We start from the raw sequence: 72,089 nt of genomic DNA on the forward strand, positions 1-72,089 counted from the left end.
GACACGCAGTCGACTCGGACCCCCCACGACTAACCAGTCGACTAGTCGACTTAGTCGAGGTCAGGCCCATTGTTTCATAATATAATAATTTATATCTGCAAAGTAACTCAAGTTTTTAAATAATTGTAGTGGAGTGCAAGTACAATATTTGCCTCTGAGATGTAGTGGAGTAGCAGTAAAAGTACTGAAAATTGGAAATACTTCAGTAAAGTAAAAAAAATACCTCAAAATTGTACATTCAGTGCCCAGCTTATTTATGGCAGTTTGGCTCTGAGTGCCACAGCCAAAATTCATTGTAAAAAAAATTGCTTAGGAGCCGAGATACAGCCTTTTCCAGTAAGAAGTTAAACAAAGAGTGAATGGAGCAGAATATTTTCAAATCATGATCTCTTGGGTTTTTTTTTTTTTTTTTTTTTTAATGACGGGCGCTCAGCCACGTGACGTCTTAGACGTCATGTGGCACTGAATGAGTTCTCTTTCACTGCCAAGAGTATTTTCATAAAGTACTCCCCCAGTGCCAACAATTTCCGTGTTTTTTTGTTGTTATTTTGTCATTTCATTTTCAAATAGCTTGTCTAAATGCAGTTTTAAATACATACGACAGTTCTACCAGTAGAGAGCAGCAAATCGACACATTGATGACCTCGCTGGCTCACTCGCCCCCTCCCAAACAGGCTCACGTCACATCCGGTCATAACCGGATGTGACATTTTCGACAATCGTTGATCGGGCTAAATTACGATGTGATACACGACTACGATGACTGATCGTCACCCAGACCAAAGAGAGTAGACGTGGACCTCTCCGTTCGTTTTTTATACTGTGTGAAAAAACGTGTTTTTCCCTATTCTGGTCGAAAATGACCGCGGGAAAAAAATGAGAACCGGAAACGGAATCTGCGTCATGAAACCGGAACCCAATGAGTCTGAAGGAGTCAGGAAGCGAAAGTGATGATGAAAAATAAACAGAATAGCGCGAGAGGCAGGCTCTATTAGCTCAATGGTAAAAACAAACAACAACAACAAGGTCAGCACTTGTTTCAAATGTGGGCTAGAACAGATAAGTTACATACTGTAGTGCAGCTTTTCTTACACTGAATGCATTTGTGTTAAGTGTGTGTGTGTGTGGTGTGTGTGTGTGTGTGTTCTGGACTGAGAGGAGAGCGAGGACCGTCTGGTGTGTTGCCATACAGCTGCAGCTGCTCTCAGTTACGCACACACATAACACAAATTCACACACACACACACACACACACACACACACACACACACACACACACACACACACACACACACACACACACACACACACACACACACACACACACACACACACACACACACACACACAATACATCTAACACCTTAAAAGGCAACCGGAAACTGACGAAATACGTCACTATTCTTCAAAAGGGACAGATCTACAAGCTGATATAACGCGGCGCGACGCCCGCATGACAACTTGTTGACCTTAATACGGCAGTCACAATGTTCATGGCACATAACCATCTGCTTCCATGCTGTATCCAGGAGCTGTTTGAGGCTAGAGAGCAGGTATAAGAGGATTCTGTATTTTAAGGCAAGAACCAACAGAAAAGGGAGATGCATAAGTGTCAGAGAGGTGAATCTTTGGACGATGAAGTAAAAAAAGTTCAGATCCATAGATAAATTTAAAAGAATGTATAAATCTAAAATAAATATAGAACATTAATGTGAATTATTAATACCTATATTGATTATATCTCAACTATATATTAATTATGTATTATAAAGTAATTATTCAAATTGATTATTATTATTATATTTGGCCTTACAAACTAGATATCTCTGTGTTATACAGGGATCATCCAATCTTCTTAATCAGCAGGGTTCAACATCTTGGTTAAGTTCTTACCGGACACCACTGCGGCGGGTCCTAGCCTCGGACAACCAGTCCCTATGAGTAGTATTTTATAGATGTTGAAATATGATGAAACTTCAAGAAATCTGTAAGTCTTGTCTTTTGGTTGTTGTGATCACTGTCTTGTTTTTCTTTTTTTCTCTCTTCGTCTTTTGGTTGTTGTGATCACGTTTGTCTCGTTTTTTTCTTTACGTTATCATTTTGTTGTGAAAAGGATAGGCAAAACTAGAAAAAGTGCTCCTCGGAGCACAAGTCTCCGCCAGGTCAGGTAGATTATTGTGGCCTCCTGGTGGCACTATAATAGGCCAATGTGAAAAGGGTGCCATTTCTTCTTAGGCCTTGCACGACAATCGGACACTGCATTCATGATTTGAGGCATTTTGTTCCAAAAATGGGGTTTGCTAAATTAGACCTGCTGGTGGCGCTATAACAGGCCAATGTGAAAAGGGTGGCATTTCTTCCTGGGCCAAGTGGGAATCTCTGTGGAAAATTTCACGGAAATCGGATGCTGCGTTCATGATTTGAGACATTTTGTTCAAAATGAACCAATCCTGCAAACTTTGGAAGCCAATCTTAGCCAATCAGGATGGAATATGGTAAATCGGACAGATCCGTGATGATCACATGACTATAGAGATACTGTGTACCGATTTGCGTGTTTTATGGACAAAATCTGTAGGAGTCATATCCAAAAATGTGTTTTGTATAAGTCGGCCTCATGGTGGCGCTATGACAGCCTGATCTGAAAAATGTGGGGCAGAGGTTCTGCTGTGGCATCCAGGGAGTGTGTGTGTGCAGTTTCACAGCGACCGGGCCAACGGTGGCGGAGATTAGCTGGTCGCAGACAGAAGGACGGACACACACACACACACCGACACACGGACGGACGGACGGACGGGGGGAAAAACATACTCTCTCGCCATGCCTTTCGGCCTGGCGGAGACAATAAGCCATTGGCTTCAGCCTACACCTTTTGGTCTTAAGCATATGACATATGACATGAAACGGTGAATATATTGAATTTTCCTTTTATGACCATAAACTACTACTACTACTACTAATAATAATAATAAACAAACAAATCTAAATTATCTATCGTCTAACTAACGTTAGACAGTTTGAGTGACGTCATGCGTTTGAGGTAATGACATCATCACACACTGACAACACAACATCGTCATCACAGCCATGTAATAGTCATTTTATTTTTAAACAAAATGTCATTCAGTAACTTTTATTAATAACTGCTTGATTGCTAGTACCTCTACAGATTAATTTGCTGTCAGATATAGTGTTAAAAGTATAAAATGGAACAGCAAGGAGTTCAAGTGGACCAGGAAAGGTTGTGCTGTTCTACGTGTCTGGATCCAGTGAGTGATCCAGTGAGTGTTTCCTGTGGACACAGCTACTGCAGGAGGTGCATTGATCAACACTGGAACCAGGAGGATCAGAGAGGGACATTGAGGTGTCCACAGTGCACAACACACACCTTCATCCCAACAAGGCTGAAGAAGACACAACTCCTCCACGCTGAGGCGGTGGAGAACCTGAAGAAGACACAACAACTCCCAGATGTTCCTCCTGATCTCTATGCTGGACCTGGAGACGTGCCCTGTGATTCCTGCACTGGGAGGACACTGAAAGCAGTGAAGACTTGTCTTCAGTGTCTGGTCTCTTACTGCGACGCTCACCTCCAGCCTCACTATCAGTCTCCTGCCTTTAAGAAACACAAGCTGGTCAAAGCCTCCGCCACCCAGCTTCAGGAGAACATCTTCTGCTCTCGTCACGACGAGGTGAAGAAGGTTTTCTGCCGCACCGATCAGCAGTGCATCTGTTACCTGTGCTCCATGGACCAACACAAAGGTCACGACACCGTCTCGGCCGCGACAGAACGGACCGAGAGACAGAAAGAGCTCGATGCGAGTCGGCAGAGCATCCAGCAGAGAATCCAGCAGAGAGAGAAAGACGTGAAGGTGCTTCAGCAGGAGGTGGAGTCCATCAACCACTGTGCTGACAGAGCAGTGGAGGACAGTGACGCCATCTTCGCTGAGCTCATCTCTTCCATCGAGAGGAGACGGTCTGAGGTGAGGGAGCTGATCAGAGACCAGCAGGAACGTGAAGTGAGTCGCGCCGAAGAACAGAGGAGGCGCGTGGAGCAGGAGGTCACTGAACTGAGGAGGAGACACGCTGAGCTGGAGCAGCTCTCGCTCACAGAGGATCACATCCACTTCCTACACAGTTTCACCTCCGTCCCAACGATCAGTGAGTCTACGCACCGAGCCAGCAGCCACAGCCCTCCTCTTAGCCTCTTTGACGTGTCAAACATAAGGGTCAAACCAGAAGACATCCTTAAGGAGTTGGGGACACAGATCTCAGAGACGGTGAACAGAGTGGACGTGTTTCTGTCCACAACGCCGCCTCCTCCAGAGCCCAGGACCAGAGCCGAGTTCTTACAGTATTCACGTTCGATCGCTCTGGATCCAAACACGGTGGAACCACACCTGTCTCTGTCTAAAGGCAACAGGAAGGTAACGAGGATGATGAACCAACAGTCGTATCCTCATCACCCGGAGAGGTTCACTAAATGCCGTCAGGTTCTGAGCGGAGAGGCTCTGAGCGGACGCTGTTACTGGGAGGTGAAGTGGACCGGGTACAACGTTTACATAGCCGTCTCATACAAAGACATCAGCAGAACGGGGCTGTTTAACGAGAGTGGGTTTGGATACAACGATAAGTCTTGGTCTCTACAGTGTTACGATGAGGAGTATGTGTTCAGACACAGGAACGTCGGGACTATAATCCCGGGTCCTGTGTGCTCCAGGGTGGGGGTGTACCTGGACCACAGTGCAGGGGTTCTGTCCTTCTACGGAGTGTCTGACACCATGACTCTGCTGCACAGGGTCCACACCACCTTCACACACAGCCTCCACCCTGGGTTCTACGTTTCTTCATTTATCGGAGCCACTGCTGAGCTGTGTGACCTCAGGTAGATCAGTGTCCGGGAGGTGGTGTAAAGTAACTAAGTATATTTACTCAAGCACTGTACTTAAGTACAATATTGACTCAACTACATCTCAGAGGCAAATAGTGTACTTTTACTCCACCACAATTATTTGAACTATTATTATTACAAAACATACATTAACCACTTCAGCCCTACGTATATATTTCAGCCATTAGAAAATAGCCGAGTTACTTAAATCACACATTGGATTTGATCTCATCATGATGACTCCATAATCATTTATTTATAACAAACAATTGTGTTGTTTTTTTCTCAAGCCTCCAAATCATAAACTGTTCTGTTGGTGTAAATACAAAATTCAAATTATTTATTTGACTTTCCATGTTTATTTAATTTGTCTATTAAGAAGATATTGCTGTATAATAAATTTGTTAATAATCTGTTTTATTATTTATTTTGTATTCATGTAGTTTATTCTATTGAGGAATTGGATTTTTTGGTACACCTTTGAGTCTTGTTCTCATGAGGTAATCATTTTTTTTTGGTGGGTTTGATATTATATTTGAAATGATATTCAATATTGATTATTTTTAATGTTGAAAAATAACATTACAAATGAATTCAAATACCTGTTGGAATTAAATGATTGTATTAATTAAATGTAATCAATGTAATAAAATAAATAAAAAAACAACATGAAACATGAAAACATGAAATATGTCTGTCTGTATGTGTATTGTGTTATTGAATGAATGAATGAATTATTCTGTTATTGCCATATATGCACTGATGTGTGAGAAGAGAAATCTTGTAATCTTGGAACTGGAAGGAAGAGCCTTTTTACTTGTATTTGTAACATTTCCTCCAGCATACTCACATGTTTTACTTAAGTAAAAGTATCAATACTGCAATGTAGAAATACTCTGTTACAAGTAAAAGGCGTGTGTTGCATCTGATCTGTGATTAGAGTACAAATGATCCCAATGGAAACAGGCCATAGTGCTTTCTTGGGTTTAAAATTCTCTTAACAGACCTTGTATTGAACTGTACTTCCCTGTGCTTGTCTTTGCAAACCGTTAATAAAGTATTCAATCATATCAATAACTGTTATATTATAAAGGCAAGGGGTTGTTCAACACTGAGCTCTAATACTTCAATACTCACATTACGTCACCGCGCCCACACACACGCGTGTAAAGTAACAAAGTACATTTACTCAAGTACTGTACTTAGTAGCCGATCTACAAGCTTGCAAGGCGACGCATTGTGAGCTTGTGGATCTGGTATTTTCAAACGATTTTTTAAAACATTTTGAACTTGAAGGTGAAATGGGAAACTCTGCACAATGAGTACTTTTACTTTTGGTACTTTAAGTACATTTTGATACCAATACTTTTGTACTTTTACTCAAGTACATTTTGAACAGAGCTTATTCTGATCTTGCACTTTGTAAATCCCTCTGGATCAGAGAGTCAGCTAAATGCCAAAGTTGTCGTTGGTATTTTGGCCACGCCCATGTGTACACCCTCAGTTTACACTTATCTTACTGGGTTGTTCAGTTTCATTGCACATCATTTATACATACAGTACACTATACATATTTACAGAAACTATACACTATCTACATGAATTTGTATTTTTTCATTGCTGTTTTTATTCTGACACACACATATATATATATATATATATATATATATATATATATATATATATAAATAAATAAAATATAAAAGGTTTGCACAGATTTTTCAAAAATAGCAGATCTACAAGCTCATAGCGCGGCACTCGGTGCCGCGCTATGAGCTTGTAGATCTGCTATTTTTGAATAGCCAAAGTGTAAAAGGTTTAAATGATTGTGATGCCATATTAACACATTTAGCTGGGGACCCCCTGGAACCCCCGCAAGGACCCCTGGGGGTCCCCGGACCCCACTTTGAGAACCAATGGTCTATATGACACCTGACACCTTTTAGTCACGACATAAGTATTCAATGAACTCACAATATCAATATATGGGCATACAGCATATTCTGTCATTATAATTTATTTTTTAGCTTTAAAGCTGCACTATGTAACTGTCCTGTTTTACCCCCGATTTGAACCCGGTTCTCTGTGCAAGTGCTGACAATTTTACCACTGAGCTAATAGAGCCTGCCTGCTTGCTCAGGGGATAAATGTAATCTTGGTAATAAATGGTAAATGGTTCATTTATAAAGCGCTTTTATCCAAAGCTCTATACATTGTCCTCTCGTTATCCCAACTTCTTGTGCTTTCTTGCAGGTGACAGCTATATTATTATATACTTCAACAAGGGGTCCGGGACCCCTAGGGGGTCCTCAGAGTTACTACAGGGGGTCCGCCAAATCTTTGTGTGATTTTTACATTAACCACTTCAACCAAGCTTCCCTATTCTAAGGAGAACTTTAGCCAAAAATAGCAGATCTACAAGCGCACAACGCCTCGCGCTGCGAGGCGTTGTAGATCTGCTATTTTCGGCAAAGTGGTTTGATGTAGGGGGAAAAAAAGAGCAGACTAAGTACAGAGTGAAAGGTCAGGTTTACTAAGTATTGTTTAGGTACATGGTTACATGTCTAGAAATACACATTAACATGAATCCAGCATGATAGTGTTGTGAAACAAGTCTATGAAGCTGCCTATGAAATCTATGAAAACATTAATATTTTACACAATATATAATGGGGGGTCCCTGCTTTATCTCACTCTCAGCCAAGGGGTCCTTGGCCTGAAAACGTCGAAGACCCCTGTTATAGACTATAGGTCAGTGGTGTAAAGTAACTAAGTACATTTACTCTAGTACTGTACTTAAGTACAATTTTGTATTTACAATTTTTGGTATTTTTTACTTTACTGGAGTATTTCCAATTGTCTATACTTGTACTTCTACTCCACTACATCTCACAGGCAAATATTGTAACTTTTACTCCATTACAATTATTTGAAAACTTTAGTTACTTACTGTGAGTAAGTAAGTAACTTTAGTTGCTTACTGTAAGTAAGTAAGTAACTTTAGTTACTTACTGTGAGTAAGTAAGTAACTTTAGTTGCTTACTGTAAGTTACTCTGGATATAAGAGCATATGATAAATGCCTAAATTGTCAAATGTATTAGACTATACACATGCAGATGACTGCTATATTATTATTAGGCTATGAATGCAGGTGACTGCTATTCTTAGGATACACACTATTTGTATACATTACTGTAGTACCTTTATTAGAATGATAAACCCCATGAGACACCGTCTCATTTTCCATGGGAGTCCCTCGGTGCAAAATGTACGAAGCACAACAACACACAAGACACAGTACAACAACAAATACAGCCAGTGGTGTAAAGTACCTAAGTGCATTTACTCAAGTACTGTATACTTTTGAACACTTTTGAGGAATTTCTACTTTGCAGGAGTATTTCCAAATTTTCAGTACTTTTACTTCTACTCCACTACATCTCGGAGGCAGATATTGTACTTTTACTCCACTACAATTATTTGAAGACTTTACTTTACTGTTAAAGTACTAAAATGTTTTAAAGTACTAAAATGTTTGAAAATAGCCTATCTACAAGCTCACAACGCGTCGCATCGCGTTGTGAGCTTGTAGATCGGCTATTTTTTTAATGCCTATGTTTAAAATGGGGCTGAAGTGATTAATGTATGTTTCATAATATAATAATTTATATCTGCAAAGTAACTAATATTTGCCTCTGAGATGTAGTGGAGTAGAAGTAAAAGTATTGACAATTGGAGATACTCCAGTAGTAAAGTAAAGTAAAAGTACCTCAACATTGTACGTAACTTAAGTACAGTACTTAAGTAAATGTACTTAGCTACTCTACACCACTGCAATCTGGGAACCCATCGGGGAAAAAAGGTGGACATTTTTTTTCTCCTTTGAATTTCAGATGCAGTTCTGAATCTCAATCTGTCTTGAGAGATTAGTACAGACATGTCTCTGCTTGTGTCTCCTGCTGACAGGGCTGCCTGCAGTGGTGGAAAGTAACTAGGTACATTTACTTAAGTACTGTAATTAAGTAAAATTTTGAGGTATTTGTACTTTACTTGAGTATTTCCAATTTCCAATACTTTTACTTCTACTCCACTACATCTCAGAGGAAAATATTGCACTTTTACTCCGCTACAATTACTTGAACACTTTAGTTACTAGTTACTTTGCAGATATAAAATATTATACTATAAAACATGCATTAACCACTTTAGCCCTATTTTGTACATAGGCTATTTGAAAATAGCAGATCTACAAGATGCGATGTGAGCTTGTAGATCTGCTATTTTCAAACATTTTAGTACTTTTACTTTTGGTACATTTTTATACCAGTATTATTGTACTTTTACTCAAGTGCATTTACAATTCCGGACTTTTACTTGTAACGTAGTACTTCTACATTGCAGTATTGATACTTTTACTTAAGCCAAACATAGTAGATCTACAAGCTCACAACGCCGGCAAAGAGGTTTGGTGTAGAGGGGGAAAAAGAGCAGACCAAGTACAGAGCCAAAGGTCAAGTTTACTGTTTAAGTGGTTAAATGTCTGAAAATACACATTTAACATGAATCCAACAGTGTCTGTCAAAAAGGTCTTTGAAGATGTTCAACCAGTTCACTAATCATTTGGTTGAGGGCAGCAGGGTCTCTCACACTGGTTAGATCATCAGACAGGGTATAGTCTGGATGGGCAGTGTTGGGGTCCAGAATGACAGGAGTGTATGAGACAATGTCCTTCATCTTGTTCCAGACTCTGAAGGTCAGGTTGCCCAGGTGTTTGGTCACGTCCATCAGAGGTCTAGAGACCGGCTGTGGGTCCTGCAGTGTGAACTGGACTCTTTCCATTGTAGTCTTGTAGTTCTGCAGGAATGAGATGTGTTCAGCTCTCAGCTCCTCCTCTATGGCTCTGATGTTGTTTGAAAGGGTGAATATGTCTCTGTTCAGACCCTCCATCTTCTCCTTCATCATCTCACTGTTCTGCTGCTCTTCCTCCCTCAGTGCAGTGATGCTGGCCTCCTCTTCCTCTTGTAGAAACTGATGAAGCTTTTTAAACTGTTCCTTAATCTGCCTCTCTGTGTGCTGGGCCTGGACCTTAATGTGTTTTGCTGTTCGGTCACTTTTCTTTTTAACTTCATTAAAGACCTCCAGTTTCTCCTGTAAAGTCTTCAGTAATTTCTGGACTTCCTCCCTGTGATCCAGAGCAGCTTCATCTATGGGTCTGAAACTGTGGTTGGTGTGTTTTTTAGAATATCGACACACAAGACACACTGGCTGTTGACATTCCAGACAGAACAGTTTGAGTTTCTCAGCATGCAGACTGCAGAGATCCTCAGACCCTGATGAAGTTCTCTTACGTTTTGAAGCTCTCTGTCTCTCCTGTCTGAAGGCCTCACACACGTTCTTCAGAGCCAGGTTAGGGGGTAGATGATCTGTTGAATGTATTTCCTTACAAACTGGACACTGTTTTACTCTCTTCTCTCTCCACCATTCCTGCAGACAAGCATTACAGAAGCTGTGGCTACAAGACAGTATAACAGGATCTTTAAAGATGTCACGACACACAGGACAGGAATAATCCTCTTCTGGAAGAGACGACGTGGAAGCCATTTAGTCTCTGAATGAAGCTACAAACACTCTGCAGGGAGTCAGTCAGTCGTAGTAACACTTCCTCCTCTAGAATGTTCCCTGAAGTTTACTTTCACTGTGAATCGTGGTTGTTGTTAAAGTCCATTCAGCTGACAGAGTCAGCAGCAGGTTCCAGTGGTCTGGGTCAGTATTCCCTCCTGTAGCTGATGTGGAAACACAGTCTGTCCTCCTCACTGGAAGTTGTGTTTGATCTGAAGGTCAATTTTATCGTCTCAGATGAGTCTGGCAGGGGGCGGAGCTTTGACACACCACCACAGACCTGTTGCAAAGTACACACACACAAACACAAAGTTGCCATTAATCTGATACACATATAACGTGTGCCCCAAACATGTTTAGTCCCATTTCAAACAAATCCCTAAAACTGCCTTCTTCCACCTTCGCAACGTTGTCTGCCTTCATCCCAGCCTATCACACACTGCTGCTGAGACACTCATCCATGCCTTCATCACATCCAGACTCCACTACTGCAATATCCTTCTATACGGTGTCACCACCAAGGTTCTCAAGAAGCTACAGTTTGTACAAAGCTCTGCCCCCCGCCTGCTCACCAGAACCCGATCCAGGGACCACATCACACCAGTCCTCCGTGAACCTCCACTGACTCCCAGTCAAGCACAGAATATATTATAAAATACTAATCACCACCTATACAAGGCCCTCAACAACCAGGCTCCCCGCTACGGCGCTACCTCTCTGAACTCCTCCAACGCCACGCCCACTCCCGCTCCCTCAAGTCGGGTGACGTCCCCAGAACAAAGAAACCAACCTGGGGTGACAGGCCTTTCTCTGTGGCCAGACTTGCATTCCCTACATAAATCCCAACCAACCTTCTTTTATAGTATTTAACCTTTTTAACTACTTTGTCCTAATAAAGTTGTTCTTATTTTTCTGTTAGGCGACTTTGAGTACTTAAAAAAGCGCTATATAAATTGTATGTATTATTATTGTCTCCGCCAGAGGTGGAGAGTATGTTTTCGTTCTTGTCCTTCCGTGTCTCCCCCCGTCTCAGCCAAGCTAACATTGGTCAAGCTTCGCTTGTCACACGTGACAATATTGTTGTCACCAATGCTCTGATTGGCTAGAGAGACGCATGATGACATAGAAACCTATAAATAGGTGACGCACTTCAAAATATATATTATATATATATATTATTATTTTTTTGAAGCGAGCTTCCATCAGCCAAGCTAACATTGGTCAAGTGACACGTGACAATATGTAATATAAATAGGTAAGACAGGATTAATCAGGCACAGTACTGGCGGAGACCTGTGCTCCGAGGAGCACATTTTCTAGTTATTATTAAATTGGTTGAATGAGATGTATCAAAGTCAGGAGGAGAGTCTAGAACAATAGAGAGGGAGGGAGAGCCAACTTAACCCATAAATCCAGAGTACTGAAACCTGAACATGCCGTCAGTGTAATAACTGAAAAGCTTCACTCCACATGTTTTATCTGTAGACATGATTAATATAATGTATATCGTTCTTCAGAACACCATTGGTTGGTAGTTATTTTATTCATCCCATAGTGGAAATGAAGGTGTTAAAGCAGCTCTCATAGAGACATAAATAAAAAACATGTTTAATAAAAAAGATAGGCATCTAAGCATACTCAACCTACAATATAAAAAATTGACAGACCTAACACTACTAAAGAGTCTGATGGCTTGCATCCCAGGTGTTGTCAGCTTGTACATCTGGTGTATTTGGCAAGTGAGGAGTGTAAATACCAACCTCTGTGTTTACTGTGTTGTCTCAGGTAGGGTTGGGATCCTGTAGGATTTGAACCATTCCCTCTCAACGGTCTGATTCCTTAACGCTTCCCTTGAACCATTCCTAGATTTGAAAATAAATAAATACATAAATCAGCCTTCATTAAAGAAATGTATAAACAAATACAGTATTGTATACCTCTGGGTTACTTGAGGGGTTACCAAATGGACCCTTACAGGTCTGTAACTCTGAGAGTGTACAAATGAGTTAAAGTAAAAAAATGTTGGCAGCAAAATATACTTTCACTGCTCATTATGCAGAACGTCCCATTTCACAAAGAAATTGCAGATCTACAAGCTCACAACTCGAAGCAACACATTGTGAGCTTGTAAATCGGCTATTTTTCAATATGTATGTAGTAGGTTTTAATTGGTTAGTGTATGTATTATTGTAATAATATTTATAAATGATTAAATATGCAAAGAAGGTAGTAAATAAAGTTTTTAAATGACTGCAGTGGAATTAAAAGCACAATATTCTCCTCTGAGATTTAGAGAAGTAGATGTACTGTATAGAGAACTGAACATGTAAATACTCAAGGTACCTCAACATTGTACTTGAATACAGTACTGAGTAAATTCAGTTACTTGGTTACTCCACCATTGTGTAGGTGTAAAACACAGCAAAACAAGAACAACACGTTATAAAAATGCAATACTGCAGATTCAGAGATTATTACTGGCAGTAAGTCTGTCATAACAACATGACAAAAGTGGATTTTTGTGAAAGCCATTGATTATATACTGACAGGACAAGCATTGTGTTTATTTCTACAGAACTGGGACAACGCTATGGTTTGTTTTCACACTTAGATCAAACTAATGGTTTAATAAGTGTCAGGTATCACTCCCTCCAGACAAACACACAACTCAATAGTTATTCATATCATACACTGATAGCTTCACTGTGACTCATTCATACCTAGCCTTGATACATCCTAGCCCTGAAACATGACTGTCATACCATGACAGTCATGGTGCCGAGTCCCCCTGGTCTAAAGTTGTGTTCGATTTTTTCACATTGCCATCTCTCACATAAACATAAACGTTCAGAATCAGATTTCAAATATAAAGTGCTTACCACCGAGCCACGGATGTTACAAGGCGATGCGGACCGCGATGAGTACCCGTATCTCCCGTATTGTTCAATAAAAAGCATTTTAATCCCATCGCCGGCCATTTTCTTTTTTGTTTGTTTTTTGATTTGTAATGTATCAGAGTGCAATACACCTCCCAACCATTAGTGTCGCATGGTTGTAAGTATCGGAGACAATTTGGAGAAAATGGCCGGCGATGGGATTAAAATGCTTTTTATTGAACAATACGGGAGATACGAGTACTTATCGCGGTTCGCGTCGCCTTGTAACATCCGTGGCTCGGTGGTAAGCACTTTATATTTGAAATCTGAACGTTTATGATTATGTGAGAGATGGCAATGTGAAAAAATCGAACACAACTTTAGAACAGGGGGACTCGGCACCATGACGCTTGTATACAAGCGTCATGTGAACCATGGCTAGATACATCCTAGCCTGGATGATTTTCAAAATAGTGTTTGTGTAACCAATGCTGCAGCTCATGACAACATTATTACAAAGACCATGTAGCTGTACCAACTGTAGAATGTATTTTATTTCCTTGTACAATCATTGTATTTACTCCACTGCGCCCTCTATAGATCTGCTCAATGGTAATTTAAATCGACCAGATCTGTAGGGGGCGCAGTGGAGTAAATAAAAGGATTTCCGTCTGGCGGTACATATTTAGTTTTCTGCCCCAAAAGTGTATTATACAGAGAAGGTGGGATGCTGAGAGACTTCCCACCCTGGATTATAGACTTTCAACAACACAAAACAGCCTTTGTTTCGGTGAGTTGCTAAATAGTTTTGTTTATTTTTACTAAAGACGGAGACCTCTCACGGCAGTGTAATGTTGGGTCTATGAGCAGAGCAGCTCACCTGGCAGAGCGTTAGAGAGAACTCACTAACACTCTGGACCAGGGCTAAGATTCATATATATATATATATATATATATATATATATATATATATATATATATATATATATACACAAAACAATACAATATTCATACATACGTAGCAAAAGGCATGGCTGACAACATTCTATGTGATGATATGATACCCATAACTATGAGTTGTGAATTATTAGAACAGAGGAAGAAGGTTTTTCAGAAAAGCATCCAGTTTACAAATAACTTTAGGCTTATATCAGATTGTAGTAATAAAATGTATTTCAACATAGATGGGTGACGTCACCCCAGAGGTAAGCTACTTTGTACAACTACTGGCCAAAGTTGATGATAATAAACCTTCATGTAGTTGTACAACTCTGACCATAAATCAAACAACATATTACCATATTAGCCTTAGATCAAGACTATCGTTGATGTATGCAAATGCAAAATATAAGGTGCTTACCCGCTTGCCCCAAATGTTAACTAGGTGTCCGGAGTGTTTGTGTAATGTATTAGTGCATATGTTACAATAAAGAAGTGTTTTAATCCCGTCGGTGGACGATTCTGGAGGAAGTTAGTGATGTGGCGCATCCGGTGAAAGCCGGAATTACACTCAATGTAAACAGGAAGTAAACGAGGGGGGGGATGTCGTTCGGCCACCAACGGGATTAAAACACTTATTTATTGAACAATATGGACTAATACATTGCACAAATACAACGGACACCTAGTTAACATTTGGGGCAAGCGGATAAGGACCTTATATTTTGCATTTTGTACATGTTAGGAGAAATACGGGCTTTGCTGGTCTGACATTCCTCGACAAACTGGGGGGGGGGCTAAGACTATCGTAGATATAAAAATGTCAAAATCGATCAAATACATCTACGATAGTCTTCTTGATCTAAGGCTAATATCATATGACAGATAAGATAATGTTACAGCTCTTAAATCAACATGTTCAGTGCTCACCTAACAGAAGAGAGTCTCACAGAAGATATTAGAGTCACTTGATGTTTCTCACACAGGCAACAAGCATCTGACCCGCGCTTTCTCCTACCAACGTGAGAAGGAACGGCTGTCGTAAAAACGTCCGTAAATCAGTACTGTCGTAACACTTAAAGGGCACCGCGCATTGCATGAAAGCAAAGATTGTTAATTTAGCCTCGCGTCACCAGTCTTTGAGGCGAAGTAGTACACAAATCCTACAAATGGTCTCCTAAGTGGGCGTGGTTTGCTTCTCCCCCTAGGCCCTACCATCCCACCACCCTACCCCTCCCCTCTCCCTGGCTGACAACGTCATGTGGATGTGCATTTGTGTATTTTCTGCATTAAAGAAAAAAAATGTTTTACATGTTTGAAAGTGCACTGTTATTGGCAAATATGCTTTTAAAGAAAAACATAAAAACAAAAAAACACATAAAATTCCTTTTATTTATAAGGTATATATTTTACCAGTATAGACTATAATGTGCCCCAGTATAGACTATAATGTGCCCCCCCGGGGGGGGCGAGGCTGGTCTAGGTCAAGTTCAGCCCCCATGGTCGCGCACAAAAGTCGGCGTCCCTGGTGAGAAGGAACGGAAGTTGGAACGGCTGTCGTACAAACGACCGTAAATCAGTACTGTCGTAACACTTAAAGGGCACCGCGCATTGAATGAGAGCATAGAGACTGTAAAAGAATGAGAGTGAAACTGGACTTCAGATCATGTTTCTATAGTCAGAATTTAATTAGGAATGCAGTCCCATTACACATCAGATCAGAAACAGATAGTCTCCCATCTAATTTAAGTGACTTTATACTTTATAAATAAAATGCATCATTATTATTACTATTATTAATACTGTACGAAAAGAAAAACAGCTAATAGGATTTTATTGATTGATTGAATACTTGAATAGCAGTTTGCAAAAAGATAACAGCACAGGAAAGTACAGTTCAATACAAGACCTGCCAAGAGGATTTTAAACACATGAAGCTGCATACGGCTTGTTTCCATTGGGGTCCTTTCCTTTGTACTCAATTCATCGAAATGTGGTGCAGTGTATCTTGTAGACCAGGCCCATTGCAAGTTGCTGTACTCTGTCTTTTGTTTTGTTTTCATTTGGGCACGAGGAGAGGAAAAAGGATAACATAAAAATAATGATTTTGCTGATTTAACTAAATATATATTTTAGAATATATTTTGTAATGTCTATCTGGTGAAGTGAACAACAGGGACTAAACTAAAGACCCATGAGGGAGGAAGGGTATGGGCAGTGTTGAGTGTTGTTTCGTGTCAACTCAAAGATAATTGTACCATCCTTGTCCTATGTTGGGTGTACTTAAATGAATCATAGTTTTGTATTGTATTGTTTAACTGTACATATTTTTTTGTTTTTCATGTTTTTAAACAGTTTTTATGTCATTTAATGTTTCAATGAATTGAGTACAAAGGACCCCAATGGAAACAAGCCAAATATGTTCTTGGGTTTTAAATCCTATTAGGTGACCTTGTATTGAACTGTACTTTCATGTGTCTTTTTTTTCTGCACAATTCTAATAAAGTATTCAATCAATAAAAAAAAAGGTGCCTTGTGGTTAGAGTGTCCGCCTTGCAACTGGGAGGTTGGGGTTCAATCCCCGGCCATTAAAAACTCTATTTCAACAGTAAAACACACAGTGACATTCACACTCGTTCACATTTCAACAGTAGTCTCCACAGATGATGAATATGAGCTAAATTAAATGAGCTGTCATGTTGACAAACATGTCAACTGCTAAGTTACTGCAACATTCAGCAGGTCTACTAACTGTTACTGTAATAGATTAGAGTGGTGTTTGGTTGCCACCGTGTGGCTTTAACATGCAACTGCAGCTATGTTACTTGATGTTTCACAGAGTGTGCACATGACCATCATGCTGTCTGGATCCTGAGTTTGAGTTTATTTAGGATCCCATTAGCTGTTACACCTGGCAACAGAAAATATATTTTTATTAAAAAAAATTCATGTTCATGGAGTGCCAAGAGTGAAAAGTGCAGCAGCAAAGGTTTTGTGGAATTGTGTCGTAGGACCATCGTCGGTAGCTACTATGCCTGATAGAATAATTTCCATCATCATAATTTTGCGTCATTTGCGTTGCATAATTAGATTAGCCTCTACGAGTCTCTTGCACACCTGCAGTCAACCCTGAACCCGGACATATTTTTTGGGTGGTGAGCATGTTTTCACATGTTTTACTTGAGTAAAAGTATCAATACTGCAATGTAGAAATACTCTGTTACAGGTAAAAGTCCGGAATTCAAAATGTACAAAAGTACAAAAGTATTGGTATCAAAACTTACTTAAAGTACCAAAAGTAAAAGCACTAACATGTTTGAAAATATCAGATCTACAAGCTCACAACGCGCCGCGATGTGACGATTTGTGAGCTTGTAGATCAGCTATTTTCAAATAGCCTATGTATAAAATAGGGCTAAAGTGGTTAATGCATGTTTTAGAATATAATAATTTATATCTGCAAAGTAACTAAATAAGAATAAGTCATAACTGAATAGAGAATATACTGGAATTATGAATTGATATAGAAGACCAAAATGCATGCTATTTATCAAAGTTAAATAACCTGCATAATCACTGAATGAAAGAGCGTAGTTTCATACAATTAATGTGATATTACTGACATCAGTCATTATAGAGGAGGGATAAAATCAAGTTAATTTGTTTGACTCATATATTTTACAATAAAACATCTATAAATTGGATAGTCAACATATTAGTTACAAATATGAACTCTTTATGTAACGTTCAGTGACTGACTCAGACAGTATAACACAGAAACCATCAGGCAGGAATTCAAAGTTCACATCAAGGTTTAATCCAGATTACAGTCAAGGATCAGAAGCAGGAGATCAAACAGTGAAGACTAATGTAATCAGGGATCAGGCAGAGAATCACAACCTGATCATTAGACACAGGTTCACACAGGAACAGTCAGGATCAGTGGTGAAATAAAAAGTATAATATTACTATATTAGTGTGATCCATAAAAACATAACAATATGGACATTTTGATGACATCACAGATTGGAGAAAAAAGTTTTCATTGCTATCCCGTTGAATAGGGATTCAAATGTATCGGGATAACATTGAAAACTAATTTTTACAGGTTTTAAAGAAAAAAGCCCCATAGGATGAGTCACTGCTTAACCCCCAGTGGGGGGGGGGGGTCCAGGGGGTATAGTTAATATAGCATCACAATCGTTTTAACAGCTTTATCCATTATGTTGGCTATTCAATAATAGCAGATCTACAAGCTCACAGCTTGTACATCTATTTTTGAAATGATTGGAAAAATATAGAAAATGTATTGAATCATTTTTAATTGTTTTATTATAAATCTTCTCTTCTAGGGGATGGGGGTCCCAGACACCAAATATTTTAAGATGGGGGTCCACGGCCAAATGCATTTGGGGGTCCTTGACATGAAAAGGTTTGAGAACCCCTGCTTTAGGAAACACTTGTTAATGTGACTGTCATTGACCACAACACAATCATTTAGATTCTATGAGTAATATCCTCCTTTAAAGACTCTCAATGTATCATCATCATCATCATCATCATCATGTCTAACTGCATTGTTCCACAGTTACACTGATCTTCCCAGGTAACATCTTCAGAGGGACAGTTTCATCATCACCAATGCTAATGAATGGAAAGAGTGTGTCAGTGAAAGTGTGTGTGAAGGTGTGTATGTGTGTGTTAGTATCAGGATCAGAGAATGACAGCTTTCCTTCATTCCAGTCCAGCTGGACTCTGATCCTCTGAGGTTTCTGCTTCAATGAGAGAACAGACCCTGGCCCTGGTCTGGAGTATGCTGTGTATTCACCTTCATAGAACCTTATTCTCCAGTGCTGACCCCCTCCGACTCCCTTCCTCTGGTAAGACTCTGCTAACACACCCAGTGACCAGTCTGCATTGTCTCCAACCTCAACATCCCAGCTGTGAGTCCCTGAGTTAAAGCCCTCAGAACCCAGGACAAAGCCAACTTCATCAAACCTCTCTGGGTTGTCAGAATCGGAATCAGAATCAGAATCAGAATCAGAATCAGAATCAGGAAGCTGTTGTTCCTCTCCATCTCTCACACTGGTTAGATCATCAGACAGGGTATAGTCTGGATGGGCAGTGTTGGGGTCCAGAATGACAGGAGTGTCCTTGACAGGAGACAATGTCCTTCATCTTGTTCCAGACTCTGAAGGTCAGGTTGCCCAGGTGTTTGGTCACGTCCATCAGAGGTCTAGAGACCGGCTGTGGGTCCTGCAGTGTGAACTGGACTCTTTCCATTGTAGTCTTGTAGTTCTGCAGGAATGAGATGTGTTCAGCTCTCAGCTCCTCCTCTATGGCTCTGATGTTGTTTGAAAGGGTGAATATGTCTCTGTTCAGACCCTCCATCTTCTCCTTCATCATCTCACTGTTCTGCTGCTCTTCCTCCCTCAGTGCAGTGATGCTGGCCTCCTCTTCCTCTTGTAGAAACTGATGAAGCTTTTTAAACTGTTCCTTAATCTGCCTCTCTGTGTGCTGGGCCTGGACCTTAATGTGTTTTGCTGTTCGGTCACTTTTCTTTTTAACTTCATTAAAGACCTCCAGTTTCTCCTGTAAAGTCTTCAGTAATTTCTGGACTTCCTCCCTGTGATCCAGAGCAGCTTCATCTATGGGTCTGAAACTGTGGTTGGTGTGTTTTTTAGAATATCGACACACAAGACACACTGGCTGTTGACATTCCAGACAGAACAGTTTGAGTTTCTCAGCATGCAGACTGCAGAGATCCTCAGACCCTGATGAAGTTCTCTTACGTTTTGAAGCTCTCTGTCTCTCCTGTCTGAAGGCCTCACACACGTTCTTCAGAGCCAGGTTAGGGGGTAGATGATCTGTTGAATGTATTTCCTTACAAACTGGACACTGTTTTACTCTCTTCTCTCTCCACCATTCCTGCAGACAAGCATTACAGAAGCTGTGGCTACAAGACAGTATAACAGGATCTTTAAAGATGTCACGACACACAGGACAGGAATAATCCTCTTCTGGAAGAGACGACGTGGAAGCCATTTAGTCTCTGAATGAAGCTACAAACACTCTGCAGGGAGTCAGTCAGTCGTAGTAACACTTCCTCCTCTAGAATGTTCCCTGAAGTTTACTTTCACTGTGAATCGTGGTTGTTGTTAAAGTCCATTCAGCTGACAGAGTCAGCAGCAGGTTCCAGTGGTCTGGGTCAGTATTCCCTCCTGTAGCTGATGTGGAAACACAGTCTGTCCTCCTCACTGGAAGTTGTGTTTGATCTGAAGGTCAATTTTATCGTCTCAGATGAGTCTGGCAGGGGGCGGAGCTTTGACACACCACCACAGACCTGTTGCAAAGTACACACACACAAACACAAAGTTGCCATTAATCTGATACACATATAACGTGTGCCCCAAACATGTTTAGTCCCATTTCAAACAAATCCCTAAAACTGCCTTCTTCCACCTTCGCAACGTTGTCTGCCTTCATCCCAGCCTATCACACACTGCTGCTGAGACACTCATCCATGCCTTCATCACATCCAGACTCCACTACTGCAATATCCTTCTATACGGTGTCACCACCAAGGTTCTCAAGAAGCTACAGTTTGTACAAAGCTCTGCCCCCCGCCTGCTCACCAGAACCCGATCCAGGGACCACATCACACCAGTCCTCCGTGAACCTCCACTGACTCCCAGTCAAGCACAGAATATATTATAAAATACTAATCACCACCTATACAAGGCCCTCAACAACCAGGCTCCCCGCTACGGCGCTACCTCTCTGAACTCCTCCAACGCCACGCCCACTCCCGCTCCCTCAAGTCGGGTGACGTCCCCAGAACAAAGAAACCAACCTGGGGTGACAGGCCTTTCTCTGTGGCCAGACTTGCATTCCCTACATAAATCCCAACCAACCTTCTTTTATAGTATTTAACCTTTTTAACTACTTTGTCCTAATAAAGTTGTTCTTATTTTTCTGTTAGGCGACTTTGAGTACTTAAAAAAGCGCTATATAAATTGTATGTATTATTATTGTCTCCGCCAGAGGTGGAGAGTATGTTTTCGTTCTTGTCCTTCCGTGTCTCCCCCCGTCTCAGCCAAGCTAACATTGGTCAAGCTTCGCTTGTCACACGTGACAATATTGTTGTCACCAATGCTCTGATTGGCTAGAGAGACGCATGATGACATAGAAACCTATAAATAGGTGACGCACTTCAAAATATATATTATATATATATATTATTATTTTTTTGAAGCGAGCTTCCATCAGCCAAGCTAACATTGGTCAAGTGACACGTGACAATATGTAATATAAATAGGTAAGACAGGATTAATCAGGCACAGTACTGGCGGAGACCTGTGCTCCGAGGAGCACATTTTCTAGTTATTATTAAATTGGTTGAATGAGATGTATCAAAGTCAGGAGGAGAGTCTAGAACAATAGAGAGGGAGGGAGAGCCAACTTAACCCATAAATCCAGAGTACTGAAACCTGAACATGCCGTCAGTGTAATAACTGAAAAGCTTCACTCCACATGTTTTATCTGTAGACATGATTAATATAATGTATATCGTTCTTCAGAACACCATTGGTTGGTAGTTATTTTATTCATCCCATAGTGGAAATGAAGGTGTTAAAGCAGCTCTCATAGAGACATAAATAAAAAACATGTTTAATAAAAAAGATAGGCATCTAAGCATACTCAACCTACAATATAAAAAATTGACAGACCTAACACTACTAAAGAGTCTGATGGCTTGCATCCCAGGTGTTGTCAGCTTGTACATCTGGTGTATTTGGCAAGTGAGGAGTGTAAATACCAACCTCTGTGTTTACTGTGTTGTCTCAGGTAGGGTTGGGATCCTGTAGGATTTGAACCATTCCCTCTCAACGGTCTGATTCCTTAACGCTTCCCTTGAACCATTCCTAGATTTGAAAATAAATAAATACATAAATCAGCCTTCATTAAAGAAATGTATAAACAAATACAGTATTGTATACCTCTGGGTTACTTGAGGGGTTACCAAATGGACCCTTACAGGTCTGTAACTCTGAGAGTGTACAAATGAGTTAAAGTAAAAAAATGTTGGCAGCAAAATATACTTTCACTGCTCATTATGCAGAACGTCCCATTTCACAAAGAAATTGCAGATCTACAAGCTCACAACTCGAAGCAACACATTGTGAGCTTGTAAATCGGCTATTTTTCAATATGTATGTAGTAGGTTTTAATTGGTTAGTGTATGTATTATTGTAATAATATTTATAAATGATTAAATATGCAAAGAAGGTAGTAAATAAAGTTTTTAAATGACTGCAGTGGAATTAAAAGCACAATATTCTCCTCTGAGATTTAGAGAAGTAGATGTACTGTATAGAGAACTGAACATGTAAATACTCAAGGTACCTCAACATTGTACTTGAATACAGTACTGAGTAAATTCAGTTACTTGGTTACTCCACCATTGTGTAGGTGTAAAACACAGCAAAACAAGAACAACACGTTATAAAAATGCAATACTGCAGATTCAGAGATTATTACTGGCAGTAAGTCTGTCATAACAACATGACAAAAGTGGATTTTTGTGAAAGCCATTGATTATATACTGACAGGACAAGCATTGTGTTTATTTCTACAGAACTGGGACAACGCTATGGTTTGTTTTCACACTTAGATCAAACTAATGGTTTAATAAGTGTCAGGTATCACTCCCTCCAGACAAACACACAACTCAATAGTTATTCATATCATACACTGATAGCTTCACTGTGACTCATTCATACCTAGCCTTGATACATCCTAGCCCTGAAACATGACTGTCATACCATGACAGTCATGGTGCCGAGTCCCCCTGGTCTAAAGTTGTGTTCGATTTTTTCACATTGCCATCTCTCACATAAACATAAACGTTCAGAATCAGATTTCAAATATAAAGTGCTTACCACCGAGCCACGGATGTTACAAGGCGATGCGGACCGCGATGAGTACCCGTATCTCCCGTATTGTTCAATAAAAAGCATTTTAATCCCATCGCCGGCCATTTTCTTTTTTGTTTGTTTTTTGATTTGTAATGTATCAGAGTGCAATACACCTCCCAACCATTAGTGTCGCATGGTTGTAAGTATCGGAGACAATTTGGAGAAAATGGCCGGCGATGGGATTAAAATGCTTTTTATTGAACAATACGGGAGATACGAGTACTTATCGCGGTTCGCGTCGCCTTGTAACATCCGTGGCTCGGTGGTAAGCACTTTATATTTGAAATCTGAACGTTTATGATTATGTGAGAGATGGCAATGTGAAAAAATCGAACACAACTTTAGAACAGGGGGACTCGGCACCATGACGCTTGTATACAAGCGTCATGTGAACCATGGCTAGATACATCCTAGCCTGGATGATTTTCAAAATAGTGTTTGTGTAACCAATGCTGCAGCTCATGACAACATTATTACAAAGACCATGTAGCTGTACCAACTGTAGAATGTATTTTATTTCCTTGTACAATCATTGTATTTACTCCACTGCGCCCTCTATAGATCTGCTCAATGGTAATTTAAATCGACCAGATCTGTAGGGGGCGCAGTGGAGTAAATAAAAGGATTTCCGTCTGGCGGTACATATTTAGTTTTCTGCCCCAAAAGTGTATTATACAGAGAAGGTGGGATGCTGAGAGACTTCCCACCCTGGATTATAGACTTTCAACAACACAAAACAGCCTTTGTTTCGGTGAGTTGCTAAATAGTTTTGTTTATTTTTACTAAAGACGGAGACCTCTCACGGCAGTGTAATGTTGGGTCTATGAGCAGAGCAGCTCACCTGGCAGAGCGTTAGAGAGAACTCACTAACACTCTGGACCAGGGCTAAGATTCATATATATATATATATATATATATATATATATATATATATATATATATATATATATATACACAAAACAATACAATATTCATACATACGTAGCAAAAGGCATGGCTGACAACATTCTATGTGATGATATGATACCCATAACTATGAGTTGTGAATTATTAGAACAGAGGAAGAAGGTTTTTCAGAAAAGCATCCAGTTTACAAATAACTTTAGGCTTATATCAGATTGTAGTAATAAAATGTATTTCAACATAGATGGGTGACGTCACCCCAGAGGTAAGCTACTTTGTACAACTACTGGCCAAAGTTGATGATAATAAACCTTCATGTAGTTGTACAACTCTGACCATAAATCAAACAACATATTACCATATTAGCCTTAGATCAAGACTATCGTTGATGTATGCAAATGCAAAATATAAGGTGCTTACCCGCTTGCCCCAAATGTTAACTAGGTGTCCGGAGTGTTTGTGTAATGTATTAGTGCATATGTTACAATAAAGAAGTGTTTTAATCCCGTCGGTGGACGATTCTGGAGGAAGTTAGTGATGTGGCGCATCCGGTGAAAGCCGGAATTACACTCAATGTAAACAGGAAGTAAACGAGGGGGGGGATGTCGTTCGGCCACCAACGGGATTAAAACACTTATTTATTGAACAATATGGACTAATACATTGCACAAATACAACGGACACCTAGTTAACATTTGGGGCAAGCGGATAAGGACCTTATATTTTGCATTTTGTACATGTTAGGAGAAATACGGGCTTTGCTGGTCTGACATTCCTCGACAAACTGGGGGGGGGGCTAAGACTATCGTAGATATAAAAATGTCAAAATCGATCAAATACATCTACGATAGTCTTCTTGATCTAAGGCTAATATCATATGACAGATAAGATAATGTTACAGCTCTTAAATCAACATGTTCAGTGCTCACCTAACAGAAGAGAGTCTCACAGAAGATATTAGAGTCACTTGATGTTTCTCACACAGGCAACAAGCATCTGACCCGCGCTTTCTCCTACCAACGTGAGAAGGAACGGCTGTCGTAAAAACGTCCGTAAATCAGTACTGTCGTAACACTTAAAGGGCACCGCGCATTGCATGAAAGCAAAGATTGTTAATTTAGCCTCGCGTCACCAGTCTTTGAGGCGAAGTAGTACACAAATCCTACAAATGGTCTCCTAAGTGGGCGTGGTTTGCTTCTCCCCCTAGGCCCTACCATCCCACCACCCTACCCCTCCCCTCTCCCTGGCTGACAACGTCATGTGGATGTGCATTTGTGTATTTTCTGCATTAAAGAAAAAATGTAAAAATGTTTTACATGTTTGAAAGTGCACTGTTATTGGCAAATATGCTTTTAAAGAAAAACATAAAAACAAAAAAACACATAAAATTCCTTTTATTTATAAGGTATATATTTTACCAGTATAGACTATAATGTGCCCCAGTATAGACTATAATGTGCCCCCCCGGGGGGGGCGAGGCTGGTCTAGGTCAAGTTCAGCCCCCATGGTCGCGCACAAAAGTCGGCGTCCCTGGTGAGAAGGAACGGAAGTTGGAACGGCTGTCGTACAAACGACCGTAAATCAGTACTGTCGTAACACTTAAAGGGCACCGCGCATTGAATGAGAGCATAGAGACTGTAAAAGAATGAGAGTGAAACTGGACTTCAGATCATGTTTCTATAGTCAGAATTTAATTAGGAATGCAGTCCCATTACACATCAGATCAGAAACAGATAGTCTCCCATCTAATTTAAGTGACTTTATACTTTATAAATAAAATGCATCATTATTATTACTATTATTAATACTGTACGAAAAGAAAAACAGCTAATAGGATTTTATTGATTGATTGAATACTTGAATAGCAGTTTGCAAAAAGATAACAGCACAGGAAAGTACAGTTCAATACAAGACCTGCCAAGAGGATTTTAAACACATGAAGCTGCATACGGCTTGTTTCCATTGGGGTCCTTTCCTTTGTACTCAATTCATCGAAATGTGGTGCAGTGTATCTTGTAGACCAGGCCCATTGCAAGTTGCTGTACTCTGTCTTTTGTTTTGTTTTCATTTGGGCACGAGGAGAGGAAAAAGGATAACATAAAAATAATGATTTTGCTGATTTAACTAAATATATATATATTTTAGAATATATTTTGTAATGTCTATCTGGTGAAGTGAACAGGGACTAAACTAAAGACCCATGAGGGAGGAAGGGTATGGGCAGTGTTGAGTGTTGTTTCGTGTCAACTCAAAGATAATTGTACCATCCTTGTCCTATGTTGGGTGTACTTAAATGAATCATAGTTTTGTATTGTATTGTTTAACTGTACATATTTTTTTGTTTTTCATGTTTTTAAACAGTTTTTATGTCATTTAATGTTTCAATGAATTGAGTACAAAGGACCCCAATGGAAACAAGCCAAATATGTTCTTGGGTTTTAAATCCTATTAGGTGACCTTGTATTGAACTGTACTTTCATGTGTCTTTTTTTTCTGCACAATTCTAATAAAGTATTCAATCAATAAAAAAAAGGTGCCTTGTGGTTAGAGTGTCCGCCTTGCAACTGGGAGGTTGGGGTTCAATCCCCGGCCATTAAAAACTCTATTTCAACAGTAAAACACACAGTGACATTCACACTCGTTCACATTTCAACAGTAGTCTCCACAGATGATGAATATGAGCTAAATTAAATGAGCTGTCATGTTGACAAACATGTCAACTGCTAAGTTACTGCAACATTCAGCAGGTCTACTAACTGTTACTGTAATAGATTAGAGTGGTGTTTGGTTGCCACCGTGTGGCTTTAACATGCAACTGCAGCTATGTTACTTGATGTTTCACAGAGTGTGCACATGACCATCATGCTGTCTGGATCCTGAGTTTGAGTTTATTTAGGATCCCATTAGCTGTTACACCTGGCAACAGAAAATATATTTTTATTAAAAAAAATTCATGTTCATGGAGTGCCAAGAGTGAAAAGTGCAGCAGCAAAGGTTTTGTGGAATTGTGTCGTAGGACCATCGTCGGTAGCTACTATGCCTGATAGAATAATTTCCATCATCATAATTTTGCGTCATTTGCGTTGCATAATTAGATTAGCCTCTACGAGTCTCTTGCACACCTGCAGTCAACCCTGAACCCGGACATATTTTTTGGGTGGTGAGCATGTTTTCACATGTTTTACTTGAGTAAAAGTATCAATACTGCAATGTAGAAATACTCTGTTACAGGTAAAAGTCCGGAATTCAAAATGTACAAAAGTACAAAAGTATTGGTATCAAAACTTACTTAAAGTACCAAAAGTAAAAGCACTAACATGTTTGAAAATATCAGATCTACAAGCTCACAACGCGCCGCGATGTGACGATTTGTGAGCTTGTAGATCAGCTATTTTCAAATAGCCTATGTATAAAATAGGGCTAAAGTGGTTAATGCATGTTTTAGAATATAATAATTTATATCTGCAAAGTAACTAAATAAGAATAAGTCATAACTGAATAGAGAATATACTGGAATTATGAATTGATATAGAAGTACCAAAATGCATGCTATTTATCAAAGTTAAATAACCTGCATAATCACTGAATGAAAGAGCGTAGTTTCATACAATTAATGTGATATTACTGACATCAGTCATTATAGAGGAGGGATAAAATCAAGTTAATTTGTTTGACTCATATATTTTACAATAAAACATCTATAAATTGGATAGTCAACATATTAGTTACAAATATGAACTCTTTATGTAACGTTCAGTGACTGACTCAGACAGTATAACACAGAAACCATCAGGCAGGAATTCAAAGTTCACATCAAGGTTTAATCCAGATTACAGTCAAGGATCAGAAGCAGGAGATCAAACAGTGAAGACTAATGTAATCAGGGATCAGGCAGAGAATCACAACCTGATCATTAGACACAGGTTCACACAGGAACAGTCAGGATCAGTGGTGAAATAAAAAGTATAATATTACTATATTAGTGTGATCCATAAAAACATAACAATATGGACATTTTGATGACATCACAGATTGGAGAAAAAAGTTTTCATTGCTATCCCGTTGAATAGGGATTCAAATGTATCGGGATAACATTGAAAACTAATTTTTACAGGTTTTAAAGAAAAAAGCCCCATAGGATGAGTCACTGCTTAACCCCCAGTGGGGGGGGGGGGGTCCAGGGGGTATAGTTAATATAGCATCACAATCGTTTTAACAGCTTTATCCATTATGTTGGCTATTCAATAATAGCAGATCTACAAGCTCACAGCTTGTACATCTATTTTTGAAATGATTGGAAAAATATAGAAAATGTATTGAATCATTTTTAATTGTTTTATTATAAATCTTCTCTTCTAGGGGATGGGGGTCCCAGACACCAAATATTTTAAGATGGGGGTCCACGGCCAAATGCATTTGGGGGTCCTTGACATGAAAAGGTTTGAGAACCCCTGCTTTAGGAAACACTTGTTAATGTGACTGTCATTGACCACAACACAATCATTTAGATTCTATGAGTAATATCCTCCTTTAACTGGATAGCTGCCAGAGTTATTTCAGATTTTTAGCTGTTGGCTGCCAGAGATTTTTAATTGAAAAACAAAAAGTACTCAGGAGCCGAGATACAGAATTTTTAAGTTTTAAGTTAACAAGGAAGTGGATAGGAGTCTAGATCTTTGATATATCATATCTCCTTGGTCTTTGGGTCTAAAAATAAGAAAAAAAAAAAAAAAAAACTTTTTTTTTTTTTTTTTTAATAGAACGCATTTATGCGTTATTGGCGGCCAAGCGCACTATTTATTAGATCGCATTAATGCGTTAATGGCGGCCAATGAGTTAAAGACTCTCAATGTATCATCATCATCATCATCATCATGTCTAACTGCATTGTTCCACAGTTACACTGATCTTCCCAGGTAACATCTTCAGAGGGACAGTTTCATCATCACCAATGCTAATGAATGGAAAGAGTGTGTCAGTGAAAGTGTGTGTGAAGGTGTGTATGTGTGTGTTAGTATCAGGATCAGAGAATGACAGCTTTCCTTCATTCCAGTCCAGCTGGACTCTGATCCTCTGAGGTTTCTGCTTCAATGAGAGAACAGACCCTGGCCCTGGTCTGGAGTATGCTGTGTATTCACCTTCATAGAACCTTATTCTCCAGTGCTGACCCCCTCCGACTCCCTTCCTCTGGTAAGACTCTGCTAACACACCCAGTGACCAGTCTGCATTGTCTCCAACCTCAACATCCCAGCTGTGAGTCCCTGAGTTAAAGCCCTCAGAACCCAGGACAAAGCCAACTTCATCAAACCTCTCTGGGTTGTCAGAATCGGAATCAGAATCAGAATCAGAATCAGAATCAGAATCAGGAAGCTGTTGTTCCTCTCCATCTCTCACACTGGTTAGATCATCAGACAGGGTATAGTCTGGATGGGCAGTGTTGGGGTCCAGAATGACAGGAGTGTCCTTGACAGGAGACAATGTCCTTCATCTTGTTCCAGACTCTGAAGGTCAGGTTGCCCAGGTGTTTGGTCACGTCCATCAGAGGTCTAGAGACCGGCTGTGGGTCCTGCAGTGTGAACTGGACTCTTTCCATTGTAGTCTTGTAGTTCTGCAGGAATGAGATGTGTTCAGCTCTCAGCTCCTCCTCTATGGCTCTGATGTTGTTTGAAAGGGTGAATATGTCTCTGTTCAGACCCTCCATCTTCTCCTTCATCATCTCACTGTTCTGCTGCTCTTCCTCCCTCAGTGCAGTGATGCTGGCCTCCTCTTCCTCTTGTAGAAACTGATGAAGCTTTTTAAACTGTTCCTTAATCTGCCTCTCTGTGTGCTGGGCCTGGACCTTAATGTGTTTTGCTGTTCGGTCACTTTTCTTTTTAACTTCATTAAAGACCTCCAGTTTCTCCTGTAAAGTCTTCAGTAATTTCTGGACTTCCTCCCTGTGATCCAGAGCAGCTTCATCTATGGGTCTGAAACTGTGGTTGGTGTGTTTTTTAGAATATCGACACACAAGACACACTGGCTGTTGACATTCCAGACAGAACAGTTTGAGTTTCTCAGCATGCAGACTGCAGAGATCCTCAGACCCTGATGAAGTTCTCTTACGTTTTGAAGCTCTCTGTCTCTCCTGTCTGAAGGCCTCACACACGTTCTTCAGAGCCAGGTTAGGGGGTAGATGATCTGTTGAATGTATTTCCTTACAAACTGGACACTGTTTTACTCTCTTCTCTCTCCACCATTCCTGCAGACAAGCATTACAGAAGCTGTGGCTACAAGACAGTATAACAGGATCTTTAAAGATGTCACGACACACAGGACAGGAATAATCCTCTTCTGGAAGAGACGACGTGGAAGCCATTTAGTCTCTGAATGAAGCTACAAACACTCTGCAGGGAGTCAGTCAGTCGTAGTAACACTTCCTCCTCTAGAATGTTCCCTGAAGTTTACTTTCACTGTGAATCGTGGTTGTTGTTAAAGTCCATTCAGCTGACAGAGTCAGCAGCAGGTTCCAGTGGTCTGGGTCAGTATTCCCTCCTGTAGCTGATGTGGAAACACAGTCTGTCCTCCTCACTGGAAGTTGTGTTTGATCTGAAGGTCAATTTTATCGTCTCAGATGAGTCTGGCAGGGGGCGGAGCTTTGACACACCACCACAGACCTGTTGCAAAGTACACACACACAAACACAAAGTTGCCATTAATCTGATACACATATAACGTGTGCCCCAAACATGTTTAGTCCCATTTCAAACAAATCCCTAAAACTGCCTTCTTCCACCTTCGCAACGTTGTCTGCCTTCATCCCAGCCTATCACACACTGCTGCTGAGACACTCATCCATGCCTTCATCACATCCAGACTCCACTACTGCAATATCCTTCTATACGGTGTCACCACCAAGGTTCTCAAGAAGCTACAGTTTGTACAAAGCTCTGCCCCCCGCCTGCTCACCAGAACCCGATCCAGGGACCACATCACACCAGTCCTCCGTGAACCTCCACTGACTCCCAGTCAAGCACAGAATATATTATAAAATACTAATCACCACCTATACAAGGCCCTCAACAACCAGGCTCCCCGCTACGGCGCTACCTCTCTGAACTCCTCCAACGCCACGCCCACTCCCGCTCCCTCAAGTCGGGTGACGTCCCCAGAACAAAGAAACCAACCTGGGGTGACAGGCCTTTCTCTGTGGCCAGACTTGCATTCCCTACATAAATCCCAACCAACCTTCTTTTATAGTATTTAACCTTTTTAACTACTTTGTCCTAATAAAGTTGTTCTTATTTTTCTGTTAGGCGACTTTGAGTACTTAAAAAAGCGCTATATAAATTGTATGTATTATTATTGTCTCCGCCAGAGGTGGAGAGTATGTTTTCGTTCTTGTCCTTCCGTGTCTCCCCCCGTCTCAGCCAAGCTAACATTGGTCAAGCTTCGCTTGTCACACGTGACAATATTGTTGTCACCAATGCTCTGATTGGCTAGAGAGACGCATGATGACATAGAAACCTATAAATAGGTGACGCACTTCAAAATATATATTATATATATATATTATTATTTTTTTGAAGCGAGCTTCCATCAGCCAAGCTAACATTGGTCAAGTGACACGTGACAATATGTAATATAAATAGGTAAGACAGGATTAATCAGGCACAGTACTGGCGGAGACCTGTGCTCCGAGGAGCACATTTTCTAGTTATTATTAAATTGGTTGAATGAGATGTATCAAAGTCAGGAGGAGAGTCTAGAACAATAGAGAGGGAGGGAGAGCCAACTTAACCCATAAATCCAGAGTACTGAAACCTGAACATGCCGTCAGTGTAATAACTGAAAAGCTTCACTCCACATGTTTTATCTGTAGACATGATTAATATAATGTATATCGTTCTTCAGAACACCATTGGTTGGTAGTTATTTTATTCATCCCATAGTGGAAATGAAGGTGTTAAAGCAGCTCTCATAGAGACATAAATAAAAAACATGTTTAATAAAAAAGATAGGCATCTAAGCATACTCAACCTACAATATAAAAAATTGACAGACCTAACACTACTAAAGAGTCTGATGGCTTGCATCCCAGGTGTTGTCAGCTTGTACATCTGGTGTATTTGGCAAGTGAGGAGTGTAAATACCAACCTCTGTGTTTACTGTGTTGTCTCAGGTAGGGTTGGGATCCTGTAGGATTTGAACCATTCCCTCTCAACGGTCTGATTCCTTAACGCTTCCCTTGAACCATTCCTAGATTTGAAAATAAATAAATACATAAATCAGCCTTCATTAAAGAAATGTATAAACAAATACAGTATTGTATACCTCTGGGTTACTTGAGGGGTTACCAAATGGACCCTTACAGGTCTGTAACTCTGAGAGTGTACAAATGAGTTAAAGTAAAAAAATGTTGGCAGCAAAATATACTTTCACTGCTCATTATGCAGAACGTCCCATTTCACAAAGAAATTGCAGATCTACAAGCTCACAACTCGAAGCAACACATTGTGAGCTTGTAAATCGGCTATTTTTCAATATGTATGTAGTAGGTTTTAATTGGTTAGTGTATGTATTATTGTAATAATATTTATAAATGATTAAATATGCAAAGAAGGTAGTAAATAAAGTTTTTAAATGACTGCAGTGGAATTAAAAGCACAATATTCTCCTCTGAGATTTAGATGTACTGTATAGAGAACTGAACATGTAAATACTCAAGGTACCTCAACATTGTACTTGAATACAGTACTGAGTAAATTCAGTTACTTGGTTACTCCACCATTGTGTAGGTGTAAAACACAGCAAAACAAGAACAACACGTTATAAAAATGCAATACTGCAGATTCAGAGATTATTACTGGCAGTAAGTCTGTCATAACAACATGACAAAAGTGGATTTTTGTGAAAGCCATTGATTATATACTGACAGGACAAGCATTGTGTTTATTTCTACAGAACTGGGACAACGCTATGGTTTGTTTTCACACTTAGATCAAACTAATGGTTTAATAAGTGTCAGGTATCACTCCCTCCAGACAAACACACAACTCAATAGTTATTCATATCATACACTGATAGCTTCACTGTGACTCATTCATACCTAGCCTTGATACATCCTAGCCCTGAAACATGACTGTCATACCATGACAGTCATGGTGCCGAGTCCCCCTGGTCTAAAGTTGTGTTCGATTTTTTCACATTGCCATCTCTCACATAAACATAAACGTTCAGAATCAGATTTCAAATATAAAGTGCTTACCACCGAGCCACGGATGTTACAAGGCGATGCGGACCGCGATGAGTACCCGTATCTCCCGTATTGTTCAATAAAAAGCATTTTAATCCCATCGCCGGCCATTTTCTTTTTTGTTTGTTTTTTGATTTGTAATGTATCAGAGTGCAATACACCTCCCAACCATTAGTGTCGCATGGTTGTAAGTATCGGAGACAATTTGGAGAAAATGGCCGGCGATGGGATTAAAATGCTTTTTATTGAACAATACGGGAGATACGAGTACTTATCGCGGTTCGCGTCGCCTTGTAACATCCGTGGCTCGCTGGTAAGCACTTTATATTTGAAATCTGAACGTTTATGATTATGTGAGAGATGGCAATGTGAAAAAATCGAACACAACTTTAGAACAGGGGGACTCGGCACCATGACGCTTGTATACAAGCGTCATGTGAACCATGGCTAGATACATCCTAGCCTGGATGATTTTCAAAATAGTGTTTGTGTAACCAATGCTGCAGCTCATGACAACATTATTACAAAGACCATGTAGCTGTACCAACTGTAGAATGTATTTTATTTCCTTGTACAATCATTGTATTTACTCCACTGCGCCCTCTATAGATCTGCTCAATGGTAATTTAAATCGACCAGATCTGTAGGGGGCGCAGTGGAGTAAATAAAAGGATTTCCGTCTGGCGGTACATATTTAGTTTTCTGCCCCAAAAGTGTATTATACAGAGAAGGTGGGATGCTGAGAGACTTCCCACCCTGGATTATAGACTTTCAACAACACAAAACAGCCTTTGTTTCGGTGAGTTGCTAAATAGTTTTGTTTATTTTTACTAAAGACGGAGACCTCTCACGGCAGTGTAATGTTGGGTCTATGAGCAGAGCAGCTCACCTGGCAGAGCGTTAGAGAGAACTCACTAACACTCTGGACCAGGGCTAAGATTCATATATATATATATATATATATATATATATATATATATATATATATATATATATATATATATATACACAAAACAATACAATATTCATACATACGTAGCAAAAGGCATGGCTGACAACATTCTATGTGATGATATGATACCCATAACTATGAGTTGTGAATTATTAGAACAGAGGAAGAAGGTTTTTCAGAAAAGCATCCAGTTTACAAATAACTTTAGGCTTATATCAGATTGTAGTAATAAAATGTATTTCAACATAGATGGGTGACGTCACCCCAGAGGTAAGCTACTTTGTACAACTACTGGCCAAAGTTGATGATAATAAACCTTCATGTAGTTGTACAACTCTGACCATAAATCAAACAACATATTACCATATTAGCCTTAGATCAAGACTATCGTTGATGTATGCAAATGCAAAATATAAGGTGCTTACCCGCTTGCCCCAAATGTTAACTAGGTGTCCGGAGTGTTTGTGTAATGTATTAGTGCATATGTTACAATAAAGAAGTGTTTTAATCCCGTCGGTGGACGATTCTGGAGGAAGTTAGTGATGTGGCGCATCCGGTGAAAGCCGGAATTACACTCAATGTAAACAGGAAGTAAACGAGGGGGGGGATGTCGTTCGGCCACCAACGGGATTAAAACACTTATTTATTGAACAATATGGACTAATACATTGCACAAATACAACGGACACCTAGTTAACATTTGGGGCAAGCGGATAAGGACCTTATATTTTGCATTTTGTACATGTTAGGAGAAATACGGGCTTTGCTGGTCTGACATTCCTCGACAAACTGGGGGGGGGGCTAAGACTATCGTAGATATAAAAATGTCAAAATCGATCAAATACATCTACGATAGTCTTCTTGATCTAAGGCTAATATCATATGACAGATAAGATAATGTTACAGCTCTTAAATCAACATGTTCAGTGCTCACCTAACAGAAGAGAGTCTCACAGAAGATATTAGAGTCACTTGATGTTTCTCACACAGGCAACAAGCATCTGACCCGCGCTTTCTCCTACCAACGTGAGAAGGAACGGCTGTCGTAAAAACGTCCGTAAATCAGTACTGTCGTAACACTTAAAGGGCACCGCGCATTGCATGAAAGCAAAGATTGTTAATTTAGCCTCGCGTCACCAGTCTTTGAGGCGAAGTAGTACACAAATCCTACAAATGGTCTCCTAAGTGGGCGTGGTTTGCTTCTCCCCCTAGGCCCTACCATCCCACCACCCTACCCCTCCCCTCTCCCTGGCTGACAACGTCATGTGGATGTGCATTTGTGTATTTTCTGCATTAAAGAAAAAAAATGTTTTACATGTTTGAAAGTGCACTGTTATTGGCAAATATGCTTTTAAAGAAAAACATAAAAACAAAAAAACACATAAAATTCCTTTTATTTATAAGGTATATATTTTACCAGTATAGACTATAATGTGCCCCAGTATAGACTATAATGTGCCCCCCCGGGGGGGGCGAGGCTGGTCTAGGTCAAGTTCAGCCCCCATGGTCGCGCACAAAAGTCGGCGTCCCTGGTGAGAAGGAACGGAAGTTGGAACGGCTGTCGTACAAACGACCGTAAATCAGTACTGTCGTAACACTTAAAGGGCACCGCGCATTGAATGAGAGCATAGAGACTGTAAAAGAATGAGAGTGAAACTGGACTTCAGATCATGTTTCTATAGTCAGAATTTAATTAGGAATGCAGTCCCATTACACATCAGATCAGAAACAGATAGTCTCCCATCTAATTTAAGTGACTTTATACTTTATAAATAAAATGCATCATTATTATTACTATTATTAATACTGTACGAAAAGAAAAACAGCTATTAGGATTTTATTGATTGATTGAATACTTGAATAGCAGTTTGCAAAAAGATAACAGCACAGGAAAGTACAGTTCAATACAAGACCTGCCAAGAGGATTTTAAACACATGAAGCTGCATACGGCTTGTTTCCATTGGGGTCCTTTCCTTTGTACTCAATTCATCGAAATGTGGTGCAGTGTATCTTGTAGACCAGGCCCATTGCAAGTTGCTGTACTCTGTCTTTTGTTTTGTTTTCATTTGGGCACGAGGAGAGGAAAAAGGATAACATAAAAATAATGATTTTGCTGATTTAACTAAATATATATTTTAGAATATATTTTGTAATGTCTATCTGGTGAAGTGAACAACAGGGACTAAACTAAAGACCCATGAGGGAGGAAGGGTATGGGCAGTGTTGAGTGTTGTTTCGTGTCAACTCAAAGATAATTGTACCATCCTTGTCCTATGTTGGGTGTACTTAAATGAATCATAGTTTTGTATTGTATTGTTTAACTGTACATATTTTTTTGTTTTTCATGTTTTTAAACAGTTTTTATGTCATTTAATGTTTCAATGAATTGAGTACAAAGGACCCCAATGGAAACAAGCCAAATATGTTCTTGGGTTTTAAATCCTATTAGGTGACCTTCTATTGAACTGTACTTTCATGTGTCTTTTTTTTCTGCACAATTCTAATAAAGTATTCAATCAATAAAAAAAAAGGTGCCTTGTGGTTAGAGTGTCCGCCTTGCAACTGGGAGGTTGGGGTTCAATCCCCGGCCATTAAAAACTCTATTTCAACAGTAAAACACACAGTGACATTCACACTCGTTCACATTTCAACAGTAGTCTCCACAGATGATGAATATGAGCTAAATTAAATGAGCTGTCATGTTGACAAACATGTCAACTGCTAAGTTACTGCAACATTCAGCAGGTCTACTAACTGTTACTGTAATAGATTAGAGTGGTGTTTGGTTGCCACCGTGTGGCTTTAACATGCAACTGCAGCTATGTTACTTGATGTTTCACAGAGTGTGCACATGACCATCATGCTGTCTGGATCCTGAGTTTGAGTTTATTTAGGATCCCATTAGCTGTTACACCTGGCAACAGAAAATATATTTTTATTAAAAAAAATTCATGTTCATGGAGTGCCAAGAGTGAAAAGTGCAGCAGCAAAGGTTTTGTGGAATTGTGTCGTAGGACCATCGTCGGTAGCTACTATGCCTGATAGAATAATTTCCATCATCATAATTTTGCGTCATTTGCGTTGCATAATTAGATTAGCCTCTACGAGTCTCTTGCACACCTGCAGTCAACCCTGAACCCGGACATATTTTTTGGGTGGTGAGCATGTTTTCACATGTTTTACTTGAGTAAAAGTATCAATACTGCAATGTAGAAATACTCTGTTACAGGTAAAAGTCCGGAATTCAAAATGTACAAAAGTACAAAAGTATTGGTATCAAAACTTACTTAAAGTACCAAAAGTAAAAGCACTAACATGTTTGAAAATATCAGATCTACAAGCTCACAACGCGCCGCGATGTGACGATTTGTGAGCTTGTAGATCAGCTATTTTCAAATAGCCTATGTATAAAATAGGGCTAAAGTGGTTAATGCATGTTTTAGAATATAATAATTTATATCTGCAAAGTAACTAAATAAGAATAAGTCATAACTGAATAGAGAATATACTGGAATTATGAATTGATATAGAAGTACCAAAATGCATGCTATTTATCAAAGTTAAATAACCTGCATAATCACTGAATGAAAGAGCGTAGTTTCATACAATTAATGTGATATTACTGACATCAGTCATTATAGAGGAGGGATAAAATCAAGTTAATTTGTTTGACTCATATATTTTACAATAAAACATCTATAAATTGGATAGTCAACATATTAGTTACAAATATGAACTCTTTATGTAACGTTCAGTGACTGACTCAGACAGTATAACACAGAAACCATCAGGCAGGAATTCAAAGTTCACATCAAGGTTTAATCCAGATTACAGTCAAGGATCAGAAGCAGGAGATCAAACAGTGAAGACTAATGTAATCAGGGATCAGGCAGAGAATCACAACCTGATCATTAGACACAGGTTCACACAGGAACAGTCAGGATCAGTGGTGAAATAAAAAGTATAATATTACTATATTAGTGTGATCCATAAAAACATAACAATATGGACATTTTGATGACATCACAGATTGGAGAAAAAAGTTTTCATTGCTATCCCGTTGAATAGGGATTCAAATGTATCGGGATAACATTGAAAACTAATTTTTACAGGTTTTAAAGAAAAAAGCCCCATAGGATGAGTCACTGCTTAACCCCCAGTGGGGGGGGGGGTCCAGGGGGTATAGTTAATATAGCATCACAATCGTTTTAACAGCTTTATCCATTATGTTGGCTATTCAATAATAGCAGATCTACAAGCTCACAGCTTGTACATCTATTTTTGAAATGATTGGAAAAATATAGAAAATGTATTGAATCATTTTTAATTGTTTTATTATAAATCTTCTCTTCTAGGGGATGGGGGTCCCAGACACCAAATATTTTAAGATGGGGGTCCACGGCCAAATGCATTTGGGGGTCCTTGACATGAAAAGGTTTGAGAACCCCTGCTTTAGGAAACACTTGTTAATGTGACTGTCATTGACCACAACACAATCATTTAGATTCTATGAGTAATATCCTCCTTTAACTGGATAGCTGCCAGAGTTATTTCAGATTTTTAGCTGTTGGCTGCCAGAGATTTTTAATTGAAAAACAAAAAGTACTCAGGAGCCGAGATACAGAATTTTTAAGTTTTAAGTTAACAAGGAAGTGGATAGGAGTCTAGATCTTTGATATATCATATCTCCTTGGTCTTTGGGTCTAAAAATAAGAAAAAAAAAAAAAAAAAAAAAAAACTTTTTTTTTTTTTTTTTAATAGAACGCATTTATGCGTTATTGGCGGCCAAGCGCACTATTTATTAGATCGCATTAATGCGTTAATGGCGGCCAATGAGTTAAAGACTCTCAATGTATCATCATCATCATCATCATCATGTCTAACTGCATTGTTCCACAGTTACACTGATCTTCCCAGGTAACATCTTCAGAGGGACAGTTTCATCATCACCAATGCTAATGAATGGAAAGAGTGTGTCAGTGAAAGTGTGTGTGAAGGTGTGTATGTGTGTGTTAGTATCAGGATCAGAGAATGACAGCTTTCCTTCATTCCAGTCCAGCTGGACTCTGATCCTCTGAGGTTTCTGCTTCAATGAGAGAACAGACCCTGGCCCTGGTCTGGAGTATGCTGTGTATTCACCTTCATAGAACCTTATTCTCCAGTGCTGACCCCCTCCGACTCCCTTCCTCTGGTAAGACTCTGCTAACACACCCAGTGACCAGTCTGCATTGTCTCCAACCTCAACATCCCAGCTGTGAGTCCCTGAGTTAAAGCCCTCAGAACCCAGGACAAAGCCAACTTCATCAAACCTCTCTGGGTTGTCAGAATCGGAATCAGAATCAGAATCAGAATCAGAATCAGAATCAGGAAGCTGTTGTTCCTCTCCATCTCTCACACTGGTTAGATCATCAGACAGGGTATAGTCTGGATGGGCAGTGTTGGGGTCCAGAATGACAGGAGTGTCCTTGACAGGAGACAATGTCCTTCATCTTGTTCCAGACTCTGAAGGTCAGGTTGCCCAGGTGTTTGGTCACGTCCATCAGAGGTCTAGAGACCGGCTGTGGGTCCTGCAGTGTGAACTGGACTCTTTCCATTGTAGTCTTGTAGTTCTGCAGGAATGAGATGTGTTCAGCTCTCAGCTCCTCCTCTATGGCTCTGATGTTGTTTGAAAGGGTGAATATGTCTCTGTTCAGACCCTCCATCTTCTCCTTCATCATCTCACTGTTCTGCTGCTCTTCCTCCCTCAGTGCAGTGATGCTGGCCTCCTCTTCCTCTTGTAGAAACTGATGAAGCTTTTTAAACTGTTCCTTAATCTGCCTCTCTGTGTGCTGGGCCTGGACCTTAATGTGTTTTGCTGTTCGGTCACTTTTCTTTTTAACTTCATTAAAGACCTCCAGTTTCTCCTGTAAAGTCTTCAGTAATTTCTGGACTTCCTCCCTGTGATCCAGAGCAGCTTCATCTATGGGTCTGAAACTGTGGTTGGTGTGTTTTTTAGAATATCGACACACAAGACACACTGGCTGTTGACATTCCAGACAGAACAGTTTGAGTTTCTCAGCATGCAGACTGCAGAGATCCTCAGACCCTGATGAAGTTCTCTTACGTTTTGAAGCTCTCTGTCTCTCCTGTCTGAAGGCCTCACACACGTTCTTCAGAGCCAGGTTAGGGGGTAGATGATCTGTTGAATGTATTTCCTTACAAACTGGACACTGTTTTACTCTCTTCTCTCTCCACCATTCCTGCAGACAAGCATTACAGAAGCTGTGGCTACAAGACAGTATAACAGGATCTTTAAAGATGTCACGACACACAGGACAGGAATAATCCTCTTCTGGAAGAGACGACGTGGAAGCCATTTAGTCTCTGAATGAAGCTACAAACACTCTGCAGGGAGTCAGTCAGTCGTAGTAACACTTCCTCCTCTAGAATGTTCCCTGAAGTTTACTTTCACTGTGAATCGTGGTTGTTGTTAAAGTCCATTCAGCTGACAGAGTCAGCAGCAGGTTCCAGTGGTCTGGGTCAGTATTCCCTCCTGTAGCTGATGTGGAAACACAGTCTGTCCTCCTCACTGGAAGTTGTGTTTGATCTGAAGGTCAATTTTATCGTCTCAGATGAGTCTGGCAGGGGGCGGAGCTTTGACACACCACCACAGACCTGTTGCAAAGTACACACACACAAACACAAAGTTGCCATTAATCTGATACACATATAACGTGTGCCCCAAACATGTTTAGTCCCATTTCAAACAAATCCCTAAAACTGCCTTCTTCCACCTTCGCAACGTTGTCTGCCTTCATCCCAGCCTATCACACACTGCTGCTGAGACACTCATCCATGCCTTCATCACATCCAGACTCCACTACTGCAATATCCTTCTATACGGTGTCACCACCAAGGTTCTCAAGAAGCTACAGTTTGTACAAAGCTCTGCCCCCCGCCTGCTCACCAGAACCCGATCCAGGGACCACATCACACCAGTCCTCCGTGAACCTCCACTGACTCCCAGTCAAGCACAGAATATATTATAAAATACTAATCACCACCTATACAAGGCCCTCAACAACCAGGCTCCCCGCTACGGCGCTACCTCTCTGAACTCCTCCAACGCCACGCCCACTCCCGCTCCCTCAAGTCGGGTGACGTCCCCAGAACAAAGAAACCAACCTGGGGTGACAGGCCTTTCTCTGTGGCCAGACTTGCATTCCCTACATAAATCCCAACCAACCTTCTTTTATAGTATTTAACCTTTTTAACTACTTTGTCCTAATAAAGTTGTTCTTATTTTTCTGTTAGGCGACTTTGAGTACTTAAAAAAGCGCTATATAAATTGTATGTATTATTATTGTCTCCGCCAGAGGTGGAGAGTATGTTTTCGTTCTTGTCCTTCCGTGTCTCCCCCCGTCTCAGCCAAGCTAACATTGGTCAAGCTTCGCTTGTCACACGTGACAATATTGTTGTCACCAATGCTCTGATTGGCTAGAGAGACGCATGATGACATAGAAACCTATAAATAGGTGACGCACTTCAAAATATATATTATATATATATATTATTATTTTTTTGAAGCGAGCTTCCATCAGCCAAGCTAACATTGGTCAAGTGACACGTGACAATATGTAATATAAATAGGTAAGACAGGATTAATCAGGCACAGTACTGGCGGAGACCTGTGCTCCGAGGAGCACATTTTCTAGTTATTATTAAATTGGTTGAATGAGATGTATCAAAGTCAGGAGGAGAGTCTAGAACAATAGAGAGGGAGGGAGAGCCAACTTAACCCATAAATCCAGAGTACTGAAACCTGAACATGCCGTCAGTGTAATAACTGAAAAGCTTCACTCCACATGTTTTATCTGTAGACATGATTAATATAATGTATATCGTTCTTCAGAACACCATTGGTTGGTAGTTATTTTATTCATCCCATAGTGGAAATGAAGGTGTTAAAGCAGCTCTCATAGAGACATAAATAAAAAACATGTTTAATAAAAAAGATAGGCATCTAAGCATACTCAACCTACAATATAAAAAATTGACAGACCTAACACTACTAAAGAGTCTGATGGCTTGCATCCCAGGTGTTGTCAGCTTGTACATCTGGTGTATTTGGCAAGTGAGGAGTGTAAATACCAACCTCTGTGTTTACTGTGTTGTCTCAGGTAGGGTTGGGATCCTGTAGGATTTGAACCATTCCCTCTCAACGGTCTGATTCCTTAACGCTTCCCTTGAACCATTCCTAGATTTGAAAATAAATAAATACATAAATCAGCCTTCATTAAAGAAATGTATAAACAAATACAGTATTGTATACCTCTGGGTTACTTGAGGGGTTACCAAATGGACCCTTACAGGTCTGTAACTCTGAGAGTGTACAAATGAGTTAAAGTAAAAAAATGTTGGCAGCAAAATATACTTTCACTGCTCATTATGCAGAACGTCCCATTTCACAAAGAAATTGCAGATCTACAAGCTCACAACTCGAAGCAACACATTGTGAGCTTGTAAATCGGCTATTTTTCAATATGTATGTAGTAGGTTTTAATTGGTTAGTGTATGTATTATTGTAATAATATTTATAAATGATTAAATATGCAAAGAAGGTAGTAAATAAAGTTTTTAAATGACTGCAGTGGAATTAAAAGCACAATATTCTCCTCTGAGATTTAGAGAAGTAGATGTACTGTATAGAGAACTGAACATGTAAATACTCAAGGTACCTCAACATTGTACTTGAATACAGTACTGAGTAAATTCAGTTACTTGGTTACTCCACCATTGTGTAGGTGTAAAACACAGCAAAACAAGAACAACACGTTATAAAAATGCAATACTGCAGATTCAGAGATTATTACTGGCAGTAAGTCTGTCATAACAACATGACAAAAGTGGATTTTTGTGAAAGCCATTGATTATATACTGACAGGACAAGCATTGTGTTTATTTCTACAGAACTGGGACAACGCTATGGTTTGTTTTCACACTTAGATCAAACTAATGGTTTAATAAGTGTCAGGTATCACTCCCTCCAGACAAACACACAACTCAATAGTTATTCATATCATACACTGATAGCTTCACTGTGACTCATTCATACCTAGCCTTGATACATCCTAGCCCTGAAACATGACTGTCATACCATGACAGTCATGGTGCCGAGTCCCCCTGGTCTAAAGTTGTGTTCGATTTTTTCACATTGCCATCTCTCACATAAACATAAACGTTCAGAATCAGATTTCAAATATAAAGTGCTTACCACCGAGCCACGGATGTTACAAGGCGATGCGGACCGCGATGAGTACCCGTATCTCCCGTATTGTTCAATAAAAAGCATTTTAATCCCATCGCCGGCCATTTTCTTTTTTGTTTGTTTTTTGATTTGTAATGTATCAGAGTGCAATACACCTCCCAACCATTAGTGTCGCATGGTTGTAAGTATCGGAGACAATTTGGAGAAAATGGCCGGCGATGGGATTAAAATGCTTTTTATTGAACAATACGGGAGATACGAGTACTTATCGCGGTTCGCGTCGCCTTGTAACATCCGTGGCTCGCTGGTAAGCACTTTATATTTGAAATCTGAACGTTTATGATTATGTGAGAGATGGCAATGTGAAAAAATCGAACACAACTTTAGAACAGGGGGACTCGGCACCATGACGCTTGTATACAAGCGTCATGTGAACCATGGCTAGATACATCCTAGCCTGGATGATTTTCAAAATAGTGTTTGTGTAACCAATGCTGCAGCTCATGACAACATTATTACAAAGACCATGTAGCTGTACCAACTGTAGAATGTATTTTATTTCCTTGTACAATCATTGTATTTACTCCACTGCGCCCTCTATAGATCTGCTCAATGGTAATTTAAATCGACCAGATCTGTAGGGGGCGCAGTGGAGTAAATAAAAGGATTTCCGTCTGGCGGTACATATTTAGTTTTCTGCCCCAAAAGTGTATTATACAGAGAAGGTGGGATGCTGAGAGACTTCCCACCCTGGATTATAGACTTTCAACAACACAAAACAGCCTTTGTTTCGGTGAGTTGCTAAATAGTTTTGTTTATTTTTACTAAAGACGGAGACCTCTCACGGCAGTGTAATGTTGGGTCTATGAGCAGAGCAGCTCACCTGGCAGAGCGTTAGAGAGAACTCACTAACACTCTGGACCAGGGCTAAGATTCATATATATATATATATATATATATATATATATATATATATATATATATATATATATATATATATATATATATATATATATATATATACACAAAACAATACAATATTCATACATACGTAGCAAAAGGCATGGCTGACAACATTCTATGTGATGATATGATACCCATAACTATGAGTTGTGAATTATTAGAACAGAGGAAGAAGGTTTTTCAGAAAAGCATCCAGTTTACAAATAACTTTAGGCTTATATCAGATTGTAGTAATAAAATGTATTTCAACATAGATGGGTGACGTCACCCCAGAGGTAAGCTACTTTGTACAACTACTGGCCAAAGTTGATGATAATAAACCTTCATGTAGTTGTACAACTCTGACCATAAATCAAACAACATATTACCATATTAGCCTTAGATCAAGACTATCGTTGATGTATGCAAATGCAAAATATAAGGTGCTTACCCGCTTGCCCCAAATGTTAACTAGGTGTCCGGAGTGTTTGTGTAATGTATTAGTGCATATGTTACAATAAAGAAGTGTTTTAATCCCGTCGGTGGACGATTCTGGAGGAAGTTAGTGATGTGGCGCATCCGGTGAAAGCCGGAATTACACTCAATGTAAACAGGAAGTAAACGAGGGGGGGGATGTCGTTCGGCCACCAACGGGATTAAAACACTTATTTATTGAACAATATGGACTAATACATTGCACAAATACAACGGACACCTAGTTAACATTTGGGGCAAGCGGATAAGGACCTTATATTTTGCATTTTGTACATGTTAGGAGAAATACGGGCTTTGCTGGTCTGACATTCCTCGACAAACTGGGGGGGGGGCTAAGACTATCGTAGATATAAAAATGTCAAAATCGATCAAATACATCTACGATAGTCTTCTTGATCTAAGGCTAATATCATATGACAGATAAGATAATGTTACAGCTCTTAAATCAACATGTTCAGTGCTCACCTAACAGAAGAGAGTCTCACAGAAGATATTAGAGTCACTTGATGTTTCTCACACAGGCAACAAGCATCTGACCCGCGCTTTCTCCTACCAACGTGAGAAGGAACGGCTGTCGTAAAAACGTCCGTAAATCAGTACTGTCGTAACACTTAAAGGGCACCGCGCATTGCATGAAAGCAAAGATTGTTAATTTAGCCTCGCGTCACCAGTCTTTGAGGCGAAGTAGTACACAAATCCTACAAATGGTCTCCTAAGTGGGCGTGGTTTGCTTCTCCCCCTAGGCCCTACCATCCCACCACCCTACCCCTCCCCTCTCCCTGGCTGACAACGTCATGTGGATGTGCATTTGTGTATTTTCTGCATTAAAGAAAAAAAATGTTTTACATGTTTGAAAGTGCACTGTTATTGGCAAATATGCTTTTAAAGAAAAACATAAAAACACATAAAATTCCTTTTATTTATAAGGTATATATTTTACCAGTATAGACTATAATGTGCCCCAGTATAGACTATAATGTGCCCCCCCGGGGGGGGGCGAGGCTGGTCTAGGTCAAGTTCAGCCCCCATGGTCGCGCACAAAAGTCGGCGTCCCTGGTGAGAAGGAACGGAAGTTGGAACGGCTGTCGTACAAACGACCGTAAATCAGTACTGTCGTAACACTTAAAGGGCACCGCGCATTGAATGAGAGCATAGAGACTGTAAAAGAATGAGAGTGAAACTGGACTTCAGATCATGTTTCTATAGTCAGAATTTAATTAGGAATGCAGTCCCATTACACATCAGATCAGAAACAGATAGTCTCCCATCTAATTTAAGTGACTTTATACTTTATAAATAAAATGCATCATTATTATTACTATTATTAATACTGTACGAAAAGAAAAACAGCTAATAGGATTTTATTGATTGATTGAATACTTGAATAGCAGTTTGCAAAAAGATAACAGCACAGGAAAGTACAGTTCAATACAAGACCTGCCAAGAGGATTTTAAACACATGAAGCTGCATACGGCTTGTTTCCATTGGGGTCCTTTCCTTTGTACTCAATTCATCGAAATGTGGTGCAGTGTATCTTGTAGACCAGGCCCATTGCAAGTTGCTGTACTCTGTCTTTTGTTTTGTTTTCATTTGGGCACGAGGAGAGGAAAAAGGATAACATAAAAATAATGATTTTGCTGATTTAACTAAATATATATATATTTTAGAATATATTTTGTAATGTCTATCTGGTGAAGTGAACAGGGACTAAACTAAAGACCCATGAGGGAGGAAGGGTATGGGCAGTGTTGAGTGTTGTTTCGTGTCAACTCAAAGATAATTGTACCATCCTTGTCCTATGTTGGGTGTACTTAAATGAATCATAGTTTTGTATTGTATTGTTTAACTGTACATATTTTTTTGTTTTTCATGTTTTTAAACAGTTTTTATGTCATTTAATGTTTCAATGAATTGAGTACAAAGGACCCCAATGGAAACAAGCCAAATATGTTCTTGGGTTTTAAATCCTATTAGGTGACCTTGTATTGAACTGTACTTTCATGTGTCTTTTTTTTCTGCACAATTCTAATAAAGTATTCAATCAATAAAAAAAAGGTGCCTTGTGGTTAGAGTGTCCGCCTTGCAACTGGGAGGTTGGGGTTCAATCCCCGGCCATTAAAAACTCTATTTCAACAGTAAAACACACAGTGACATTCACACTCGTTAACATTTCAACAGTAGTCTCCACAGATGATGAATATGAGCTAAATTAAATGAGCTGTCATGTTGACAAACATGTCAACTGCTAAGTTACTGCAACATTCAGCAGGTCTACTAACTGTTACTGTAATAGATTAGAGTGGTGTTTGGTTGCCACCGTGTGGCTTTAACATGCAACTGCAGCTATGTTACTTGATGTTTCACAGAGTGTGCACATGACCATCATGCTGTCTGGATCCTGAGTTTGAGTTTATTTAGGATCCCATTAGCTGTTACACCTGGCAACAGAAAATATATTTTTATTAAAAAAAATTCATGTTCATGGAGTGCCAAGAGTGAAAAGTGCAGCAGCAAAGGTTTTGTGGAATTGTGTCGTAGGACCATCGTCGGTAGCTACTATGCCTGATAGAATAATTTCCATCATCATATTGGCCCAGGGTCCATTTGGTTCCCCAACTATCCGTCTCTTAGCTGGGGAGCACCTGGAACCCCCCTCAAGGACCACTGGTGGTCCCTGGACCACTGGGACCAACCGGGAACGCATCTCTGGGTCATTTTTAGATTTATTTGGCTATTCAAAAATAGCAGATCTACAAGCTCATAGCACGGCACCGAGTGACTCAAATCTTTGCTTCAGGGGGAGGGTGTTCCAAATAGTTCTCAAACTGTTTCATGTCAAGGACCACCCAAAATGATGCGTATTTGGCCGTGGATACAACTAACCTGTTTCTCTTACACACACACACACACACACACAAAGCGTTTTGGTTGGCAAACCAAAAGGACTGCATATGAAGGGGCTGTGGCGACAGGGAATTAATGGAACCTCGACTGATGATGAAAATCTATGCGATGCACCCATATGTACGACACTGCAGAAAAATGACAAACAAAAAAACGTAGTAAAATAAATGTTTTAAATATGTTATCATTTGTTGTTTTTGCCATACTAGTATGCATCCTGTCTTTACTCTCTGAACAGAGCCGGGGAGACACAGGGGAACGACATGATGTGATGGGCTGATTGAGTCCCCCCCCCCCCCCATCTCAAAATATTTTGTTCCAGGCACCCCCAGAAGCAAAGATTTGAAAAATGCATTCAAAGATGTGCACAAATGTTCATGATTTTTCAAAAATAGCAGATCTACAAGCTCATAGCGTGTCACTATGAGCTTGTAGATCTAATTTTGCTCAAAGCATGTAGCAGATCTACAAGCTCAAAGCATGTATCATATAATGTTCTAATGATCTAACTGTGGATCCAACATGGAGGATGTAATACGTCTAGTTTCCTACTTGTTGTGGCTCAATGCACTGAGCATTAAAATACAAGAAAGTACCACAAATATATGCCTTACAGACCCATTTCAACCAAATGGACCTGTGATGGACCTGTAAGGGTACATTTGGTTTAAATGGAACCAAATGTTGGTTGAAATCGGGTAGCAATCAGCTGGGTAAAACCGAATTTGCCCCGTGGGATCAATTTGAATTGTTATGAGAAGGGTTGGGGTGTGACGTTGCAATGGTCCATTTTGTTCCCCCTAAGGAGCTTTGAGAGTCTGTCTGCCTCCCTTGAGTCAGTATGACAATATCAGGCTCCCTGTCCACTTCAGAATTGATTTTAAGATTTTAGTGTTTGTTTTTAAAGCCCAAAATGACCTGTCTCCTCCATATTTAACTGAATTGATCACTCCATACGCCCCAACAAGAGCCCTGAGATCGGCCAATCAGTCTCTCCTGGTTGTGCCCGACACACATTTCAGGACCAGAGGAGCTCGTGCGTTCGCCGCGGCCGGTGCCTCTCCATGTTCGCACTGCTCGGTCTTTGACGGCCTTCAAATCCCTATTAAAGACTCATTTTTACTCTATCGCTTTTAATTCAATTTAATTCAAGTCTACCAGCCTATGATGTTCCCATGTACTGTTTCATTGTATTTTACATTTTGCTTTCATACACATTGAAGCAATGCCTGTCTATGCTACCATGCTCTGTACTGTGAAGCACTTTGTTTCGACCTGTCGATGTAAATGTGCTATACAAATAAAGTTTGATTTGATTTGATTTGATCACCTGTTTGAGACTACTGCCATCTAGTGGGTGTTATTTGCAGGTACAAGATCACAGATGTACAGTAGTGGCATAGATCAGTTCACATGATATTATAATTGTAATGGTCACCTTCAGCCACTAGATGGAGCTCCTTGCTCATCTCCAAGATGTGGCATTCACATTGTGGACTTGATAACAGTTAAGATGAGCTGTAGAATGATTTTAAGATCACATTAATATTAAAATAAATAATAACGTAAATGTATTTTTTTCTTACAACCTTGAAAAATGTGTTTATCGTGAAAGCGATAAGTAGGATTTACCAACAGTGGTGGAAAAAGTACTCAAATGTTTTTACTTAAGTATAAGTATCAATACCACAATATAAAAATACTCTGGTACAAGTTAAAAGGCCTGTGTTCAAAATGTTACTTGAGTAAAAGTACAAAAGTATTGGTATCAAAATGTAATTAAAGTACCAAAAGTAAAAGTACAAAATGTTTGAAAATAGCAGATCTACAAGCTCACAACGCGTCGCCATGACCACGAGGGCTTGTAGATCGTCTATTTTCAAATAGCCTATGTATAAAATAGGGCGATAAGTGGTTAATGTATAATGTACTAATTTATATCTGCAAAGTAACTAAAGTGTTCAAATTATTGTAGTGGAGTAAAAGTACTGAAAATGAGAAATACTCCAGTAAAGAAAAAATAAAATCCTCAAAAGTGTACTTATAAGTACAGTACTTGAGTAAATGTACTTAGCTACTTTACACCACTGTTTACCAGCGTTTGCCATTTTGAGATGTTCAAGTATGGGATGTCCCCCCTGATCCAGAAGGTGTTGTGAGCATAGTGAACACACAGTGGTGGAAAAATGTACTCAAATGTTTTACTTAAGTAAAAGTACTGCAATGTAGAAAAATACTCTGATACAAGTAAAAGTCGGAATTACAAATTCACGTGAGTGCAAAGGTATTGGTATCAAAATGTACTTAAAGTACCAAAAGTAGAAATTACTCGTTATGCAGAATGTCCCATTTCAAGTTTTCAAATGCATGCAAATCTTTTAGATCTGCTGTTTTCAAACGGCCGAAATGTATATAGGGCTGAAGTGGTTAATGCATGTTTTGTAATAATAATCAAAATCTACAAAGTAACTAAAGTTTTCAAATAATAGTGGAGTAAAAGTACAATATTTGCCTCCGAGATGTAATCGAGTAAAAGTACAAGTACAGAAAATTGGAAATAGACTTTATTATTAGGCACATACAAATGAATCAACAGACTCCAAGCTGCTACACTGGACAATTTAAACAATATATCTCTGCACTGTACACGCCTCCAAAAAAAAAAAAAGGAAATATTTTTAACAAACATCAACAGACCCTATACTTCAATATATACACAGAGCTGGAAATATGAATCAGCAACTTTGTGGAGAGTGGGAAAGGCAAATAAAAAGGAACGTACATTTCTGATTAATCATCTGTAACGCCTGTGGCCTGTGATTTCTGCACTGGGAGGAGACTGAAAGCTGTGAAGACTCGTCTTCAGTGTCTGGTCTCTCACTATCCTCACTATCAATCTCCTGACTTTAAGAAACACAAGCTGGTCAAAGCGAGCTTCAGGAGAACATCTGCTCTCATCACAACAAGTTGAGTGAGCTTTTCTGTCGTACCGATCAGCAGTGTATCTGTTCTCTGTGCTCCGTGGAAGAACACAAGGGTCACGATACGATCTCCGCTGCAGCAGGACGTACTGAGAGACAGCAGAACATCCAGCAGAGAATCCAGGAGAGAGAGAGAAAGACATGAAGGTGCTTCACCAGGAGGTGAGGACAGTGACACCATCTTTACTGAGCTCATCTCTTCCATGGAGAGAAGACTATCTGAGGTGAGGGAGCAGATCAGAGACCAGCAGGAACGTGAAGTGAGTCGTGCTAAAGAACTGAGGCGGCGTGTGGAGCAGGAGGTCACTGAGCTGAGGAGGGGACACACTGAGCTGGAGCAGCTCTCGCTCACAGAGGATCACATCCATTTTCTACAGCGTTACCCCTCCTCCCTCTCAAGGATCAGTGACTCTACACACCCTGTCAGCAGCAATGTCCGTCCTCTGAGATACTTTGAAGATGTGACTGTAGCCGTGTCCAAGATGAGAGACAAACTAGAGGACATTCTAAAGGTCTTAACGGACTCTTGCCGCCCGCGTGCGAGTGCACAAACGAGCACGAGAATTGATTGACATCAGAAATACAAGAAATTCAAGAAGGTTCATCATACATCACACCTATCCATACTCCTCACTGAGCAGTACTATAATCACCCAAATCACAGCTTGCGACATAACAATGAAAATACAATGCAGTCTTTGCAATAAATACAATGACAACTTCCAACTCAACAAGACCAACAGATGACCCTCATGCAACATAGTACAAAAAGAACCACAAATTACAAAATGATTGTCTTCTGCCTCATTGCTTTGTTTAATCTGTCTTCTTCATAATGTTGTTTATTTTGTAGTTACATATTGTTTGTGAAATGACGTTTGTTATATTTTAATTGTAATATTTTTGTAATCAATAAAATCAATGATTATTGAACAAACATGTTTTCATTCTTTAAAATGTTATATAAATATAAAATGCTACACTTTATATGTTGGCAGAAGAACATACCACATAGTTGTACAATGTATCAACAATTCCTACAGAATGAATACACCTACATAAGAAAAGATCCGTCACCACAGCCCAGGTTCAATTCCCAGTCAGGAATCTATCTTATTTTCTATGAATTCAGTACAAAAGACCTTTCTTGGATTTAAAATCCTCTTAGCAGGCCTTATATTGAACTGTACTTTCCTGTTTTGACAAACTGCTTGTAAAGTATTCAATCAATATATGGCATAGCATTCTAAGCCTTATTTGACTATAGTAATGAGAAAGCACAGCTACTAGAGAAAATGGGGGGAAAAAAACATCAAATCAAATTGAGACTGTAAAGTTGACTTGCGCTCGAGTCCAAAAACAGTTAGAAATGCTCTTGTGGTTTTTAATTTCCCACTTCTCCTCCACCAAAGTCAGTGTAGCTTTATACAGTGCAGACGTATTTGAATAACAAAAATAATACTACAAAGCATATTGTAAGTGTACTCAGTGTTACTGTGAATCTGGGCGAGTTTGTGTGGGGCAGAAACACTCACGGAGTGTGTGCAATCTTTTTACATTAATTAATTGTACGCGTGTGCGTGTCGTGTGTGTCAGGGAACTGGGGGGGAATTGTTATAGTATACCCTCCAAAACAATCTAGAACACACCACTGGGCCCCTGGCAACTCTGACTGGGCTCTTAGCTCTCTGCCCGCCTGAGCATAACTGAAGCTCTGAATCTGCAGTCTCCTTTTTATAGGAGAGGATCCTACCACAGCAGAGGAAGCAATTAACCTTCAAAAATAGCTTATCTACCAGCTGACAAATATATCATGAATAACCCAACACATAAATAGATATTGTACTTTCAGACTGAACACCATTTCGTGTTTGAATTCATTTCTGAATACCATAGAATACTTTGCCATAAACATTGTGAAACACCCCTCGCCCTCTACAGTACATGGCACCTTCCACTGGGACCTCCCCTACTTAATCTACATGGTTTGGTCAATGCTCTGTTTGGCAGTTCAACCCACAGTGTCAGTACTGCAGAGGAGTTACAGGTGACAAACAATGGGCAACTCCTTTTAATGTTACACAATAAATTGAATGTTTTATCCCTGTAAAGTTTGTGTGTATTACTTGTGAATGCATTCAACAGTATTGACATTATAGTATTGACATTTGGTTAGGACCTATCTGCCACACTTCCAATAGTTGCTTCCAAACCGGCCCGTGGTCTTGATTAAGAATCAGACGCAGCTGACTTGTCTTTGTGCCATGAGAATATCCCACGTGTCATGGCTTGCTATTTTGGAATTAAGATAACTCGGTGTCAAACTCTGCAAGATCATTTAGTGGAGAACATTTCACCCTTTGCTTTTCAGTTTGAACAGTGATATGTGGTGGTCTAGGAGGAAGGCATGGTAACATATACCCAAATTACATACTTGACAGACAGAGGTTGAGGTGAACTGAAAAGTTATTTATTAACAAGCTACGGTGAACAAAAATAAATAGAAAGCCAAGTAACAATACAGGGAGGGTCTGGTGGTGCCCAAACAAACACAGAAAACATTTGGGAAGAAATTGAATTAGCTACAGGGTTTGGCACTATATGTATACAACAACCAGGTGTTTTCTGATGCAGAATGCCTTTAACAGCTAGGAGAAGGTGGAAAACTTGACATTCAAGAGAAAACTGGAAAATACGGTCATGGATTCAACTCTGTTTACCATTTGACTGATTGCCCTTCAATTATGACTGGGGACAAAGTTCTTTGCCTTTTTTTTTAAACACTTATTTATTGGGGATAATTCAAGTCTAGTATGTCAAAAGTCATTGCATACAAAGTCATTGCATATGAAGTCACTCCCATTTTTGTATTTTCTACAAAGATGAACCAAAACACAACATGCAAACCCCCCCAAACAGAAAACAAATAAACAGAAATATAAATATATAGAAATATAATAATAATATATAATAAATATAGCTAGCAGTGGACGTAGTGCCGACGTTCTTGAGACATGGAGCCCCAAACAAAAAGACGTAAATACCGTCGCTAGTGCCGACGTTCTTGAGACATGGAGCCCCAAACAAAAAGACGTAAATACCGTCGCAGTAAGAAAAACAAAGCAAAAAAAAACAAAACAGTGTAGTTTGTAAGACAAAGATTGAGAGCATCAAGCGGTGGAAAGAGGCTGTTGCAGAATCCATGCTGAGAACCCAGTTCAAGATGGAAATCCACGGGGATCAGAAAAACAAGAAATTCAAGAAGGTTCATCATACATCACACATATCCATACTCCTCACTGAAACAAATAAACAGAAATATAAATATATATAATATATTATATAATAAATATAGCTAGCAGTGGACAGGGTTGCAGTGTAGTTTGTAAGACAAAGATTGAGAGCATAAAGCGGCAGAAAGAGGCTGTTGCAGAATCCATGCTGAGAACCCAGCTCAAGATGGAAATCCACAGGGATCAGAAAAACAAGAAATTCAAGAAGGTTCATCATACATATCCATACTCCTCACTGAAACAAATAAACAGAAATATAAATATAATATATATAATATATTATATAATATATTATATAATAATAATATATAATAAATATAGCTAGCAGTGGACAGGGTTGCAGTGTAGTTTGTAAGACAAAGATTGAGAGCATCAAGTGGCGGAAAGAGGCTGTTGCAGAATCCATGCTGAGAACCCAGTTCAAGATGGAAATCCACAGGGATCAGAAAAACAAGAAATTCAAGAAGGTTCATCATACATATCCATACTCCTCACTGAAACAAATAAACAGAAATATAAATAAATATATAATATAATATATAATAATAATATATAATAAATATAGCTAGCAGTGGACAGGGTTGCAGTGTAGTTTGTAAGACAAAGATTGAGAGCATAAGCGGCAGAAAGAGGCTGTTGCAGAATCCATGCTGAGAACCCAGTTCAAGATGGAAATCCACGGGGATCAGAAAAACAAGAAATTCAAGAAGGTTCATCATACATCACATATCCATACTCCTCACTGAAACAAATAAACAGAAATATAAATAAATATAATATATATTATATATTATATAATAATAATAATATATAATAAATATAGCTAGCAGTGGACAGGGTTGCAGTGTAGTTTGTAAGACAAAGATTGAGAGCATCAAGCGGCGGAAAGAGGCTGTTGCAGAATCCATGCTGAGAACCCAGTTCAAGATGGAAATCCACGGGGATCAGAAAAACAAGAAATTCAAGAAGGTTCATCATACATCACACATATGTACACACTGAGCAGTACTATAATCACCCAAATCACAGCTTGTGACATAACAAATTGTTTAAATTGTCCAGTGTAGCAGCTTGGAGTCTTTGCAATAAATACAATGACAACTTCCAACTCAACAAGACCAACAGATGCCTCTCATGCAACATAGTACCAAAAAAATATATATAATTACAAAATGATTGTCTTCTGCCTCATCGCTTTCTTTAATCTGTCTTGCCTGGGTTCATCAACTACAGGAGCTTGAGACCATGGTGCAGGAGCAAATCAAACTTCTGGAGGAACCTGCTGTCCAGGTAATGTGATGTGTTTGGTGTCATAATTTAGTCACAATAGCTTTTCATAATCTTCAGTTTGTTCACTATGTTTTCTATTTGCTTTCTAGATTTTGTGAAGAAAGCGTTGATTGAGGTTGAAAAAAAAACATCTCTCAGAGAAGAACAATGAAGAAAGATGTTCTTTTCAAAAGCATCTATGCATGGCACTGCAATCTGATAAACCAACACCATGCAAAGCCATTTATGATATCAGTATTTCAGCCAGTGACAAAAGGAGCAGTAAATGGATTATTGCAGAGCAGTTTGGTTCCTTCAAAAGCAGCATTGGAAAAGAAAAGAGACATTCAGAGATTATACCTCAAGCAGCACTAGGTGCATGTGTGCATTCTAAGCCAGTCAGAACGGGACACTTAGACGGAGGAGTCTTTTGTTCACTTCCTCTGCCTGGCCAAACTGGACTTCCAAAACATGTCAATGGAAACTTTGAGGTTGATTCCTCCAGGAGGGACCCTTGGAAAGCAGATGGCCAAAGTCTGAAAACTATTTAGAATGAGTCTTTAAAACAGGACGTCATAGATCTGTTGTATGCAGATTTGATTGACTATGGTAGAATTTCTAATATGAAAGTCTGTTCCATGACTGATGAGTACTTGATAGTTCTTACTTGCGTTTTTTTTTCAACTGTCTCAAAAGAGCCCAGGATTGCTATGGTATAAGAGGTGTATTGATCAATACATGAGAAAGTGCTGGATGTCATTCCATTATTGCAGCATTCAAAATGTAAAATTGGATATCAGTCTATTACAGAGTTCACTTTTGGCTGTTGTACTGTCACAAAGACAGAACTGACTGATGCACCTCACCACAGACACCAAAGCACTCAATGTCATGGTCAACTCTTACAGTCAACTTCTATCAACCACAGTCAATTTTCTAAGAGTCAACCTGAGAACAGACAAAGAACCATTCAACATCACATACATTGCAAACCTTTACACCCTTTGCTTTTCAGTTTGAACAGCAAGAGCAACTGACTGTCCAAATTAAATCTTCTATTTCACTGTTCAATGACATATTTTCCTTCTTCTATAACACTCACACACATGAAATACAAAGGCAAAAATAAATACTGACACAAAAAGTTTAAAAAAATAGTTATTTTTTGTTATAAAAGGTATGCATACACTAAATTATATAAAAGTATGACATATTTCCAGTGTGTGGTCCTATCATTTTATATCTGAGGCGTAATGGATCCACTTAAAGTGCAAATGACATCTTCTTCCCTCCTCCTTGAATAACATTTTTTGAAATAATTGTGTATTGGCTTTACCAATGGATAGCTCTGCTCAATAACTGTTTTTCTTTGCTTGAAAGAAGACAACTCTGCACCTGCAGATGTGGCATTAAAGAGAATGTTAAGAGTCCATGACTGTGCTGACAACTTCATCCAGGGTAATATCTGTAATAGTGTGACCATATTGCTGCAAAATCTCATTAACAGCCTTTGTCAGCTTGGACAAAGAGAACATGCCATTTAAGTGGTCCACTATTTCTTGGGTAGCTGTGTTTGAGACATGAAGCATTGTTAAAAAAAAGAAATAATGTCAAAACATCTGAACTTTTTGTTCCATGTTTGCTTGTTGTTTTTTTATGTAGGTGTATGCTGAGTTCCAGTGAATTACAAACCAGAACCAGCTCAACACATTCTATGCTGAACTTGATTGCCACATGCCATGTTTTAGGTTCAATATTTAGGCAGAAAGCATACCATTTCAGTTTTGGCTGATGAACAGTCCATGATGAACAGGTCAAGATATTATTTGTATACATGATATAACAAATTAGCTGTCTTTACGACTTTAACATTATTATTGTATTAACTTTTATCTTTCACAAACAATTAATTTAATGATCAGAATTCTAGCTTCACATTTGCACTTTTTATAGAATGTCATATCAGAAGACAGAGCCTTGCAGCATATAGAAAAGTTATACCCTTCCAGATAAGAGTCATATCCTGGCGGACACAGTTGTCTTCAAGGCAAGAGTGCACACTTCCCTAATGGCAATCGTTTCGGTCAGGTTAGGCATCTGTGCTTTCAGAGCTTGGAACTTTCAGGATTGACATAGGCTGCTTCAAGGCTCTTTCAAGACATAGGAGCTCTGACTGGAAGGGTGTAACTATTCTTTATGCTTCAAGGCTCTGTCTTCTGATATGAGATTCTTAAAAAGTACACATGTGAAGCTAGAATTATGGGTATTGAATTCATTGTTTGTAAAAGATGAAAGTTTATGCAATAATAATAATGTTGAAATTGTAAAGACAGCTAATTTGGATCATTTCACTTGTCATATCTATTAGATCAATAATATATTTTACCTGTTAACTTTGAACATTTCAGCCAAAACTGAAATGGGATGCTTTCTGCCTAAAAATGGCCCTCAAATGTAGAGTGTGGTGATCAATCTCAGCATAGAGTGTGTTGGGCTGGTTGTGGTTTGTGATCCACTGGAACTCAGCATACACCTACATAAGAATAAACAAATAAACAAGCAAATATAGAACTAAAAGTTGAGATATTTGGTGGATTTCTCTTTTTTGGAAATAACTTTTAAACCATTGGAAAGCCTGTTTGACTTTTAAATTATGTCCCATTTATAAGGAACATACATTTGTGGAGTGAACAGTACTATAGCAATATGCAGAACTGGATTTCATGTTCACAATCTACTTCATCTGCAATTGTTTATGTGCTAAGAAAGACTTTAAGCAATTATTGAAGCTATCTTACTGATATTTGGAGTTATGGCAAGGTAAGGTACATTGTATGAAAGAAATACTTACATTTAATTTGACAGTAGTGACAGGTTGTTGGGTGAGAGACAAACCAGGCCCTTCAAACAGGTTGAGATGGTGGCACGTACAAAAAGCTGCAAAGATGATAATTCAAAATGGTTGCAAAATACTTTAGTTAAGAGTTCATCAATGTTAGTTCATCAATGTGTCTGCATTGTGTTCTATGGATTGGCAATACACCTACATAAGAATAAACTATGTATATCATTTAATCTATATATGAGAATAGGGACATGTAAAACCAAAGGAGAAACTTACTTTTACTTTGATGGTGCTGAAAGCAGGTCAAGAATCCAGGTGGCACGTCTCCCACCTACAAAGACAATAATTAATTTCAATGTAGTTGCATTGTGTTCTATAGATCAGTAAATACATTATTTACACTATTATTTCGTTACTCTGCTGCGCCCTCTACAGATCCAGTCAATGGAATTTTTCTATTAGTAGGGGGTACTAAGCACAAAAAATGGCCAAATCGTTACGCGGCGGATAAAAGCATGAAATTTGATACAGATGTCCCTTGGGTCATCCTAAAACATCCTAGAAGGGGTGCCCAAAAAAATCTTAAACAGGAAGTGACTTATGGACATAATTCAAAATGGCCACCTAAACTGTTGACCGTTGACTCAAAAGACACCAAAAGAATCTCCAAAAAGCATAAAATTTGGCACATATGTCCCTTGGGTCATCCTAAGACATCCTAGAAGGGGGTGCCCAAAGGAATCTGAAACAGGAAGTGAGTTATTGACTAAATTGAAAATGGCCGCCTAGTGTTGTCGATTGACTCAAAAGACAACTAAAGAATCTCATAAAAGCATACAATTTGGCACACATGTCTTTTTGGTCATCCTAAGACATCCTAGAAGGGGTGCCCAAAGAAATCTTAAGCAGGAACTGAGTTATTGACAAAATTGAAAATGGCCGCCTACAGTGTTATCTATTGACTCAAAAGACAACTAAAGAATCTCATAAAAGCATACAATTTGGCATACATGTCCCTTGGGTCATCCCAAGACATCCCAGAAGGGGTGCCCAAAAAAATCTTAAACAGGAAGTGAGTCATTGACAAAATTGAAAATGACCGCCTACAGTGTTGTCGATTGACTCAAAAGACAACTAAAGAATCTCATAATGGCATACATGTCCCTTGGGTCATCCTAAGACATCCTAGAAGGGGTGCCTGAAATTATCTGAAACAGGAAGTGAGTTATTGACTAAATTGAAAATGGCTGTGTACAGTCTTGACAGATGATGCAAAAGACACTCATAAAAAATAATCTCATAAAAGCATGAAATTTGGTACAAATGTCCCTTGGGTGATCTGAATGCATCCTAAGGGGTGCCAAAAAAAGTTTGAATAGTCTCTCAATGGAAAACACTCCTCCCACACGGGCTGCACTGCTACAATATTCAAATCGAGCAGCCAATCTAGCATTTGGTCCAGAAGCCTGAAAGCTATGCAATCTCTACCATCTCCTGACAAATAAATTAAAGTCGCTGATTCGTGGACACCTTTATGGACACTCTTGCCAGAGGCTGCTTAAGTTTGTAGAGAACTCAAGTGTGGCTGCAAAGCTGAGCCCTTCTGTTCGAGAAAGTGTAGATGCCGGGATGCTGGGTTACCTTGCAGAGCATTATGCCAATGTGCTGGTAATTGTGAAATGGCACACATGAATACATGTAGTTACTAAACACTAATCACAAAAAAACAGTAATGATCAAGAAGAAAATACATGAGAAGATAGAGTGTAAAACAAGCAAGAAGATGTAGAGTGCAAAATAAATAAGATGCAGAGAGTAAAATAAGAATATGCAGAGTAAGATAAGATGCAGAGTAAAATAAATGAGAATATGCAGAGAGTTAGATAAATAAAGAAGATTCAAAGAGTACAATAAAAAAATTATGCAGAAAGTAAAATAAATAAGTGATGTAGAAATGAAAACAGAAGGTAGACTACAAAATACGGCAAGTTATGCACTGCATAACCTGTCGTATTGAGTCTGCATAATATGCAGACTGCCATGGTCAACTGTTTAAACAGCCATTTAGAATTTCTTCAACATGGTCCCTTCCTAAAAAGTTTAATAAACAAGCAAACAAATAAATAACCCCTTCTAGGATATATTAAGAAGCACTCAATGTACGTACCAAATTATACACTTTTATGACGTCCCCTTATGTTCTCTTTTGTGTCAACTGCTTTTAGGCGGTCACTTCCTGTTTAAAACCTTTTTGGGCACCCCTTGTAGGATGCGTTCAGATCACCCAAGGGACATTTGTACCACATTTCATGCTTTTATGAGATTCTGTAGGTATCTTGCATCATCTTTCAACACTGTAGGCGACCATTTTCAATTTAGTCAATAACTCACTTCCTGTTTCAGATTATTTTTGGCACCCCTTCTAGGATGTGTTAGGATGACCCAAGAGACATATGTGCCAAATTGTATACTTTTTGGAGATTCTATAGGCTTTTTGAGTCAATCGCCAACACTGTAGGCGGCCATTTTCAATTTAGTCAATAACTCACTTCCTGTTGAAGACTTTTTTGGGCACCCCTTCTAGGATGTCTTAGGATGACCCAAGGGACATGTGTGACACATTTTATACTTTTTGGAGATTCTTTAGTTGTCTTTTGAGTCAATCGACAACACTAGGCGGCCATTTTCAATTTGGTCAATAACTCACTTCCTGTTTCAGATTTTTTTGGGCTCCCCTTCTAGGATGTCTTAGGATGACCCAAAGGACATGTGTGCCACATTTTATGCTTTTTGGAGATTATTTTGGTGTCTTTTGAGTCAACGGTCAACAGTTTAGGTGGCCATTTTGGATTTTGTCCATAACTCACTTCCTGTTTAAGATTTTTTTGGGCACCCCTTCTAGGATGTTTTAGGATGACCCAAGGGACATCTGTATCAAATTTCATGCTTTTATCCGCCGCGTAACGATTTTTCACTTAGTACCCCCTACTATATTCAGAAGATCTGAAAGTGGAGTAACTAAAAAATGTTTTCCTTCTGGTGGATTATTTTACCACACACACACACACACACAAAGTCCTTGCTCCATTTCATCTTGGAGTAAGGCTAAGATTCTCTGTTTGGTGGGGGTACTTACTCATCTCACTTACAAACTCACCATTTATATCACTGCAAAACTCAAATAAAATTGTACCTTGTGGTTGTGGAGTCCCTGGCACTGCTTTGGCATACACTTATGATACACTGTTGAGGAGAAAACAAAGTAAATTACATGTCATAATTACACCATTACTATTGTGCTCACAGCTATAGCAAATCAAATTCTACATTGTGTAGTCCTGACTGTGTAGTCAGACACACTGTAGAAGGACAAAGTACCTGCACTGTGGTCCAGGTATACTCCTACAGTGGAAGCGAGCGGCTGCGGACCCTCGTGCTGGGGTGAGGCGAGCGGCTGCCTCTGGCGCAAATGGTCTGGCGCAAATGGTCTTTTAAGTCCTTTACACAGGGTTCCCACACATTTTTAACAATGATTTTTCAAAACTTTTCCATAACTTTTCCAAAGTATTTTACCCCATTTCCAGGACTATAGAAATCATACAGTGCAATAATGAGACTCTTAAACCAGTGTGCCATCAACGCCCCAACACAGACTCGAGCGAAGGTGTCACGTGACAAAAAGAACAGACCTACAAGCTAACAACGTATCAAGTAGCACTGCATTTTACCACATTTTACCTGTCTTTCACGTAATGTTTGACAAAAACAATGTATTTCGTTGCCGTCTCATCTACAGTGTCACACAAAAGCATAAAAACTAGCAGATCTACAAGCTCGAAACACGCCGCTTCACGCCACGTTTCGAGCTTGTAGATCTGCTACTTTTGCCATTTTAGAATTTGAATCCTGAAAACTAACAGTTTTGAACATTTTCCAAAACATTTGATTAATTCCAAACCTTTTTGTTTTGTTGGTGATAGTACCAGTGATAGTATCTGCACTGTGAGTGCTTCACATGCTCAATGCGCACATTAATCCTCTTGGCCAGGATCTTGCCCCTGCAGGATGGAGAAATGAAATTAGCTCACAAAATCCCACAGGCAGAAAAATAGAGAACTTTGTAAATTCTTTGATCTCCAGGTAGATGGCAGTTCAACTGCATCGATGTGGGATGTTATTGATTATGGTCAATTATTTTTGTAGTAATTTTTTTTTAATGGAATGGCATTTCCTGAAAATAAATGTGCTGAAAATATAGAGCTTGGTTTAACGTTTTGTGGGAATCTAAAATACACTAATACAGAGTAAACTAGTTACACAATAACATTTGTGATTTTCTTTCTTATTTATGCAAGTCTGTTTTGAAATTGATCATATAATTTAATCAAACTGAATCCTAGTGAAATTGATTGACTTCATAATGCATTGAATCATTTCCTACATTATCAATCCATCAAGATCATCAACTCAATTACACAAGTGGTTTTAACTCAGGATTCTAAGTCTTATGCTTATTATTGCAGTTTTGTAAGTATTGTCTCTCTAAGTGTATCCTCATTGCAACCCCAGTTCCAACATCAGTTAGGCTGGAGTACTTAAGGACAGGTGCTCTGCCCCACAAGAATGACCACTGGAGGACATAGACAGCCCTGGCGGAAAGTGAAGATGGGGGTTCTAATCCAAATGTCAGCTCCAATGCAAGCACCAATTCACAACACAGAAATCTTTACTGTCTCTTTACTTCTCTCAAGTACAACATTACTTGAGCTGTGAGAAGTAATGTGAATTGCAGGACACATTGATCATCAACACTTCGAATGCACCTTGCGGCCTCGGGTCCATCCCGGGGCTACGCCTGTCTGAGGGTCGCCCCACAATCAATCGGAGGCCCCTCGCGGGTCTCTGCGGCTGGGGCGTTGCAGGCCTTCCGAGGCCTTTGTCCCCTGAAGTGTGGGCTGCCTGTGGACCTCGTGTCTCTAAGCAGCCTGCGTGCGTGCGCCCGGCGGACTCCGGCCGACCCACGCAACGGAGCGTGCGGACGGGGGGTTCCCTTCATCGGGAGCCACACCAGCAACCTGTTGCTTTACGACCTCAGATCAGACGAGACGATCCGATGAATTTAAGTATATTACTAAGCGGGGGGAAAAATTAAGAAAAAAAAAAGAATTACTAAAACACAGGCTAAGACAAATCCTAAGTGTCAGATATACAACTACACACTAAGGCAGCAAAATATAAAATAGATGTAATGTACAAAGGCTGAGGTCGTTTTTGAGTGTATAACGTTAACTGACACACCTAGAGTATATATGAACTATGATTATTGGAGATCTCAACTATTCCGTTTTAAAACTGGCTACATGTAAACATCAAAAACATAATATTGATGAATAGTGTTTCGTCTTTATTTTTTTGTGAGAATAATAATCACTGACTTTCTGGAAAGACATGACATAATAATACTGATGACCATGATATGAAGATAAAACACATGTGCATGTAAACATCACTGTAGACTTCTGTCGCCCCGATTTTTTTCCTTTACGGAATAAAGCAGGAATTGTGGGATGAGAGAAGGGGAGTGAAATTGGTGAAACAAAACATGATTGATTGAGGTTTCATTGGAGCGCTGAAAAAGCAGAGTCCAGCTCAACGTTTTTTTTTTGTTTGTAGTGTGTGTCGGGCATCATTTTGTAGCTTCATGTCACTTACATTGTCCCTGATCTTGGACATGGTCCTGGTCTCATCTACAAAGCATCTCTGAGGACGGTCATTGCTGCTGACTGGGTGTGTAGAGTCACTGATCGTTGAGGGGAAGGAGGTGTAGAAAATCGAAAAAAAAAAAAAAAGCGCTGAGCTGCTCCAGCTCAGCGCCTCTCCTCCCCAGTTCGGTGACTTCCTGCTGCACACGCCTAGTCAGTTGTTCAGTACGACTCACTTCACTTTCCCGCTGCTCTCTGATCAGCTCCCTCACCTCAGAAAAGAGGGTGTCACTGTCCTCCACTGCTTTGCCAGCACAGTGGTTGATGCACTCCACCTCCTTTTGAAGCACCTTCAGGTCTTTCTCCCTCTCCTGGATTCTCTGCTGGATGTTCTGCTGACTCGTATCGAGCTCTTTCTGTCTCTCAATATGTTCTGCTGCAACTGAGATCATATCGTGACCTTCGTGTTCTTCCACGGAGCACAGAGAACAGATAAACTGCTTATCTGTACGACATAAAAATGTACGACATAAAAACTCAGTCAACTTGTTGTGACGAGAGCAGATGTACTCCTGGTGAAGCTTGCTGGAGGCTTCGATCAGCTTGTGTTTCATTAAGCAAGGAAATTGATTGTGCTCCTCGATGTGAGTGTCACAGTATGAGGCCAGACACTGAAGACAGGTTTTCACAGCTTTCCTCCTCCAAGTGCAGAGATCACAGGCCAAATCTCCATCTCCAGGTCCAGCGCCAGGAGGAACAGCTTTGAATTCTGTTGATAGATTGATACATATGTATTTATCAATCTGATAAACATGCATTTCATTTGTATGTGCCTGTATATACCCTCATATTTGGTAGTCTATAGGGCATACCATCAAGGGTCATGATGAATCATTATCATCATAAAGTATTTGATTCTGTGAAAAACAAAGGGTATTTATTAAATGTAGTATATCATATCATTAAATATTCAAACTCGTTTTTTCACAGAATAAAATGTTTTATGGCCATGATTCACCAGGAGCCTGGATGGCTTGATTCTACGCTTAAAATAATTTATATCAATTGAGCACATGTAACCACATGTTTATCCTCCTTTCTCAACATACTGTAATACCCTACATTATTTACTATGGTTAAATGAGGTTTGTTTGGAGTACCATACTTTTTATCATGTATAAAGTATTTATCATTCCCAGGGCATAAGAAAAGAAAACCATACATTGACAAAGGGCTTAGATCTTATAATGTATAATAAAGGACAACTGAACAAGACTTCAAGAGACATTTTTTTGTAAGCTCAAACAAGAGTACAAAAATACTCGCTGTGGTTGTTTCTGAAACTGAGGAGGGCCATGTGTTTCATAATGCTTAGGTTGTTTTTTATTTGTATTTATGTTGATAGCAATGTCACATGACATATGAAATATGACATATTTTATACTGTTCTGTTGGTGAGCATGAATTTGACTGCCTTCTTACAAAAGTATTGGCATCAAAATATACTAAAGTACCAAAAGGGGAACATATGTATGACCCCGAGTAGAAGCAATAGTAGCCTACTGAAAATTAGAAATACAACATTTTACTTAAGTACAGTACTTGAGTAAATGTACTTAGTTACTTTCCACCACTGCCAAAACGTTGCAGATCTACAAGCTCACAACACATCACATCATGATGCACCACATGTTGTGAGCTTGTAGATCGGCTATTTTCAGTGTGCACCGCCGTCATGCGACGACGTATAAATCTGGTTAGTAGTGTTCACTCACTGCTCACCTGGGTAGAGGAATTGGGCTCTTTCCCGTGTTTTGGCTCTTTTCCGTTGTTGGGTTCTTTTCCTTGTTTTCTCTGATGGTGCCATCTTAACAAAGTGAAATAAAACAAACAATCAATTAAACTCATAATAAAACATGACATACAACTCATTGACGAGAACATAAACGTGTGAAATAAAACAAACCTTTGGATCAGCGACCACGCTGCCAACAAACAATTCGTGCTCTCACGGCGAGTGTCAGCTAAGTAGCACGGTAGCAGAGGCTAGGCTAAAGTGAGCACCGCTAGCTATGGTTTCCTCTAGCCGCCAGAGCCTCTCCTTCCAAAAAGTCCATGATCATAACACCAGAGGCAGCTCCACAAATCATGTTCAACCCAGATTTGGCTCAACTAAGGGAATTAACTCGTTCTCATGCTATTCATCAAAAATGTGGAATGCCCTACCAAAAGGAGTGTAAAACCCTACTCACTTTCAAAACTGCCCTAAAGATACACCTTCAGGAGGCTGCAATTCGAAAATGGCCCCTGTCTAAGTCTTAACCTACCCCCCCCATATATATGTATATATATATACATATACACACACACACACTTGTTGCACGCTCTGACATGCTGTGACGAGAAAGAGACAACTCATACAAACGTTCGGCTGTACACATTAACGCCTTGAGTTAAAGAGTTGAGTTGGAGTTTCTTACCGTTCGTTTGTTTTCTCCGCCCGTTGACAGAAAAAAGTACCAAAATACGTGTTTCTCCGTCGCGATACATTGTTTGTTTGGAGCGAGGCAACTCGGTTAAGAAGCCGCTATGACCGGAAGGGGCGTGGCCTCCCAGCCCCCCCCGGCCCCGCCCCCCCCGGCCCCTTGCCTTCAACAACACGCAAAAGGCCCGTTGACTACCTTCTTTTCTAATTACCTTGGGTTTAGTCAGGAAGTGAGGAAGTGGAGTTACCGCGAGATTAGCTCTTGGTCCAGAGGGCCGTTGGTGAGTTCTCTCTAAACGGTCTGCTCGTCTCCGTCTTTAGTCAAAATAAACAAAACTTTTTTTCTACTTACTGAAATAAAGATTGTTTTGTGTTGTTTGAAGTCTGTTCTCCAGGGTGGAAAGCCTCTTAGCACCCCACCTTCTCTGTTTAATACACTTTATGGGCAGATAATAAAATATGTCCGCCAGACGGGAATTATTTGATTTGCTCCACTGCGCCCTCTACAGATCTGCTCAATGGTAATTTATATTGACTAAATCTGTAGGGGGCGCAGAGGAGCAAATACAATAATTTACGTCTGGGCGGACAATATTAAATTATCTGCCCATAAAGTGTATTATAGAGAGGAGGTGGGGTCCTGAAAGGCTTCCCATCCTGGAGAATAGACTTTCAACAACACAAAACAACCTTTGTTTCGCTGAGTAGTGACGTAGTTTTGTTTATTTCTTACTAAAGACGGAGGAGAAGCTCGCAGCACGGCAGTGTAAATGCTGGCTCTGTGAGCAGAGAGCAGTTACAGAGAAGTCATTTAACGGCTCTCTGGACCGGCGGGGATACCGCGATATCTGATCCAGAGCCCGCATTGTTTTGCATTGATAGAACCTGTAGAGGCTGACCTGGGGTCAGTGTAGTGTGTTGTAGAGAGGTGGGGGGGGGGGGGAGCACTTCTCAAGTGGCCCTGATGACTAATAGCATCACATTCAAGCCACCATGCATGAATACAACACGCATTGGTTCTCAAAGTGGGGCCCGGGGACCCCCAGGCAGGGGTACTTGAGGGGATACCAGGGGGTCCCCAGCTAAAAGATTTATAGGAACCAAATGGACCCTTATGGGTCTGTAACTCTGAGAGTGTACAAATGGAACCAAATGGAGTAGGGTCCATTTGGTTCCATTTGTACACTCTCAGAGTTAAATTAACATTGATTTTACAATATGAATTCTCCCAGAGATATAAATGCCATTAAATGGGGTCCGTAGCCTAATAATGCATGTCAAACTGGGGGTCCTTGAAATGAAAATGGTTGAGAATCACTGCTAGAGCCAGAAAAATCTCCTGTTATCGGGGTCCCTTGCATATCTTTTCAAATGGGGGTCCGCGGGCTAATAAGTGTCCATTTGGGGGTCCTTGACATGAAAAGTTTGATAACCACTGGGCTAGACCAGTGAGGCGTGGGTCATGGGTTCAAATCCGGGTCAGGGCGCTGCATATACAATATTGTGCAATTTGGTCATTTTGTCTGATGATGATGATGCCAGTTTAGAACTTTTAGAATATCAAGGGGTCTTCAACAGGGGGTCCGGGACCCCTAGAGGGTCCTCAGAGTTACTACAGGGGGGGCCGCCAAATCTTTGTGTTCTAGGAACTTTTTTTTTTTTTTACATTAACCACTTGAACCCTAGCATCCCTATTCTGAGGAGGACTTAAGCCAAACATAGTAGATCTACAAGCTCACAACGCCGGCAAAGAGGTTTGGTGTAGAGGGGGAAAAAGAGCAGACCAAGTACAGAGCCAAAGGTCAAGTTTACTGTTTAAGTGGTTAAATGTCTGAAAATACACATTTAACATGAATCCAACAGTGTCTGTCAAACAAGTCTATGAAGCTATCTACAGTATGAAATCTATGAAACACAACTGTATTCAGTATGTATAGTGTAGAGGGGGGGGGGGGGGTCCCTGCTTCATCTCTCTCTCTCAGCTAAGGGGTCCTTGGCCTGAAAAACATTGAAGACCCCAGTTTTAGATCATTTGGCAAAAACAATTTGCAACTGTAAATATACTAATATTTAAACAGTAACTAGCTATATTTCAATTCAATTCAAAGGGCTTTAACCGGATCATTGTTGCCCATCATGATATGTTAAGCTTCTTGTCCTGCATTTAGCTGACTGTCCATCAGACTGTAGTCCAATGTTGTTCCATTTGAACCATGCAGAGCAGGGATTGCACCCGTGGCTCCCACTCGCCAGTCCGACGTGTTACCAGTCATGCCAATAGAGCTGAGCCCGATTGTTGCAGGCTGCTTCTGTCTAATTTGACTCTGGGGGCTACACAGGGTTTCATGCATTACCGTTATGCAGCGCACGGACTAGTGTGCCCTCTAGTGACACTTTACTCACACTGCAGCATTGCTTCACTAACTAACTAACTAATCTAACTACCATGATATTCTAAACCAGTGGTTCTCTAACTGCTTTGTCTCGGGTCACCAGTGGTGGAAAGTAACTAAGTACTGTACTTAAGTAACATTTTGAGGTATTTGTACTTTACTTGAGTATTTCCAATTTTCTGTACTTTTACTTCTACTCCACTACAGAGGCAAATATTGTACTTTTACTCCACTACAATTATTTGAAAACTTTAGTTACTAGTTACTTTGCAGATATACATTATTTCATTATAAAACATACATTAACCACTTTAGCCCTATTCTATACGTAGGCTATTTGAAAATAGCCGATCTACCAGCTCACAACGCATCGCATCGCGACGCGTTGTGAACTTGTAGATCTGCTATTTTCAAATATTTTAGTACTTTTACTTTGGTACTTTAAGTACATTTTGATGCCAATACTTTGGTACTTTTACTCAAGTGAATTTTGATTCTGGACTTTTACTTACAGAGTATTTCTATATTGCAGTATTGGTACTTTTACTTAAGTAAAGAATTTGAGTACTTTTTCCACCACTGCAGGTCACCCCTTGTAAATAACTTTTTCATCCATGATGACAGTGTTACGTTACAGGCACCTAAAGGCCGGTCCACACACCAATGCAACAACTTGCAACAATTATCTCCCATTATCTCTCTGGTAACAAAAACGCAGAAAAAGTGATCAAAAATGTGAACCAAACAACACGCTATTTGTGGAGGATTGATCGTCTAGTCAGTAAGAACACTCTGAAGATTCTTGCAGGGGCCCTCATTCAAGGTCATTATGATTATGCATGCACTTCATGGTATCACAACACCTCCAAGGCCTTAAAAACAAGGCTCCAAACATCCCAAAACAAACTTGTATCTCAATCACAAAACCCATCTAACCCCTGCTCATTTTGCTAGGATTGGATGGCTTAGGGTTGAGGACAGAGTACAGCAACTTGCTATGGGCTTGGTCTTCAAGATACACCACAACATTGGGATCCCCCTGTATTTGTCAAAATACTTCCAAAATGTTAATGAAGTCCATGATCATAACACCAGAGGCAGCTCCACAAATCATGTTCAACACAGATTTGGCTTTTAAAGTATTTTTTGGCAGATTTAAAGTACCAAAAGTAAAAGTACAAAAATGTTTGAAAATAGCAGATCTACAAAGTAACTAGTAACTTAAAGTTTCCAAATAACTGTAGTGGAGTAAAAGTACAATATTTGCCTCTTGAGATGTAGTGGAGTAGAAGTAAAAGCACTGAAAATTGGAAATACTCCAGTAAAGTAAAAGTACCTCAAAATTGTACTTAAGTACAGCACTTGAGTAAATGTACTTAGTTACTTTACACCACTGGTCAAGAGAGTGGATATATATCTATTTTATGAAATCCATCATGTAGTTCAGCATCGTTGTGCATTTCTCACAATAACCAGCAGAGGGCAGCCAAAGCCCATCTATGCTCATGAGTCTCCTCATTGCACAGGGCAGATAGAATCTGAAATATACAAAGAAACATAATTCTATGTACAAAATCGTATTTATTTGAGATAATCATTTTTTTTTGCATAATCGTCATTTAATCGTTTCCAATTCGAATTTCACACATTTTCAAATATAAAAAAAATAACAGAAACAGCAGATCTACAAGCTTACAACGCGTCACTTTGTGAGAGGGAAATTCATGGCCAGTAACAGATAATAAAAAAAGTGCATGAACCATTGGAATATCTATTGTAGATGATTGTAGATAAAGCAACTTTTTTCAACAAGACAAAGCCACTAACTTCCACCAACAGTCCTGATGATTAGAGGAGCAGGATTTGCACCATCAGTATCACTGTTGGACCAGAACATTGGGTAGAGTGTCTGCTCAAATTTGCAGCCTGTAAAACAGTGGAGAAGAGCCTTGTTATCAACATCATAAAAAGAAACCTGGCCTCCTTTGTAATCCACAAACACGCCAATCGTCTTTGGCTTCATGCTCAGGGAGAGAGTGGTTGTTGCTGATGTAATATATATTTTTCTTGTGTAGACTGAGTAGTTTCCTTCCTTTTCCAGCTGCAGCACCCAGTATACCTGATGTGACCGCCTGTAACATTTGAAGTCCTCCTCAATCACTCCTAACTTCCACTCTGTGTTTCCTCTAACCTCAACCTCATAATAGATCTTAGATGAGTTGAAGCCCTTTTTGCTCAAGACACAGCGTTCCCCAAATGGGTTATCGGTCCAGGATGTTACCCTTCTGGCCCATACTCCTTTTCCAGTCTGGGAGAGGATGAGACCAGACTTTGCTGTAGCAGGGTCAAGGGTCACATCTAGTGCAAAGCGTTGTTTGGCACTCTTCAGCTTGGCTTTAGGAATCACCTCCATTTTGTCATGTAGCATCTCTTCCAGCTGAGCGACAGCTGTCCACACGGTCTTCAGACTCTGAAAACTTTGGGTGTTGACCTTATTCAAATCAAGGACTTGTGGAATACTGGAAATTGACAGGAATGTCTGAAGGAGGTGGTGGTGGTCCTCAGTGTGTGAAGACAGCTCCAGCTCGGTACTTTTCCTCTGAAGCACAGTGATGTCCCGCTCCAGCTGTTTGATGAAGCTTCGAGCTTGCTCCTCAGCTGTTCTCCGCCTCTCCTCTATCTCCTCAATGAGCATAACCTGGTTGCTTTGAACAGCTGCCACTAGAGCACTGAACACCTTGATGGCGTCTCCTTTGTCTTTTGCCGCTTCTACATTGTTCTTATCTAAGAACTGTTTGAGTTGATAAACTCTGCTCTGTCGATGCTTTATCATCTGCTGTGCATCAGACCTGATTTTATCAAGTTTAGCTTGCTTTGTTTTGTACTCTTCCTCTAGTAGGACGGTGTCATGAGCCTTATGTTCCGTCTTCAGACACGTGACACAAATGCATTCCTGGTCGTTTCTGCAAAAGATCTCCAGCAGCTTGCCGTGGTTCTTACACATCCTCGCCTCCAGGTTCACCACAGGGTCAATCAGTTTGTGCTTCTTGCAGGTTGCAACTCTGCGATGAGGCTCCAGGTGGGGTTCACAGAACGAGGCTAGACAGACCAGGCAGGACTTCAGGGCCTCGCACTTAGCA

General features: G+C 39.8%; 4 protein-coding genes, 1 long non-coding RNA gene and 3 pseudogenes across 8 annotated transcripts in view; 1 reads left to right on the forward strand and 7 right to left on the reverse strand.

Moving 5' to 3' along the window:
* Positions 1-3,206: 3,206 nt before the first annotated feature.
* Positions 3,207-4,889, forward strand: LOC308075720 (tripartite motif-containing protein 16-like; the record flags this gene model as incomplete). Its single annotated transcript, XM_080415667.1, has 1 exon — positions 3,207-4,889. The coding sequence occupies one exon, from the start codon at positions 3,207-3,209 to the stop codon at positions 4,887-4,889; it is 1,683 nt and encodes a 560-aa protein (XP_080271793.1).
* A 4,581-nt stretch (positions 4,890-9,470) lies between these two features.
* On the reverse strand, positions 9,471-10,493 carry LOC308075722 (E3 ubiquitin-protein ligase TRIM35-like; the record flags this gene model as incomplete). Its single annotated transcript, XM_080415669.1, has 1 exon — positions 9,471-10,493. The coding sequence occupies one exon, from the start codon at positions 10,491-10,493 to the stop codon at positions 9,471-9,473; it is 1,023 nt and encodes a 340-aa protein (XP_080271795.1).
* A 7,707-nt stretch (positions 10,494-18,200) lies between these two features.
* On the reverse strand, positions 18,201-20,371 carry LOC308075723 (E3 ubiquitin-protein ligase TRIM39-like; annotated as a pseudogene). The gene is made up of 2 exons: positions 18,966-20,371; positions 18,201-18,226 (listed from the first exon to the last, which is right to left on the reverse strand). The product of its transcript is annotated as an E3 ubiquitin-protein ligase TRIM39-like (transcript).
* An 8,146-nt stretch (positions 20,372-28,517) lies between these two features.
* Positions 28,518-30,562, reverse strand: LOC308076495 (E3 ubiquitin-protein ligase TRIM35-like; annotated as a pseudogene). Its single transcript has 2 exons — positions 29,052-30,562; positions 28,518-28,741 (listed from the first exon to the last, which is right to left on the reverse strand). The product of its transcript is annotated as an E3 ubiquitin-protein ligase TRIM35-like (transcript).
* Positions 30,563-38,698: 8,136 nt separating this feature from the next.
* On the reverse strand, positions 38,699-40,748 carry LOC308076496 (E3 ubiquitin-protein ligase TRIM35-like; annotated as a pseudogene). The gene is made up of 2 exons: positions 39,238-40,748; positions 38,699-38,922 (listed from the first exon to the last, which is right to left on the reverse strand). The product of its transcript is annotated as an E3 ubiquitin-protein ligase TRIM35-like (transcript).
* A 12,704-nt stretch (positions 40,749-53,452) lies between these two features.
* LOC308076519 lies at positions 53,453-62,158 on the reverse strand. Its single transcript, XR_013932290.1, has 5 exons — positions 61,748-62,158; positions 61,563-61,612; positions 58,646-58,700; positions 58,376-58,461; positions 53,453-56,919 (listed from the first exon to the last, which is right to left on the reverse strand). It is a non-coding gene; the product is annotated as an uncharacterized lncRNA (long non-coding RNA).
* A 1,060-nt stretch (positions 62,159-63,218) lies between these two features.
* Positions 63,219-66,614, reverse strand: LOC308075724 (uncharacterized protein; the record flags this gene model as incomplete). The annotated part of the gene is made up of 5 exons (XM_080415670.1): positions 66,552-66,614; positions 65,854-65,938; positions 64,244-64,840; positions 64,082-64,152; positions 63,219-63,419 (listed from the first exon to the last, which is right to left on the reverse strand). Exons 2-5 carry the CDS (start codon positions 65,936-65,938, stop codon positions 63,219-63,221), a joined length of 954 nt encoding a protein of 317 aa, XP_080271796.1. The 5' UTR covers positions 66,552-66,614.
* Positions 66,615-70,771: 4,157 nt separating this feature from the next.
* LOC308075725 (E3 ubiquitin-protein ligase TRIM39-like) overlaps positions 70,772-72,089 on the reverse strand; it is a gene marked incomplete at both ends in the record, with an annotated part of 9,491 nt that continues 8,173 nt past the window's right edge. The window contains one exon of the mRNA XM_080415671.1: positions 70,772-72,089. This exon is cut by the window's right edge and continues 331 nt beyond it. Within this exon, the coding sequence (XP_080271797.1) occupies positions 70,772-72,089 (1,318 nt within the window).

Source organism: Gymnoscopelus braueri (genome assembly GCF_963280865.1).
Source record: "Gymnoscopelus braueri genome assembly, chromosome: 20".
Classification (NCBI taxonomy): domain Eukaryota; kingdom Metazoa; phylum Chordata; class Actinopteri; order Myctophiformes; family Myctophidae; genus Gymnoscopelus; species Gymnoscopelus braueri.